The sequence below is a fragment of the Hyalella azteca genome, unplaced genomic scaffold (assembly GCF_000764305.2).
Source record: "Hyalella azteca isolate HAZT.00-mixed unplaced genomic scaffold, Hazt_2.0.2 contig429, whole genome shotgun sequence".
NCBI classification, from domain to species: Eukaryota; Metazoa; Arthropoda; class Malacostraca; order Amphipoda; family Hyalellidae; genus Hyalella; species Hyalella azteca.
In genome coordinates this window covers 1,037-53,364 of record NW_025930780.1, presented here as the reverse complement: position 1 = coordinate 53,364, position 52,328 = coordinate 1,037, and the positions used below count along the sequence as shown (strand labels likewise).

General features: G+C 37.1%; 3 protein-coding genes across 3 annotated transcripts; 2 read left to right on the top strand and 1 right to left on the bottom strand.

The window, feature by feature from the left end:
- Window positions 1-1,164: 1,164 nt before the first annotated feature.
- On the top strand, window positions 1,165-3,954 carry LOC108672618 (5'-nucleotidase domain-containing protein 1-like). The gene has a single exon (XM_018160322.2). It carries the CDS (start codon window positions 1,528-1,530, stop codon window positions 3,001-3,003), a length of 1,476 nt encoding a protein of 491 aa, XP_018015811.1. The 5' UTR covers window positions 1,165-1,527; the 3' UTR covers window positions 3,004-3,954.
- Window positions 3,955-14,469: 10,515 nt separating this feature from the next.
- LOC108672578 lies at window positions 14,470-24,061 on the top strand. The gene is made up of 6 exons (XM_047879887.1): window positions 14,470-14,516; window positions 15,040-15,183; window positions 16,440-16,554; window positions 19,618-19,789; window positions 20,251-20,329; window positions 20,878-24,061. The coding sequence occupies exons 1-6, from the start codon at window positions 14,495-14,497 to the stop codon at window positions 23,442-23,444; spliced, it is 3,099 nt and encodes a 1,032-aa protein (XP_047735843.1). The 5' UTR covers window positions 14,470-14,494; the 3' UTR covers window positions 23,445-24,061.
- A 9,443-nt stretch (window positions 24,062-33,504) lies between these two features.
- On the bottom strand, window positions 33,505-35,564 carry LOC108672599 (transmembrane protein 138). The gene is made up of 4 exons (XM_018160300.2): window positions 35,243-35,564; window positions 34,978-35,050; window positions 34,394-34,568; window positions 33,505-33,711 (listed from the first exon to the last, which is right to left on the bottom strand). Exons 1-4 carry the CDS (start codon window positions 35,383-35,385, stop codon window positions 33,641-33,643), a joined length of 462 nt encoding a protein of 153 aa, XP_018015789.1. The 5' UTR covers window positions 35,386-35,564; the 3' UTR covers window positions 33,505-33,640.
- Between the last annotated feature and the right edge of the window lie 16,764 nt (window positions 35,565-52,328).

Genomic DNA, 52,328 nt, shown 5'->3' with positions numbered 1-52,328 from the left:
GTTATATGAGCAGGGAACACTAATTTCTCCGTCCAGACAATAAAAAAATATAACTCAGAACTCACTGCAGTGAGTGACAGAGAGCGTATTTTCTCGTCGACGAAAACGTGAAGTCACGGACGGACGGACAGACGGACGGACATGGCGAGCACAATAGTGCATTTTTCAATAAATGAGAAAATGCGCTAAAAATATTTTCATCATTGTAATAAAAATGCTTCATTTCTTCAGGCAAATCGGTGATCGACCTCGTGACTGCGAGGTCATTGGGTGGCCTCGAGTCAGAGTGCAGTGATTCATGAATTTATTTTTGTCGAGCTTTTTTTTTGCGTCATCGCACGTACTCACACTCAAATTCTAGAATGTCTTCTGTTTTAATTTTGTCATCCCTTCATCTCCTCTCAAATCTATAAATTACCCACCGATCAAACCGGAAAATTTCTTCGGTAATTAAAAATCTGTAGGCTCTGCCCTGGCTCCATCGCTTTATCACTAGCGGTGTCCGAGGTCGATCGGTTTAATCTGTTTAAGTTCTTATTTTGCATCAATACTTGCACGCGATGAAAAGTCTAGAAATACATGTATGAAAGAAGTGAGAATATTCGAGAACTGTATCCTACCGCAACCAAAATTAACAACATTTATAATTTGGTCTCAATTTCTTATAACGAAGGATATTGTATAGCTAATTTCAGTTCATTCGACGATAATAATAGTTATAGTTTTTATTAGTATTATAATTAAGTTATTACTCAGACAAGTACGGCACGAATAATTTTTTAAACTTTGCGAAGGTTGAAGATATCATCGAGACCGCTGTTTTGTCACATGTGAGTCTCTATATGAGGTAGCTAAGTGAATTTTCTCATTTTAAACAATAATACGCACCATTTACACAACAACGACACAGATAAGACGCATGCATATGATAAAGCATCTAATTTTTTATGACAAGATTGATACCAACGTACCTCTGTAGAGCGTATCGGTTTTCAATCCTTATTAATTTGTTGTCGCAACTTGTTGATGATACCAGCAGGGAACGCACAATATCGAATAAAAAAGCGGGCTTGGCAGCTCCTCAGCGGCCGGTTGGCAAGGCGTCAAACGACCGAGTGATGAAGGAAAGATGTTGGTGGTTCTTCAGTTGTTCGCTGACCACTGAGCAGCTTCGTTGCGTTCGAAATCGCCTGTTTCTACTTCCTACTAATCTCGCACCGTGAGAGACAGTGTGATTACAATAATCAGTAAGCCATGACTGCATCGCGCATGGCAAAAATTCTTTGTTGTCGCTCTGTTTCAAAAGCCTTGAGTTCTCTCGACAGAAAGTTCGTATGGTGACCGTCTACCTCGAACTATTGGCTAGTGAAAATTATATTCTATACTGTTTCTCTTCAAATTCCTCATTTTGTATTACGAAGTATCTAAAACCCACCGTAATCATCAAAGGTTCATTGACACGGTATTATTTTTAGCCGAAATAATTTTGAAAATATCTATCTGGTCCCACGCTGATAATTTGGACTGATGGTTCTCATCAAACCAGTGTTGCCTTGTGACGACGATGGTGGTGAGATGTGTACTGAAGACATAATGGTAGTCAACGCTGAGAGTCTAGAACGAGAAGAAATTCGCAATAAAGTTTTCAAGAAGAAATATTACTGCAAGAATAACAAAAGAAAGAAACAGCCTCCATTTCCTGGCTCTGATGTATTTCGCTTCAGCGACTATGATTGCATTGGCTTCGACTTGGACAACACGATTTGTCGCTACAAAGTTGGTGAGATTATGAGGTTGGAGTACAGACTTATAGCTGAGTACCTAGTCGAGAGGTATGGCTATGATCAATCATTGTTACTGGGAGTCGATGATGACATGGATTTCTTACAGAAAGGCCTCATCATGGATACCAAACGCGGCAATTTTCTGAAGTGCACAGACCAAGGAGTTATTCTAAGAGCTACACACGGTACGCAACCCATGACAAGGGCTGCCATCTATGAGACTTATGGCAAAGACAAGATCTGGGAGCCGGTTCTTGAATTCAAAGACAGCTTGTATGACAACTCTCCCGGCTGTGCACGAATTCTGCGGTCCTTCAAAGATTACTTTGACATGCCAGCTGCCATTGCGTGTGCCAGAGCTATTGATATAGAAGACAGGTCACCCAACGGACCCCCCGCGGAATACGATGTGTGGCCGGATGTCCACGTAGCTCTATGCAACATGTACAGAAGGGAATACTTTCAAACTGATCAAGGTGGATTTTTCCCTGAAATAAAACAAAACCCGGGAAAATACATTTATGAAGCGTCCGACAGGCTGAAAAAGTGGCTAATGAGCCTCAAGGAACATGCATACACTTTCTTGATATCAGGATCCAGCATAGACTATGCGTCTCACACGGCAGAATTTGTGCTAGGGGAGGATTGGAGAGATTACTTCGACACGGTCGTGTGCACTGCCAAGAAGCCTCACTTTTTCAACACCAAAAAGCCATTCTTTAGTTTGAATGGACACTTGGACGGGGAAGAAGTTCCATTTGAGAACTTGCGTTTGGATGGCACGTATTCGGGTGGCAATTGGTCAGATCTGCTTGAGTTGGTTCGACGTGACTCTGGCTTGGAGAACCCACATTGTCTCTACGTTGGCGATCATCTCTGCCAGGACGTGATGACTCCACCTTCGGTCAAAATCGATACTGTGGCAATCGTAGAAGAGCTCGCAGCTGAAGGAATGTGTGGAGATCCTCTGGAACACGACGCCGGAGGTGATCTCATGAGCATGTTTTGGGGTTCCTTTTTCACGACGGATGGCAACAACAAGGTTATGGGCATCGATAGAATCAACACGATGTACGGCAGCGTGCCTGTGAGAGCTGCAAGACTGGCCATCCCTTGTTTGGAAGTGGTGGCCAGGAACAACATCAAGCATCAGTACGAAGCTTTCTCCCCAACCTCTACAGGATTCTATCCTGGAGATCCTGTGATACTACATTTTTAGCGCAGTAGTTCTAATCGTTCAAGTCCTTTATTTCTTAAGGCTCTTTTATAGTTCTCAGGATTTCCCCTACGTTTACGGATTAGGTTGTATCGCTAGTATTGTGTTGCTTACGATGATAATTGTTTTGACTGTTGTGTTGAAGTCACACGATGACTTTTATTAAACTTACTTTGCTATTGGTGCACAGCCTTGGGTCCTTGCCAATATTTTGCTCAAAACTTTGGCGTGCGTTACTTCTCGAACGCTCGGGTACGCACTTCTGTGACCACCACAGCTTCAGAATACCGACTACCTTTCTTTTCGGCCGTTAGTATAGAAACCATTCACTAAAATGAGCATTAAAATTCACTTATCGTCGTTCGGCTTAAAAATATTAATTTTAATGCTCAAGGACTCGCTGTACCGATACATTTTTGTTTCCTTGGTGCATTCGATAGTTGAATATCGGTAGGATTATCTGGCAAGTTTGGGGTATGAATAATAAATGATGGTGTATCATGCAGGTTTGGTCTAGATATTTTGGAAATGAATTTCTGAACTGTTCTCTCTTCTGTGGCCTTGCATGAATTTCGCATCGTTACATTTCAAAATATACCGTTTATTCAAACAATATTTCTTAGTCGTGTACTTGGTGCGTAATTAACATCGTTCATTTCGTTATCTCAATTACGATGAATCATCGGATTGCTCTATGTTCAGAAACGTCTTTCTTATGCAACTTTTCTTTTTACCAATCAGCTAAATGGTGACTTGTGCTTCCGTATTAAAAAAATAGTTTACAACATACTTAAATGGCGTCTCTGCCGTTCACCTGCAGCTATAATTGCAATTCAAAACCGAGGACCAAACTTTAAATCATTTCATTTCATATACACATATGCCTTTGCGTTGTTAAACAATGATATTATATCAACGAATAATTTATTGTTTCTTGAAAAATAAATTTATTGTTTCTCGAAAAATAAATTAATAAATAAACCCTTTCCGAAATATTCATATTCTTTTTCGCAAGTAATCGTTTACTAATAATAAAATTTCAATCATATTTGTGATCGACTAGATTTAAATGAACACTGCATGTCGCTAAAATTGCCCACTGAAATTACTTACATTGTCCAATAATTAATTGAAAGTAAACCAATTACAAATGAAGATCACTTACTATTGAGGCACCGAGAAGGAAATCACATGATAAACATTTAATGGATAGTATGTTTCTCTAGAAGATTAATGCATAGCTACGTATGAAATTAATCATGCAGTTAAATGATATTCTCGTCCTTGATTCGAAGAGTGGACCGCAAATAAAGTTCATGATGTGAGATAGGAAATTGAAATGAAAATCTTAGTATTTTTACGCAATTCATTGAATTTTCACGCAATTTTTTCAACTTTTTGTGTTATTTTTGCAAATTTTTGAGGCGCTAGGTCAGGTTTGAAAACCTTATTTGTTTACAATGTGGTCTCTGTAAATAAGTTCGAAGATCACCCGTCTGGTGATACAAATGTGAATATAATTTGGTAGGCTACAGACAAAATAAATACAAGCTTTGATCTCTTAGTGACGACTCATCAACACTGTTACGTGAAAGAACTGTGATGGTTGCCTAATCGCCAATCGGCCTTATTGTTATTGTTATCGGCCTAATATTGATCTGCCAAAGCCTAATCGCCAATTGGCCTCTCTTGATAAATTACTGATTAGCAAGAAATATTGACTTGATCTGGGATTAATGTTTCATGTTTGGTTAAAAATAATGCCAGTTTTATTGAGAACATCTTTTGAGTTTAATCTCTCAAGCTTTCTGATAAGAGGTACAGTAACAGGGTCAATAAGTCTTAAAATTTGTCCAAATGGAAGGTTAGGATACACGGTTGTGAACATGATTTTTGTATGGGGGATCTGAACATATTAATTTGTTATTATGTTTTTATAAATATCATTCATTGCCAGCGGTTATGAACATCATTGGCTGTTCACGTTTATATTAACATCTTTTATTGTTGCTGTTTTTTATTTGCTCATTGATAATGTTCTGAATGAAATATGTTCTTATTAATTATATAGACCGTTTGCTGTTCAATCTGGAGGACACGAGACTGTTTGATAGCTACATACAAATTTACAAATTGCCGGGTAGCATAATTTTATAATATAATTGTAAAGTAGCATTTATATTAATAAAAAAACATTTTTCTTTGAAATATTTTGCCTGCAGTACACTAAAGTTTTTTTTCGTGATGGCAATACTGTATTGTTGTTTAGATCATCCTATAGTATTAAGTCATTCGAGTGTAACATAACACACAGATGGCACGATTTGTCTCGATTTTTGGCGTTATATAATGGGTAACACTAAAAATAATTCTTAATTTTACGCCTTCATCTTCCAATGATTACGTGCTGATAATGATGTTATTAAACCGTTATTTTCTCATAAATTCTATCGCCGGTGAAACTTGAGTCGCCACTATATTTACTCTACACCCTGTCGGCATCAGTGATGCTACGTTACTCACAACTGCATTCTGTTTCATGCATTTGAGTTATAAAACAAATACACCTCAAACTGAAATAATTCTCAAACTGTCTTATTCAATATTTTTTATCAAATATATCGTTTCTGTTTTGAGGCGGCGACTTAGCTGCACTGATGATGGCACTGTCGTACATGCAAAAAAATCTATGCGCGCTCAGAAGCTGATTTACTTAGTCTTGATGTTTGTTCGTAGTTTGGTTGCAAGTTTTTAGCGGTGACATGTTGATGATTAAAGAAATAAGGCAGAATCTTTCCATTGTTATTTTTAATAAACTCTAGTCCTTGATGCTTCGTTTCTCTAACCTGCAAGCATCGTGCATGTGACTTTCATTACAAACTAATTTGTAAGAAAAATTATTCAAATTATATTGATGAGCTTTAGAAATGTTGTCAGACTCTAAAAAATTGAATGAAAATGCATTACTGTCTCGTCTTATTTCTACAGCATTTAATTAAAATTGTTATAACCGCTTCAATTGTTCTTGTAAATATTCTTCCAGAGAAAATAAGCTCGCTTCAGCTCCATGAAATACATCCTACTTTTAACCTATTCAAAAAATTAAAGTCATCAAATTCAAACATATTCGCATATATAAATCAATGAACATTCGAGTGAACGGAAATCACAAGTGGTCTTGAAACTATTAGCGTGAGTGTAACTCATTTCGTCACGAAGACACTTATGGTCAGAGAATATAGGTGGCACTGAGACACATATGGTCACGGAATACATATGGCCTCTGAATACATATGACACTGAGGCACTTATGGTCTCTGAATTCATATGGCACTGAGACACATATGGTCACGGAATACATATGGCACTGAGACACATATGGTCAATGAATATATATGGCACTGAGACACATATGGTCACTGAATGTATATGGCACTGAGACACATATGGTCACAGAATATATATGGCACTGAGACACATATGGTCACAGAATATATATGGCACTGAGACACATACGGCCTCTGAACACATATGGTACTGAGACACAAATGGCTTCTGAATACATATGGCACTGAGACACATATGTTCTCTGAATTCATATGGCACTGAGACACTTATGTTCGCTAAATACATATGGCACTGAAACACATATGTTCTCTGAATTCATATGGCACTGAGACACATATGTTCGCTAAGTACATATGGCACTGAGACACATATGGTCACTGAATATTTTCGATTTGACCCTGAGACCGATAGAGCCCATGTGGTCAGTGACTTATATGAACATTAAATATAATTTTTAAAGCTGGGGTTCTGACAGAGCGGCTAGCTTCGCCAGTAGCCAGCACATGGTTGTAAGCTTGAACGCGCAGACGGTAGCGGCGGGCAATACTACTTGCAAATACTGCGACAAATTATCAAGCTACTGACTGGTGTAAACCATTGATGGGTCCGTCTTTGGCCAGTTTCCTCAGGCCAATAGTACGCTAAATAGTGGCGGGTTGTGTTTGAAAGTTTTACTGGCCGTCACTACTGTCCCTATTAACATTTAATTTACGTCGCAATCGTTGTCTTATAGTAGGGCGGCAAAACATGGCTTAAGTAATTATGAATTTCCACTGACTGGTTTTGCGCATTCAGCGCGTAACTCAGCTCTCTAAGCTGAGTTTTGCACAGCATCGCTCTAATGAGTTTTGCACAGCATCGAAAAATTATTCAAGCGGAAAGTACAAATAAATAGCGATTTGGCGCTATTCTCAGTGAGACCAGCATGACATTTTCTTAGTTATTAATTGAAAAATGATGATACGTATTCATTGTTTTTAATGATCTTTTGAGTACAGTTCAATTTAACATGATTTTTCCAATTTGTAATAATTATAATATCCCACCAAACAATTTACGAGCCCGTAATATTTAATTACGCATAAATTAATTGAATAACAATAATTTTAGCCGATGGCTTCAAAGTTTTGGATAGAGTTTTCTTGTGACCGGCGACTCATAGTCTGTTTCAACAATTTCGAACCATTATGTCGTAAAATTTCTAATTTGTTTTATCTCAAACTTTATTCTTCTTAAGTGAATACCTATTATTAAATAAATGAATTTTATTAAATAAATGCATTTAAGAGTGAAATATGGTCCCTTCTGGAAGAAAATTCGAGTATCTCGTCCTAGCGTTCTGACCTCCCATGATGCCATCATTCATTGTTGAATTAATTAATGTATTAATTCAACCATGCCATCATTGGTCGCTGAAGAGGAACGAGTCTCTTGTCGATGCGGCCCTTTCGCTGAAGAAGCAGCTAAATACGTAGCAACTGAATTTCTATCTCGCTCTCCATAATGTTTTAGATCAAAACAAGCGCTAATATCACTTGATTGCTTAAATTTCAAATCAACAAGGAATTTAAAAGCAAAGAAGATGGTACAGAAATTAAATATATCGCTATGAAGAAAAGACCTTCCGAGTCCAGAGCTCCATCATCAATTCGACAGTCATAGAAAGTGGTAAATACGATCAGTTGATATAAAAAAATTCACAGTCAGACACTAAAACCTAAAATTGTCGAAATAAACGACGGATCAACCTGAAATAACACCGCAAGACTGGCTTGTCTAAAAACATCAATTATACTCGTACATACTGCGCTTAGCGATTTTAGATTCCGCGTGATTGGCGAGTTTAATGAGTTGAAATACACTTTTGTTTAAATTTCATAACAGCTGAACGTACCGAACAAAACAAGAAATCCTAATTGCGATTACTTGATGAAAAATCAAGCAATCATAAAATATGACACTGAACTTCTTACAAGCTCTGGGGTCCACCTTTTCTGAAAGATATTCGTCCGAGGCCTTACCAAAGCCTTGGGATCTGGCAAGTCCTTCATACCCATCACAAACAATACGTTTACATTAATAAAATTACTAGAAAAAAAAATTTTACATGATACATTTTTTCGTTCATCTATGTATAATTTTTGTTATTTTAAAATTCTCATAATTGTAAAAAATCATCCTGATATTTGAATCTGACATGTTATAGAAGGTTGCTCAAATAAAATACTTAAAACCACTTAACAAGTATATTCTCTTTATCGAGACCACACATTACTTCTTGTAGTATGCGTAGACTTTCAGCACTAAAGCGTGTTTTTTCAGTCGTTTTTTTTTTTTCTCATGACCATGAGGTCGTGTCGTAATGTTTTTGTCTAGATGGCTGGTATAATTTCTGCTCATCAAGTTGTTCTAGATCCGCGTTTTCGTTTTTAGATTCATTATAGAAATTGAGTGTTTTAAATTTTTGTTACTGGTTGAATGTTTGCAGGGCGCTGATGATGATGAACGTTAGTTAACTTGGCTAGTTTCACAACTCGCTAAGTTAGGTGGTAGGTGTGTGGTGAGGCGATGAGGGCAGTCAGCAATACTCAGCAGTCAGCAACTCAGCATGCATACTTGATACTAGCTATATTGCATAGAATTATCTAATATATCTACTTCTGCCAACTTGCCAAGTTCTGGTGCATGGCTCTATAAAATTAACAGAAGGGTATTATTATTATTATTACACTCAATTTATCAAATATCATTTGTAACTTGATTTTTTTAATCATCAGTCAGACAGTCACAAGTGGAAATGGTCAAATTGACTGCAAGAAGAAGAAATCATTAGGGATGCTACTGTTGCTACAGTAGATTTAACAATAGAGTGAATAGCTATCTCATCACCATCTGAACTAGAGGCTAGAAGCCTAGAAATTAGGTAGCCTTATGTTTAACTGGAAAACTTTGCAGAACACAGAAGCAGTCAAGCAGAAACCACCTGTAAATGAGACTCAAACCTGAAACACAGTCAAATAGGCCTAGGTAGGGTAAATGCGGTATATTCCGACATTGTAGGTAATTCCGTCACCTCTCCAGCTTTTCCTTTATATTTAGCTTTGTTTTAGTTCCATGCGTTTGTTGATGGTTGAAATGGTGACGTCATGCATTTGCGAGTCAAAATACTGCCAAAACACTAGGTCTTGGCCATCTAGTGGGAAAATATTGAGATCCAAAGAGAGACAATGCATGCCACGTGGTGAGATCATTGAAGAATGTGTCAAATTTGACAGTTGACATGGCTCTACCAAATAGGGTGAATAACCGTTTTTATAGGAAGAATATTATGGTTTGAGACTTTTAAATACGTCTGTGAATATATTAGGAATCCTTTAAGTATACTTGTATTTGCTGATTTCAAGTTGTAAATAAATTAATAGATGATTAAGTTGAGATGTTGGATTTAGACACATGAAAACTAATTCTGACACAACTTGAATTGGACACACAGATCGTTCAAAGCTTTGTAGAAAAATTAAAATTTGCTTAATTAAAAGCCTAATAGCTGTTAATTAAAACGTAATTAAGTAGTGTTCAATATTCGTTAGTGTTCTAATTCAAAGCCGTGTTGTATCCCAATACAGCTCACACAGCAAACGGAATTCGAACACGTGGATGTCATTGGTAGGTTTCCATTCTAAAGGCTTTTTATTAAATATGGCAACATTTTGTGATGTTTCATTGTTGCTGACGCCGTGACGCGTAGTGAAGTGTTTTGAGAGTCATGTGAAGGCAACAGAACTTACGTAACGCATACGTTTTTTTTATAGTTTTTCATTTCTCGATGCGTCCTTAATGTGTTGGAATATACCGCGTTTACCCTACATATTACCTAATAAAAATAGGATATTTATATTTAAGAATTTTTTCCTGTTTTCTATGATTTTTGCAAATCACCAGTAAAAATAATATTTTTACATGGGATTTTGGAAGTTTTGCCTAATATTCCAGAATCCAGATTAGGAAATTAGAGAATATAAATAATTTATTTTATTTCGGATAAGTGTAATTGTGTAAAAAAAACTTAGTATTTCAAAGTCCTGTGATTTGCTAATTTCATTATTGCTATTTCTTCTAAACTACTAAAAAATTTTTTTAAAATCTAATTAGGCTATCATCAGTAATTACTTCGGAAGTTGGTGTTGGAAAAAAAATTTGTTTGCACTCCAAACTGCAAAATCAACTGGAAGCCATAAATGGTGATAGATGAATGGGACAAAAACTTGAGTGAATTGCGTAGGAACATTGCTAGCTCATACATATGATGGCTTTTTTCTAGTTTCTTTATTGTAAAATGAAAATAGCTACCCCATTTTTGCTTGCAATATTAAAAAATCACCAGTGAAATGATAGTTTTACCAACAATTTTTGGAAAATGTTATTTAATATCTAAATATGGTACATTGATATTCATGAAAGAGGTGTTTCTGCTTGGCTGCCAGTCATGGCTAAAAAAGAATATGTAGGCAAAGGCTTCTGCAAAGGACATGTTCACCAATCATGAACGAAAGTCAGAGGATCGAAGGCGATCAGATACCACCCTAGTTCTATTCATTGACAGATGTGTGCCAAGTTTTATAATTTCTTAAATTCTTGCTAATATTAATTTGATTTACAAAATTAAATGCATTATGTAAACATGATTTGCATGGAAAAATGTTTAAAATATATTAATTAGATTTTGATATGCATTAGGAATACTTATTGAAAACCTGAATTTTTTCTATTCTTTTCTGGTGCCATCAAAGCCTTTGTATTCTGAACCTAATGTGGGATTATAAAGTGGCCTGTTGAGCAGCTCAAATTTTAAAATTTGGCCACTCTGTAAATTAGTGCCTTTGTGGTCAAAATATTGGCATCTTTCCAAGCTTTTTACCAATCTATCTTAACTGGAAATTGCTACGGTATAGTCAGATGGGGTAAGACAGGACCAAAATCACTAACAAGCATGTAGCATCTATACCATGAATAACTAAAAACCCTAAACCTATCACAAGGTGTAGTTATGCAATGGGCTTCTAAGCTACAACTCAGACTTTCTGCATACAACACAGTTTTCTGTACAGATTAAAAAAAGTGAGCCGGTCCCATCTTACCCCACTGGGGTAAGATGGGACCGGGGCTGGGGTAAGACAGGACTGATTTTTTAATCAAACAAAAATTTATGACATTCGAGCCGCGAGATTTCATACCTACTGAAATTATATGACATTAGAGCCGCGATATTTCAGACAAAAATAGGACTTTTCCAGACTAGCATGTTAGTTGTTAATTCTTTGTAGCTACCTATTTCAATTGCCCTTATACCTACTATAGGCTACTAATTTCTTGAATACTAGACCAGTGGACCTACAGGCTACATATTAATAAAAATAGCATATTTATACCTTTTTGTAAATTTTTCTAGGTACATGATTTTTGCAAATCACCTGGAAACATAATATTTTTACTTGGAATTTCTGGAAGTTTAGCCTGATAGGCTATTCGCTATTCCACATTAGGAAATTAGAGAATACCTATACCTAATTTCTAAATAGGTAGATATTAGATAATTTATTTTATTTTGAATAAGTTTAAAAAAATTATTTAAAAAATCTGTGATTTGCTAATTTCATTGTTGATATTTCTTTATACTAAAGTACTAAAAAATTTTTAAAACAAATTATTAAATTATCATCAGTAAGTAGGTACTTGGGAAGGAGTGTTAGGAAAAAAAAATTGGTTAACACTCCAAGCTGCAAAATCAAATGGAAGCCATAAATGGTGATAGATGAATGGGACAAAAACACTAGTGAAGCTATACTGAAGCAATTGTGAATTTGTGAAGGAACATTGCTAGGCTGCTAGCTCATGCATATCTATGGCTTTTTTCTAGTTTCTTTATTATAAAGTAAAAATTGCCTATTTTGCTTGCAATATTAAAAAATTACCTGTGAAATTAAAGTTTTACCCACAATTTTTGGAAAATGCCATCTAATATTTAAATTTGGTACTACATTGATATTCATGAAAGAGATGTTTCCGTTTGGCTGCCTTTCATAGCCAAAATAGAATAACTATGTATTCAATGACAGATGTGTGCCAAGTTTTATAATTTCTAGCTAATAATAATTTGATTCAAAAAATTAAATTGAATTCTGTAAACATGATCTGCATGGGAAAATGTTCAAAATATATCAATTAGATTTGGATATGCATTAGGAGTACCATACTTATTGAAAATCCCCTTCTGACGGTTCTGAGAGCAATTCTGTTCTGAACCTAATGTGGGATTAGGGTAAAGGCACCATATTCCAACACTGTGGGCCGTGGGTACTTCCAACACCCCTCAACTTTTTCCTTTATATTAAGCTTGGTCTTCGATCCACGCATGCGTAGATGGTTGAAATAGTGATGTCATACTATTGCGTGCCAGATTTCGGCAAAACACTAGGTCTAGCAGGAAAATGTTGAGATCTGCAGAGCTAAAGTCCAAGTCAACTAGTGAGAACATCGAAACATATGAAAGTTGATAGTTGACCTTGCTTTACTAAATAGTGATAAACTGTTTGTGTAGAAAGAATATTATGGTTTGAGACTTTTAAATAAGTCTGTGTTTTGAGAGTGACGAACCGTAAACCAATCAGAACTCAAGTTGCGCATACGGTGATCTATTTATAGTCATTTATTTCTTGCTATGTCCTTAAGGTGCCAGAATATGGTGTGTTAACCCTATAAACTGGCCTTTTGCGAAGCTCAAATCTTGAAATTTGGCCACTCTGTAAATCATTTCCTTTGTGGGTAAAAAAATTACCAATCTATCTTTTTACCAATCTATCTGAACTGGAAATTAGTATCCAATCCATTTGCATTTGCTGATCCTATCACAAAGAAAAAATCCAATTCTCAGCACTGCATGGATTTGCATCTGCCATCCATTTTATTTGGTGTCTATCTCTAACACAAATTATAATTTGCACTTAGTCTGAATTGTTTTTATCATTGGTGATATTAATGTAAATTGCAATATGCAGAGAAGAATGATGGTAATCATTGCCTGACTTGAATGATGAATCTACCTTGGCATCTCTGCCTTCTCTGGACTCTGGGGCAATAAATTTATCACCCTTAAGGCCTCAACCTTTGTTGTACCTTATTTTACAGTCTAAAAATTAGACATATTTTAACTTGCAGACTTTAAAATGTACACTGCCATTCAACAACTAATGTCTAAAATTACTATTTTGAAATAATTTATAAATAGATTAGGTATTTCACTATTTATGATCTATGTTTAATTTATGATTAAATGTGTCTGTAGTCCTAAGGTCTGTCAAAGAGAATTTTAAGGTCTGTATGTGAGTCCTAAAGTCTGTAACTGAGAATTTAACTCGTGCTACATTCATTTTGCATTCAACATCAGCTAAGCATCTCAAAAATTTTTCTCTTGATTTACTGGCAGAAATATCTATTGAAATACTCTCTCCTTCTCCCATGCATTTTAGCCCTGTACATTTCTGCTATTCTCATGTTGAGTCAAATAAAGTTTTCAGTTTTTCAAGTTCTATCTCACAATTGTGCTTAATACTCTCTTGTGTTAAAATCTATCTGTGTATGTTTTCTCCATTTATATTGTAATGCACAATTATATTTCTTTCTTTTCCACAGCTACAGATGTTAGCTAATTAAAAATAACCAAATCTTATCTTAAATATTTTTCACTTTAAAATATTCAAATGATTTTAAACAGCTAAGCAGCTGAAATTTATATAAGTGAACAAAGTTTTATTTGTAAATTGGCTACCAATAACTGCCTGCGCTTATGCACTGATGTTGCAAGTGTCCAGTCTTTCTTAGAGATGATGGCCAGAGGAAGGACATTTGGGCGCAGTAACGAGAGCTTCAGGTGCTCTGTTGCTGCTCTTACCCAGCCTCCTACTGCTGGGATAGCCTAGGATGCCCAATGACTTACAGCTGTGTAAGTAAATTAGGAACGATATTTATTTCTCTGACAGAAAAGTTTTATAAGTGTACCGCAAGGTACACTTATAAAACTTTTTACCTACTTGGTTACTTGTCATCATTACTTATCATCATTTACCTCCTACTGCTGGAATAGCCTAGGATGCCCAATGACTTACAGCTGTGTAAGTAAATTAGCACACAAAATGTGTGTCAATGACATTCTTCTTGTGAATGTGACTGTTTTGTGAGTCTTATTTGGCATATCATAAGACAAAATATTTGAGTCTTATTCTCATAGAACTGAAATTCTACCAATCATTGGATTACACAATATGATAAATTCAAGTAAATCCTTAGCGTGTGGTTATTTGTATGCAAATTAACTGTCGAATTTGAGTGCATAATATAAATAAATATATACACATATTCAATTATTTTTACTAGCCATTTTAGACCAAATAGGATTTGGATGTTATTTCCTAGGAATTCAATAGTTTTATTGGATTGAAACTTATTAACTTTTTAATTTTTAATGTAGCAATTTTTTATATAATCCTTTAAAGTTTTCTCCAGTAAGTCCAGAATTTCATGATAATAATAAATAAAAGCATGAATATTTAATAATGCTACAATTGTGCTATACAAACTATTATGCAAGCACTGTAATTGATTTATTTGAATTTATTTACAAGGTTTTTGTTACAGGGTGCGAGGATTGTCAGGTAGGCTACGAAGGAGACTGTGTTCATCACGGTCCATTGACGAGAGTGAAAGACGCCGATGTAGATTCACGGGCACGCAGAAGTATTCCTGGCATTTTGCAACTGAGGGACCAACAAGACTTCACTGGTGATATGCTTCTCCAATTATCTTTTTGTAATTTTTCCTTCATGAATAAATATGTTGAGTCTTGGAGATATTTTTTGCTTTTGATTTCACCCATTTTTTCACTGTTTCTTCCTTAAGAATATCATTAGTTGTGAAATTTAAATGCTGCTAATGGCATATAAATTTCTATTCATATTTGTTATCTTTTTCTTCTGTCTTATTTCAACGAAGATCATAATTTTTCTCATCTTTTCATCAGAAACATTTTCTAATGGAATAGAATCAAGTATTGCTTTATATTTGATACCCAAAATTTTGAGTATATAATACTTGTAAAGCTATGAAAACTCTACATATTCTTCTCAATCTTCTCTTAGTTATATATTTATATTTCTAATTAAGTAGGTACCTATATACATTTCCTGAGACATTCTGAGTGTGCAGAACACTACTAGCATTCATGACATTGTCAGTTAGTGACACATCTATACTAATGAAATGGACATAAAGCTAGAACAGGAATTGAAGTTAAATACTTGTTATGGTTACTAGTGTTCAAAAATTTTCTTAATTTTTTCCTTTAACAGTCATCTAGACAAAATCCTTACCATCTTCTGTCACTCAGCTTTCATGTGCTCTCCAAAATACTTTTTTGCTCTCTCAAGAACAGATTCATTTGCTTTTCTTTATAAACACATAATTACTGCAAACCACTCCACATCTGTTCTCTCATACCCTACACAATTACTCTCTCTGCCCTTCATTTTGTATCGCTTCTATGGTTATTTATCATTTTCTCTCTTAGACCTCAAATTCCAACTTTGGGTGCTCTACAGGACTTAAAAATTCCGTCATCCATGACACATAAAGCACTAATTCTCTATACTCTCATTCCCCTTGCATGCATTTATATTCCTACTCAGTATTCCATGCCTTCACACCTAACAGGTCACACATACATTCATGCTGGAGCTTGCCTTCACTTCAATGAGTAAATAGGATGAAGTGTTTATCTGTAGGGGTGGACTAATTATAATATTTTTAGATAGTTAATAATTATTGTGTCCATCTTCCCACGCTGAATTGTGTGTCAATATTCAATGCATCTTGAAATTTGTATATCAATCCTCTATCATAAATTTTGTGTTTCAATCTCCCATACTGTGTTAATCTTCTATGCTGAATTCTATTACTCAATCTTCTATCCAAAAATGTTTTTTCTAATCTACCATACTGAATGTTCAATCTCCCATGCTAAATTGTGTGTTATCCCACAGGAGTGTACGCTCGCAAAAAATTAGACAAGAGGCTGCAGTTTGGGCCGCTGCTGGCAGTGAAGGTGCTTGAAGGAACTGACAAGGCCAAGGAAGCAGCCCAACAAATATCTAATAAGTACGTTCACTTGGCTTGGTTTCTTGGCAGTGCATTGCTAGGTTCATGTACGGCCGTTGCAAAACCACATCATTTGTGAACAGTGTTTATAATTAACTAGGAATATCTATTAAAATCTTGGAGGAACAAATGGTATGCATGTATTTTTGCAAGATTCTGGAGCAGCCTGTCTAGATCTGCTTGTTAGCTGATTTTCTTCTGTTCATCTACAAGTAAAAATAAAATGTTGTTGCTACTTAAGTTATTTATGGGTATAGCAAAGTGTAGCTTTTTGGAAAAGGTTTATAGCCTTCCTTGAAGAGTTGTTTGACGTATGGTTATGGAAAGGCCGCAAATTGAATACCTACTCCTGGTTAATTTACATTATGGCTACCAGAGGAGGGCTGGTGTTGTGGATCAGTGAGGAAAGCGGAGAAAAGTTCTTTGACGAGAGTGAAAGACGCCGATGTAGATTCACGGGCACGCAGAAGTATTCCTGGCATTTTGCAACTGAGGGACCAACAAGACTTCACTGGTGATATGCTTCTCTACTTTTCTCTTTGTAGTTTTTCTTTCATCATTTTTCTCATCTTTTCCTCAGAAATAGTTTGTAAGGGACTAGAATCAAGTATTGGTTTATATTTGATAACCAAGATTTTTATTATATAAGTTTAAGTTATATATATATCTCTAATTAAGTATACATTTCCTTAAACATCTTGAGAGTACAGACCACTTGCACTCGTGACATTTTCAATTACTGACACATCCAAACTAATTAAATGGACATAAAGCTAGAACAGGAATTGAAGTTTAAACATTTGTTATGGTTATTGTTCATTAGGTACTTTTTTTTAATTATTTCCTTCAACGGTCATCTAGATAAAATTATTGCCATCTTCTTCTGTCACTCAACCTTCTTGTGCTCTCCTAACTACTTTTTACACTCTCAATAACTGCTTCATTTGCTTTCCCTTATGAACACACTATTTCTGCAAACCACTTCACACCTGTTCTTTCATACCCAATGCAATTACTCTCCCCCTCCCCTCATTTTGAATCACTTCTATGATTGTCAAGGGGAGTGTCTTGGTCCAAAATTGACAAGTTTGGCTTTTCCGGTTTTTAGTCTCATCTTAAAGCTGACATTCTGACCCATCCAACGGTACCAAAACCATTTCTGTATGTTGATTTATGCGTTCATGGCAGATTGCGAAAGGGAAAGGGTTGGTTGAATTCTTTAACATTTAACATAGGAAATGCCTCAGTGCACCTTAAATAGCTAGTCTTCATAATTTCCGCTCCAGTAACCTTTCTGCAGTCGTGTGGGATGGTTTGTGCGCCGTCGTTCTCACCATCCTTGACAGAAACTAAGCTCCAGTATCGTCTTATCTTGCATCCTTGCAACCTTGAATGCCGATTTCATGGCACCCGGGACTTTGTCGGGCTCTACTGAAAAATAGCATTTTGTAACTTGCAAGCCAATTATCTCATACAGTTTCAAAGCTACAGCAATGAGACATCTACCATTCAATTCGCAAAGAAAATATCTACAAATGGTTGCAGGCGTTTTTCTAATTTTGTTATAGCTTGGATTTTATTTTGCAAGAAGGGGGGTGGAAAGGGGTAAAATAAAAAAATTTCCAGAAAATGTACAAAAAATGCTCCCACACTCACAAAAATGGGAATTTCAAAAACGCCTGCATCAATTTGTAGATATGGTCTTTACGCATCGAATGATATGTGTCTCAATGTTGTAGCTTGAAAATCCTAGGCCCGCGGAGATTTTCTGTGGAGTGCAATTGATTCTTATCATTAATGCATGAATCGGGTCCAGCGCAAGACATATCAAAGGCGTTAAACACAATTTTTTTTTGCAAACATAAACAGTCGTATCTGTTTATATCATTTATGAAGATATAATTTTACATCGACTCGCTCGAACAACCGAAAAAAAAAACTTCCCGAAATTGAAAGATTTTGTGGTGAATTCTTTCACCATATCTCTACGGGTACACAAACTATCGCTAATGCTATTCGTACCTACACGCACGCCGTACTATCAACACTTGCCTATGACACGCAGCGCCTTATGTACACGTAGCGTCCTAAGCGCACGTGGCGGCCGATTTCTTGGCTGTGGTTGGTTGATTTAGTTTCTAAAGCCGTCAGTGATTGGCTGACGGAGTTACGAACTCACAACTATTTTTGATAGTACGTCCAAAGGTCACGACAGTTGGCATTGGGTCATATGTTATCAGATCCACTTGGTGCTTATGAATACTGTGTTCGTTTATACTTTCTTGTCATGGCACGCCACTCGCCTCGTTATATTTTATACAATCAGGGAATTTATGGTTATTATTGTCCAAAAAGTGTGACACAAAAAAAACAATTTTGCGACACCAAAAAACGACTATTGTCCAAAAAGCGTTGCACGACAAATGAGCCAATTAAATACTGATGCGCTCGCTCTTTTGCCTGACTGAGCTTGGCTAGGATGGACCCACACAAGTATTAAAAGGTGCATCACTATTTGAATCAAGTGTCACTCGTTTCTTTGAGTGTAGGTTTATGCTCGCATAAAGCCATACATGTACAGTGCATGTACGCAAGTCACATACAAGTCGCTCGCGACTGCATTTAATACCTCCATTTATTCACTCGTGAACTGCGACTGAGTCCCTAAGATATACTTTAAGTGATCCCAGTGTGTCAAAGCGGTTACCATCTTCTATATTGTATAAATGCCATCATGGTCAAGCATCACCAAAGTTTCTCTTGGTTTTATTTTATAGAAGAATGCAGTATCGTATACGTAGCTATGGCCAATTTACCGAAGTATTCCTAATTTGTACGAGCTATTTGCCATTGTTTGTTATTTTGTGCTTATTATTAACNTTCTTCTGTTCATCTACAAGTAAAAATAAAATGTTGTTGCTACTTAAGTTATTTATGGGTATAGCAAAGTGTAGCTTTTTGGAAAAGGTTTATAGCCTTCCTTGAAGAGTTGTTTGACGTATGGTTATGGAAAGGCCGCAAATTGAATACCTACTCCTGGTTAATTTACATTATGGCTACCAGAGGAGGGCTGGTGTTGTGGATCAGTGAGGAAAGCGGAGAAAAGTTCCTGCTGGACACCCGGCACGAGGAACGCACCAACTGGATGTGTTTCGTTAGAGCAGCTCAACATAAAGCGCAGCAGAATGTGGTAGCCATCCAGTACAGAGGACAGGTTTATTTTGTCACCATCAAGGTGAGGGAGTTCTATCTCTCCCTCTTGGGAGTTTTGTTCTTGTAATTACTGGAATGTTTGTGTATTTATACATGCTATTCTGTGTGGTACCTATTTATATTCTGTGTGGTATGGGCTAATTGTGAATGATGAGATACATACCTACTCGTTGGTTTTCTAATGGTAATTTTAACATATGAAATTGTCATGGTACACTACTTCTGACCCCTGGTCAAAAATTTTCTTTCTTCATCTTGCGGTACCGTAGTCCTAGTTTACAGTCTATTTTATTTCATTGCCATTGAGGTTGTTTTCTGCTAAAGTCAAATATTTGTTCCACGTTTTGTTGAACATTTCATGTCTGAAACCTCTGAAGGTAAGTTAGTAGTACACTAGGGTGTTTTTTTCTTGTTCACCAAGAATGACTACATTATGTTCTCGAAAGCAGTTTATCAACTCATTAAAATGCTATATTTTTTCAGGAGATCCCAGCTGAGTGTGAGCTGAGGGTTTGGTACTCAAAAGATTACGCGGAAAGAATGGGAACAAGCCTCTTGTCAGGTACCGTGTATGAGTTACTTTACAATCTAAATAATAACAGCTGCTGTAAAAGTTAATTTAGAGTCAGATAACCGTCTCACTAACGATCCCAACCCACAAACAAATGTTCATTCTAAAATATGACGTTCCATTTAGCTGCTCCTGATTTTGTGGCTTTTAGTCATTTGGGAATTCGGAATGAGTTTGATCGCAATTCAGACTGCTATGTGTAAAACTCACTTGTTTTACATTTTTAGCTAAACAATGTCAACGGCTAGTCAACAATTTGTTGACATTTAGTCTTCTGAGCAGAAAAAGACACTAAAGTTTAAATTATACGAGTGATGGAAACGTCCATGCCCTACTTAATGGTGCGCGATGGACCGAAGTAATTATATCATTGAAATATTGGCTGGTATCATACCGGTAGATTCTTATCTAGAAATTTCAACACTAACTCCAAATTCACCATGTTTACCAACCTAATGCTTATCAAAGATGTCCAATATTTATTTCCCACACTTGCGTCTGTTTGTTCTGGATTTGTAAATGTTAACATTTTTATGCAGAAGAGAGACAATCGTGGCAGTTTCGTACTCGAGAAAGGTTTCGTTGCCTGGGCTGTGGCGCGGTATTCAGCAGCTCCAGCAGCCTCTCCAACCATCGCTGTTCTGCAGAAGGAGGAAATGGTTCGGCAAAGTTGCTGGCAACTTCCACTACCTCGGCTGAAAGCACTCATACTTCCTTTACATCTGCTGTGTCCTCTACTTCAGGACTTGCAGCTGCTGTTGTAACCACAGCTGCTATACTGAGTAAATTTGCTTGTATTCCTAGTAGCAGGGGAGGCATTGCTCTTCGGTCAGGTAGACGAATACGAGGCCTTAGCCAGCGCTCCTTATTGTCTGGAGCAGGTGTCGGTAGAGGGAGATCATCTAAGAGGGCTTCAGCGCAAGGTGCGAGCTTGTTTGCGAGTACTGCAAGTGCGAGGCCAATTTCGCCATTAAGTTCTTTCTCAGTCGCTAGTGTTGTGCCAAGTTCGGTTTCATTGGTGAGTACGGCTCCGAGTTTAGCGTTTTCGGTGAGCTCTGGATCAGCTGAGAGTGTTAGTACTGATATTTCCGAGTCAGTCACAACCCAAGTTCCAAGTGTCTTGCAGTTGTCCAACGTTGAAAGTATATTTTTAACTGAGAACCCCCAGCCATCAACTTCTGGTGCTTCTACTGAATCAAGAAAGAAAAAACTCAAGTTTGAGGAGACTAAAGTTGAACCCACCAGTGAAAGTTTTAGGCCCAGTTCGGAAGAACATTTCACAAAAAGACTTACATCGAAAGGTGGCCCTGCCAAGAAGTTGAAGGGTTCCTCAAGTGGGAGCCGTTCAAGCTCTAAACTTGCCCCTGTGACTCCTGATGAATTTAGCTTTACTGAACCAGAGGCTGCTGATGTCAGGCATTCAGAGAGAACTTTTGAGACTTCTCATGAGGAGCTGACAAGCGAGTCTATTGCTAGTGAAATTCGTGCTCAGGTATTGCAAAGTGTTCATAGTATAAGTAGTAGCAAAGATAGTGAAAGCTTAGTTTTACCAGTGAGAGAATCGCGTTTGTCTGAAGTTCTTGAACCTGTTCCTAGTGTTGTTGCTATCGAAGAGTTTGCCAGTGTTGAAGGTGCTCTAGCTATTGAAGTTACATGTGTCTTGTCTTCTGAAGCTGATGTTGGAGATCCGTTGCTTGGACAACCTGCGGTTGCGGAATTCAGTGAACCAATCGAGTTAGCAGAGGAGCAAATTGGTGCACCAGCAACTGACGTAGCAGTTGCTGGACCATCCAGTGAAGAGGTTGGGGTAGAAGCCAGGCCAGAGGAAGTGTGTGGAGTGTGTGGGGAAATCGGACCTCATGCGTGTACGACTCGAGTGTTTGCGTGCCCCAGTTGCAATAAGACCTTTTCGTCAAGGTTCAAGCTGAGCCGTCATCAGCTCATCCACGGCAGTGAGCGCCACTACCGCTGCACCATCTGCGACAGATCATTTCACCGTAAAGACCATCTCAAGAATCACTTGCAAATCCACAAACCAACGAAGCAGTTCAAGTGTGAGAGGGAAGATTGCGGTAAGGAATATAACTCTTATATGTCCTACAGGAAGCACTGTGCCTTCCATTCTGCTGAGGAAGGAGACCTCCAGTGCAAATTCTGTTCCAAAATGTTTGATAATAAAGACGATCTCATCTATCACCTGAAGGTGCATGTGGGCACTCGAACTGTTAAAAATCCTAGCGAAAAGAAGTTTCAGTGCGATCAGTGCGACCGGAGATTTTTCACCCGCAAAGATGTGAAGCGACATCTCGTGGTGCACACGGGCACACGCGACTTTTGCTGTTCGCTCTGTCCTCAGAAGTTTGGTCGCAAGGATCACTTGGTACGGCACATCAAGAAAAGCCATGGCGTAGTGGACCTGACCCGGCTAGAGACTTTGGCTGATCCATTGGCCATCCCAGGCACCTCTGGAGGAGCTTCCGTGCCGTTGTCCCCGGGTCTTTCCTCCATGTCTACCTCTTCTGGGGAGACAACTGGGCTGCCCCCTTATATGCTACCACCTTCTCCTACTCCTCAGACGTCTTTACCATCTCCTGAACCCAGCACATCGCAGGAGTCTTCTTTACCACCATACCAGGATGTCGGTACTCCATCTTTCTCTGGGTTCATAAGCGATCCCTCGGCAGACATGAGGATTTTGGTTGGGGACCCAATCAAGGAAGAGCAAGACCTCACCGCCAGCATGACGGGACTGGGCCCCGACATATCTAACATCCTTGGTCTTTATCTGCCTTCATCAGAGGGGATCAACATGACAAGCCTCATGGAAACTTCTTCAACGTCGTCCATCGTCACCACCCATCCGTCGCACCTGGAGGATGTATCGTCTTTGGCTCTTCCGCCTGCGTATTCCGCCTCGCATTTCCAGCCCATGTCTCCCTTGACTGCTCAATTTACTTCCCCTCACACTTCGCCCACTCCTCCCGAAGAAATGGAGAGACTCTTGCCCATTGTCCCAGGAACCTCTACCACAACAACCGCGTCCACTACCCCAACCACCACCAGTCCTACAACCTTCCTACCTGGATTTGACCAAGCGTTTCCTTGACCTTTTCTGTATATTTTTTTCCTACACTTATTTTCCACTGCCAGTGCCTCTACTGTAGTTTCCTCCTGCGTTTGCCAGCAGCCAGCATGGCCGAGCGTCAGTCTTATGCTGCAGATTTGAAGGATTATTAGAACGTTGTAGGTTCCTTACCAAAAAATCGACTAAGTGTAAAGTTAGGTCTGTAAAATGATCCAAATCATTCAATTTCAATTGTTATTAGCTTTTAAATTCTAGGTTTCTGCAATTGTCTTATTGCTGCAATGCTTGAAAGGAAACCAAGTACCTGATTGGCAAATTTCTGTAGGCAAATTAGATTCCCGTGAAAGTTGCTAGAGAAGCTTCGTGTCGTAGGTGTACGACGTTATTCGCATGGTGGCTTACATTTCATGCGGCAAGATTGATGTTATAATATTTTCAACCTAGATTAAGTTTAAGTAGCGTTTATTTTCAGCTAACCTAATATTGTCGTAAGGTACTGCTACCTCTTTTAGTTGTGTAAGTGTGGAATGCCAATGATAGTACAAACAAAACAATGTGCCGAAAGTTCGAGTCTGCTGCATGCCTGCACCTCCTACAGTTTAACTACTCACTTTACTCTTTTCAAAAATACATTCTTCTGTTCATAAGAAGAACTATTTCTATTTATGTCTTCAGTCGCAAGGAATGTTCATGCTATATGAGTTCCATAAGCTCTTGTGCCTTGAAATATTTTGCAAATTATTCGTTTCTTGAATTTTATTTATCATTACAAAAAATCGATCGATAATCTTGAACTATTTCAAGATGGCTGACATATTAAGAGAGGATATTTCAACCTTGTTAACAGTTGTATGAGATTTTATGTAACCTGAAATTCAAAGACCTTCCTTCAATTTTGGTAGTGAACTTTGTCTTGAGTTGGTCTCATTGGGTTCTCACTTGGTTTATTTAAGGAAATATTCCATAAGGATCTTTGCTTTGACTCGTCTTAAGGCTCTAGTTTGTATTGCTCGATGTTCACATCGAGTTCTAAACGGGTATGCTGTAATTTTAAGAGATTAGTTGTATGATTAAATCTTGCGTCTTCTAAGAAGCGCGCAACTTTATTCTATTGCTTATAAGAGTCTTTATCTTCGAGGTTCCTAATTTTTAAGATTGTTTTCATTTGGCCTGTAATGCACATACACATCATCTTATGCTTTTGCTCCATCACTCAACATCGCTGGATGTTTCTACGTTTTTTTATTCACAAAAAAATAACCAAAAGCAACGGCAGCTTTTTTTACAATATAAATATTCGACGGTTAGCCGTTGTCCATCGTGGCATCATGCTGGAGTTTCTTTATAATAAATATATCGACCAAGTCCCGACTGTGCCGCGGATAAGAAGCACAATTATTTTAAGCATCACAAGTTATTCAAATGTTACTCGGCGTTGTTGTAATTGAAATTTGGATGCTTTTTGTAGGGGACTTCAATAATTATATTTTGTTTCTGCCCCTCCTATTGGAGCTTGCAGTGCAGCATAGACGTTAGCGATGACTAGTTTCAAGCATGAGGTTCATTTTCATCAAACTAAATCATTCCAATCAGACTGATAACCTTTTATCAGACTGTTAACCTTACATCAGACTGTTAACCTTATATCGAAGCCTTGATGCGCTGTTTATTTTTGTTTAGAGTGCATGGATTTGTCTTGCAGTAGTGCACTCTAATGCTGTCCTTACGTATCAAGTCCGTTACATGAATATTTCTGCTATTAGATTTAATTTATTACTGACATTATTGTCATTGACTGTTACCTTCAATTCTTCTGTTCAAATTCTATCCTAAAAGTGGTGTGTGTGCGTGTAAACTTATGACTTATTACTCCACTGCCGCTCTTAACGAGAATATATATATCATACTCTTTCAGATTGCTGTGAAGTGGCATCCAGCCTCTTTAGAAATAAAACCTTCTACGTTCCAGCTGAAAAAGAATAATAACTGTACTCATGTTACGCACTAACATGTGATAATAATTTTATGGCATAAAGAAATATTTAATTGAGGCTTTGCAAAGCTTCGCTTCTGTTCATCGCAAGTGTCACTGTTCCCTTTTGGCTAGTATTTATTGTTGTTGACCCTAAACAGCCAACCATTTAGTTATAACCAAGGAAATACCTCAGTTTTTCTGTTAAGTTTTACAGCGATAATATAATAAGTTAAGTTCACTCTTCAGTATCCAAAACTACAAGCTCTGTAGAGTTGTATTCATTTTAACGTGTACTGTGGTGTCAGACCCCAGGTAAACGTGTACTGTGGTATCAGACCCCCAGTTGAACGTCCACTGTGGTGTCAGACCCCAGTTGAACGTGTACTGTGGTATCAGACCCCCAGTTAAACTTGTACTGTGGTATCAGACCCCAGTTGAACTTGTACTGTGGTGTCAGACCCCAGTTGAACGTGTACTGTGGTGTCAGACCCCCAGTTAAACTTGTACTGTGGTATCAGACCCCAGTTGAACTTGTACTGTGGTGTTAGACCTCAGTTGAACGTCCACTGTGGTCTGAGACCTCACTAAACAGCCCATGTCGCACTATGGTGCGCGAGTAGCACATCTTTGTTTGCTGCTATATTCTTCTTATAGGATAATATAATTTTGTATGTTTTCCGTACATATCTTAAGGATTGCCAAACGCTTCTATCAAACGGGTGTTAGTTCGTCGTGTCTTTAAGGATATTGTTGACTTTTAAAAACTACTTGATTAAGTTCTATATTTTCGCGTGACTATTGAGATGTTAAATTTTCTGATATTTTTATGTTGTTAGATGTTACTTGAATTTTCTTGAAAATTTCCGAGCAAAGACCAAGTCTTCGCTTGCTGTACAGCATATATTTGTGGAGCATCTCTTGTGTCGTATGGTTTTGTTGCATTGAATTTTTGTCTAATAAATTTTTTTTGGTTGGCTCGTATGTATAAATTCATCTATGCTCTAGAAATTGAGGCTTGCTCCTCACGCAACATTTTTCCCAAATCAGGGACATTATTTGCATGTATTTAAGTTGAATTTTCAACCTATTCCTGGATTATCTTATTTACTATGAATGCAAACGTTCTCCGTATTTTATCTTCCCTCGTACCCTAACAAAATTTAAAATCGCCTCAGCTTCTGGTTCCAAATCAGAAGCTGCCGCGTCTGTAAATTTTCGCTGGTTAGGTATATGAATTTCCTTGTTAGGCGACACAAAGCCTAACTGTTTATTTGATGTCAAATGTTCACAAAGTAAATTCTGAATTATATCCACGTTATGTTGCTAAAATTAAGCCCGGATTATGCCGCTCTAACGATCGCACACTCTTATAAATTATTGGGTTGTCTTGTCTAAAAAGTGACGGACTTTCTGACTTACAACGCAACGGATACTCCCTTATGCCAGGCCAAACTGAGTCAGGATGACACACACTGGCTAAGACAAGGGCCAATACTTTCAAAAAAAGTTAAGAGATCGTAAGTTCATCAGCCAATCACTGACGGCCTTTCGAGCAAAATCCACCAATCATAGACAAGAAAATAGAGCGTAAGTACTTACGTTCACTTAGCGAGTTTTGAAAGTATGGCCCAAGGGCTAGAAGTGCATCGGTATTTGGACAAAGTCTCACTCATTTTTCTTAGAGTGATTAATGACGTTGCCATGCATAAACACTCAACTCGGTTACTCGTGTCAGGGCTAACATTTCGTGAGTGCGATGAAGTCTTTCGTTAAGAATTTATTTTACTGTTCAGTAACCATTGGTTGATTTTTAGACTCAGATGTCATGACGGTATTCTTGGATCTATAAAAAGGGCAATTGTTTTTTTCTATGCAGCGCAATTGTTTTTTTCTATGCAGCGCAATTGTTCTATCACGTGCAATTGATTCTTATCATTAATGCATGAATCGGTATTCACTCGTGAACTGCGACTGAGTCCCTAAGATATACTTTAAGTGATCCCAGTGTGTCAAAGCGGTTACCATCTTCTATATTGTATAAATGCCATCATGGTCAAGCATCACCAAAGTTTCTCTTGGTTTTATTTTATAGAAGAATGCAGTATCGTATACGTAGCTATGGCCAATTTACCGAAGTATTCCTAATTTGTACGAGCTATTTGCCATTGTTTGTTATTTTGTGCTTATTATTAACGTCTACTATTTCCTTCGATGGTGTAAATACTTCACGCTTTATTATTCCACTAACATTTAATTTAGTTCCTTCTTACGCGAGTTTGCCTTGAGCCTCTCGTCGTCATTGTCGTAGTGATCTTTGTCAGCCATGCCCATGCTTCTCCATAACTTGGCTAAATTACATGGTGGGATGGGTTGTAGTTTATTAATTTTTACTATATGGGAGAGGTGAGGGTTTCTCACCCTTAAAGTACATGAGTGATGAGAAAGATTATTACTGGGGTAAATTGATTATTTTTGCAACCTGTTGCGTCCAAATTTTGGGGTCATTGGAGGTTAATTGAGAAGTTGGGTTCTAATAGGGACATTATTTAAATGGCTATATTTCTTAAGGAGGGAACCTTCTTATTGTGAAATTTATAAAGGAGTGCCGATTGTAAAATTCATTCTCAAGTAACGAAGGCAAAATTGTTAAGAGAAGTAAGGAGCAACTTGCTTACTGTGAAATATTGAATTGATTGACAATCGAAATAATTAGGCTTGAGTAACAGGCTGAGATGAAAGTTTTCATTGAGGAAAACCGTAATCGTTGAACTGCGGGTCCTGGTATGGATATATTCGTGTTGATTAGCAAGCAATTACGTCATTCTTATTGTTATTATTACTCTACGAAGAGATTATCGTAACTTGTGGTATAATCAGGACTTTGGTAGCGCGCTACATATTGAAAGGACGGAGATTCTTGAAGCCATTCTGTGGATTCGTAAATTGTCAGTCTTCAGGTGGTGCGTATATGCTTTGGTTTGATTATCGTGTTTATCATTTTCATCGATATTATAATAATTGGAAAATAATGTACATTCTTTGTATGCGTTTCCTCCAGAATTCACCTATGAATGTTTATGTATGACCTTGTCCCATGTCTGCCTTACAATTCGTACGCTGAGAATGTTTTCGCAATGATCGTCCCGAGTTCACGTTAATTTATCTGGAACAATCATTCATTTTTACTTACTAATAAGGTAAGATTTATNTGTATCTGGAATAATCATTCGTTTTACTTACTAATAAGGTAAGATTTATTTACCATGTCGCAGAAAATGTTAACTTCGACGCAGAAAACTTTCTGTTGAAGCTAATGATGTTGTTCAGAGAGATGTACTTTTTTCAAAAACTTTCTTATATATTGCGGTTATTCTTCAATAAACAGTCGTAAATTTAGACGTTGAATGATACATGTATATTATTGTGTTTTGCTCGTGGCTAAAGTATTCATATAATTTTTAATTGAAGTGCTCATAATTGTTTTGCGTCCATTCGATAGTTCTATAAATTTTTGTGAAACTATCAGAGTTATATAGAGTTGCTAGTAGCTGAAAGTCAGGAAAATCGAATATTGTAATATTCACGTTCGTCTTCAGGTGCTAGGACCAACCTCGTCATTCAACAATGTTGATTGATTTTCTTGGACAAAATGTTTTCCCTTCCAGATTTTGATGTGCTTATGTCTCGTGTCAAATGAAGGCTATAGGGTTCTTCGTCTTGAGTTACAGATAAATTGTAGACGTTATTTTACAAAGATGTTTCATTGTTTTCATTGTAAGCGTGAACGGTAATGTCCGTGAGGTGAACTTCTTGATGCGTGGCAAATCAATGTTTGATATATTTTTTGATGCAACTATAATGCATTCATGCAATGAAGTCTCATAATGCTTGAGTCTTGTTCGCTGTTATGGGTGATAGATGAGTAAGGTAGTCTTGATCATTAGCTTACAGTTGCCTTCCAACATCCATCGTAGGAAACAAGGCTGTCATTTGTTTGATTTAACCCAAAATATCAACGTACCCTTTCATGCCATATCACCGTTTGTCGTCATGCAGTATAACCTGAATCTTTCGGTAATAAAATAAACATCATTTCCTATTATGGGTACGGAGTCTCTGCCAGTTTGGCGAACCAAGATTTATTGTTGTTTGCTTGCATCAGATGACTTTTAAGATTTCTTATCTGAAAAATACCGCTTTATATCTGAAATCTAGCCGGATGATTGCTGGTCTCTGTTTAGAGCCTGAGGTGAAATTTGCGTCCAATGCCAATGCGAATATCGTAGCTAAATTAACGTGTTCATTTCGTTTTGTGATTACTTACTGTCGTGCAATGTTATTTGGCTCGCTAGACTAAATTACCGTTACTGTGCTGTTCTTTGTATTTGGCTTGTTAATCTAAATTATCGTTACGGTGCTTTTATTTGGCTCGTTGATCTAAATTATCGTTACTGTGCTGCTATTTGACTCGTTGGTCTAAATTATCGTTACCGTACTGTTTGGCTCGTTAATCTACATTATCGTTACGGTGCTGCTATTTGACTTTTTGGTCTAAATTATCGTTACTGTGCTGCTATTTGACTCGTTGGTCTAAATTATCGTTACTTTGATGATTTTGGTTTGTTATTCTAAATGATCGTTACGGTGCTGATTTTTGGCTCGTGAGTCTAAATCATCATTGCGGTGCTGCTATTTGGCTCATTAATCTAAATTATCGTTCATATGCTGCTATTTAGCTCCTTATTATTAATCATCGTTGCGGTGCTGCTATTTGGCTCATTGATCTAAATTATCGTTACTGTGTGCTATTTGGCTCATTTATCTAAATCGTCCTTGTTGTGCTGTTATTTGGCTACTCTCTTATGTCTGCGGCGAAAAAACCAACTGCCAAAGCTTTCTCAAATCAAAACAAAATTTGCAATTTTTAATGAACTCTGTCACAAATTTCAGGTGCAATGCAATCACCAGAAACGAGATGACCTATGGGCATGCAGTAGCTTAGTTTCTACGAGTTTTTTTTTTATTTTTCTTCTGATTTCCTAGTTTTCATGTTTCAAATCTTCACTAATCTAATCCGAGTGAGCAACGAGAAAAGCGTTACTTTTCTGTGATAGGACTAAAAGAATAGAAGAAATATAATTGTGTGGAAAGTGTGAGTGAATTACACGTAAGTGCTTAAATGTGTATTCCGTGATTTGATTGTGGATGAGTGTTTCAATTTCATGTGATTTTCTCAACGTTCAGCCAGTCACTGCCAAGCAAGGCTGTTACATTAACATTTAAACGCGCTGTGAGTGTTAGCCGTTATAAATTAGTAGTCTTCCTATGGCTTGAGACTCTGTGAAGTTGTAAAAGTGTTTGAGGGTAACTGCTATGTAGGAAATTAAATCCTATAGTATTTCATACGGTGCTGGAATTTGCTTAAGAAATCGAATGTATCGTATCTTAACGCTGTAGATTATGTCTCGGCTTGAAAAAAAAATGTTGAAAGAGTTGCGGAACCGGTGACGTAAAAACTTTTAGGCTCTGGTACAAGTTTTTGTTAAGTTTCTTTGTGATCTTCTAATTGCCTTTACTATTTTTAAAATTGATGCCAAATGTTGTAATCCCTGTTTGTCAATGACGAGAGATTCCTCATCTTTGCTGAATTTCAGATCAATTATATCGCGGGATTGAGCTAAATTGATACGAGAATATCGCGTGACATTTGATGTGTTCTTATCTAACGTTGCATTACAGAGACAGAGAGTTAAAATTGAAACCGAAGCAGCATTTCGTTGCAGTCTTACCGTTTTCTTTGATTTTTTTGGTAATTCAGTAGATTTGGTGTCATTCGAAGACTACTGAAACCATTTACTGGGCAAATGATCAAGCTTAGTAAATGGCAAATTGAATTGACGCCTAAACAGTAACTTGAGTTAACGTCTAACTCAAGTCAAAAAATGTCTCCCAATCATCCATGTGTTGATCATCATGCCTCCCTCTATCATCACGATCATCATGCCTCCCTCTATCATCGCGCTCATCATGCCTCCCTCTATCATCACGCTCATCATGCCTCCCTCTATCATCACGCCCTCTATCATCACTATCAACATCATAGTAAAATGTTCAAATTTATCTATGAAAATAAATTTGGCATAATATGAATTACTATGCCCTCGGTCGCCATGCATAATAATTTATCAATTGTGTTTTTCAAATCCAATATTCTAATTTTTTTAGTGATTGCATGGGTTAATTTATCTTGAAATTAACTACACTTTAATACGTCTAATAAATTAATTTATCAGTAGTAGTATTTCCACATGTGCCTAGTGAGCGCTTAAATCTTGCCACCATATCTTATTTATATCTTGTCGAATCAACCGAGACTTCAACGAATGCCTTGTATTGGTTCGCAAAATTCTTGCAACTCGTGATTATTAGTGTTCATGGGATGAGTTTTCTGTCTCCAGCCATGACGCTCTCACTGAACCTTACTGTAACAGCTGAGTTACATTCTTCCCTAGGAGACCTCCGTGCAATTCAAAATTATTTAATCATGAATTAGTAAATCTTCTCTGTTACATATTATTATGATTTTCTTGGTGTCCCATAATCTTATTGGCCGTCCTAATTGGGCATGACCCTATTTCACTAGAAAGTTTCGTGTGATACTCTGGCTTTCTTTTTCCAGATAATAAATTGTGACTTGCAACAAAGCTGTTACAGTAACTTTGTTCTAACCGCTACGATAAAAATAATCTAATGCTGTGAAACTCAGCGTATGTTAGTGCAATGTTCGCGACATTCCTAATAATCGCCAAATTGTTGCCTGCATGTATTTTCGAGATATTGTTTCTAATTTCAGTCAATATTTCTACATTTTTTGTAAGTGTTAGAAGTTGCCATTGAGTATGGATTGATAAAACTACATCCTTCTTTATGATAGTCATCGAAATGCGACTCGTTTGTAATCTCTTGCCCAAATATATCTCGGGTGATCGCTCGTCAATCCTCAAAGATACTTAATAATGTATTACATCGTTTAGCCACCAACATAAACCTTGGTCTCAAAACCAAGAGAACGGTGTATTTTTTTAGGTGTAAACGGTCAAAGGTTTAAGCAAAATTTCCATGGTTAACTAGACTTTGTTTGCTAGTACGTGCATGTATATCGTAAGTTTGGTGCTCTCTTCTATGTACCCACCCTATCATGAAAATGACTGTTGCTAAATCGATCTTGATCGATGGGAAACGATGTGTTCATGCCTGAGGCCTCTGGTAAAAACGATGATCGTGATTTACCTTAAAGTATAGTCTAAATAATGCAGCTCCTTTACTTCTTTAGTCGTAAGCCTGATAAATTTGTTCACAAGTTGCCGGCAAAATGAATAATTTTAGTTTATAAATGTGACTGTTATACGAAATTCTAGTATTGAATATTGATATAAATTATAGCTTCTTTATTAGAAATTTATGACTGTTCTGCGGCTTTTTGAGATGGTCAATTTTGGGTATTATATTGAAATGTTGTATAGTGCGCATACATCAGTATGATTATTCAATACGTGTAAGTGCCTTTCGTTGACAATATGAGAAATTCTATCGTTGCTCTATTAAAATAGCGACCGCGTATTGCAATTTAATTAATTAATTATGGCTAAATAAACTATGATTAGAAGAAAATGAATGTCACTCGAGTCTCAAACTGTAATACGTATGTTTGACACTTATGTTCCGGAAGATCGTCTTAGGCGACTTCAGCCTATAAAATTTTAATTTGAAGTAGTAGGAAGCTCACTTTGAGCTGGCAATATTATTTAAACTAGTGACAATACTTGAATGGCTTAAGATATGTCGAGGGACTGAAAACGGAACTGATTTTTTAATTTAGTGCCGTATGCCATGTTCGAGAGCCTCCAAACAGCTCTGGCTCTGAGCCTTATTATGTCGAATAAAATTTTTATTACAATAATCTGCGTATTTTTTCCTGTAGATTGATAACTATGAGTCTCGTTCCTATAAGGTTAAAGACACCAGATTTAATTGACGATCTCAGTTGCACCGATGTGATTTCAGTGAGAATTCGTTTATATGAACTTGGTAAATGAGAACACGTGGTGAAATAAATCAAATTTAATTATGCTGATTTGGTGGCCTTCGTGGGGAGGGCTTCAGGAGTCCACTAATTGCAGAACTTATCATCGGCTCTAAAAGTCCTACGAACACCGGGCGAAGGGGAGACTGCAACAGTCCATCATTGGTAGAATTTATCATCTGAGAGTCTAAAGAGCGCCCTCTTGAACAGGTAGTAGTGGATGCCTCCAGCTGCAAGGGGAATTGTTCTTTAGACTGTGCATTGTTGTGCCTTATCGAAATATTTTACTGTGTGATCGAATTAAAAAATCAATTGCATTTTCAAGAATGGCAAACGGTAGTGTTTCGTGCTAATTATGTTGGGAGTTACTTAGAAAAAGAGAACTTGCATGTAATGTTCAGCTACTGTGCAAAAGATCACGCTTCAAATTTGTAGTTCAGCCTACAAATTTGAAGTAGTTCAGTTATTTGAAACGCCGTGGTAGTCTACTACCCTTAATTTTTGAGTTGGAACCATTATACTTGCCAAATTACAAATGATCGGTCCCGATAAATTGGACTTCTCATGTCACCGCTGGCGCCAAAGACGTCAAGTGAAAGTTAGTTAACTTATTTTCTATTCTGCTCACATTACTTAGAACATTCAGAATTGCGTTGCCAGCGTACATTAGGCCATCAGGGTTGTCGCGGACTCTGAACATGGAATAAATTTCGCCGCTTGCTGCGGGTCTCGAACACGCAACTCACTGCTCCTATATCCAATGTTATCAACCGCTCGGCCACCTCGACGATTGCTACCAGAACAAATCAAAGTTGCTGCTAGGACCAAACTCACAACTTCAATTTCGATGCTGCGAACTCTAACCTCTCGGTCGAGTGTGTGCATGCCACATCCTCATCCAGTTCCACTCACCGATTCTCTGGATGGAGAAGAAAGCAAGCATTGGATCGCTCCAAACATACGTATCCCCTTCATGCCACTGCTGCTGCAGCGACACTGTGTGGAAGCCGATGGACAGTGCGAGGTACGACAACATCCCCAGCGCGCTCCAGCGTACTCTCCTCACAGCTTCTTTCAGGAGTCCCATCTGCAGTCCGATTTAGGTTATAATTAGTAATTTTGAAGATTTTAATTTCACAGAAAGTTTATTATTATTGAATAACATGCAATGATGGACTACTTTTTTATTGCAACGCATTAAAGTAAAGGCATTATAAGTTCGAAATTATTGCACCCATGTATAAATATATTCTCAATATTATTCTAATATGACTTCATTATGTGAGCCCAAGCCAAGAAGTCATTTATTTTGATTACTATATTTCTTAGTTTTTTCATTGAGCCATAACTGTTACTTATGGTTTTATGATTGTATAATAATTTAGCTTCTATTTATATTAACAGTAAAGTCGAAGGTGGTATTTTGTTCCTTCTTTATGCCTGTCAAATTTCTCTATTTCAACACAGATTGCTAGACACGCCTACCTAGCCCTCACCTTCAATAGTGACGTGGAGAATGTCGCCACTGATATTAAGATGATGGAAAATATCAGGCACACGTCCTGTATTCTAGAAAAATTGAGATTTTTATTTTAGAATATTACTTTGATTACTGCCATTTTTGCTCGTATACACATCTGTATTTTCTTCGCTATTTTATATTTTTTTTTCTTTTATTGCCTAAACCCTTAAACAAAGCTTTCATGGAAATTTTCATCAGTTCTGTACATGTACTTCATTATTTTCAAGATTGCGTCTTACATGTATATTACGAGGCTGATTAGAGTAGAATGGCTGAACAGCAACACTGTAGAATTGAAGCACAAATCGAGACACAACATTACAACGGCTGTCCAGACCAGCCATTGATACTGCCTCACTCCGCTCATTGTGTCGGACATCATGTCCTATCTCCCCGACATTTAGGGCTGCTTGTCTTTATCTTTCTCCTAAAGTTATTGATAAAATTTATGAACAATAGATTTCAAACTACGTGAATTCCATAAAACCGTATGTCAAAGACATGGCATCGGAGTCAACGCTTTATAAAGAAAGCCGGGCTTGCGTTTCTTCTCATCTACGCTGGAGCTCAATTGTGATGAGTGTTTCTGAAGATTCTGGTTGTCATGGTAACAACAAACAGACTTTTCGAATCGTATCTATTTTTCCGGTAGGTGGTAGATCGCTTATTGACATTTAATCAGCACTCGTGGGGAAATATAATGTATGAGTTGCTTTTTTAACTTGTTATTTACTTATTATTGATGGCTCTTTGTGGTATTTGATTGGGGAATGTGAAGCGAGAAAAAAAATTTTCTTGCCAATAAATCCTGACAGTATAAATTAGGATACGTTACGGCATCTGTAAGCAAAATAATGCTAAATTTTAATATAAATGTATCATTGTAGTTGCTGAGAAGCGGATGGTAAATGATAACCCTAATTTGGTGCATAGAGTATTAGAGAAGAGTATAAGTGAATTATGAACAAATAAATTAGGATCTTTATATTGATCTGAAACGTAACGATGAAAGGACCACTTAAAATATTAAATATATGTGTTATCAAAATATTTTACTTCCAATATTCCCTATATGTGTCAAATTTATTAACGCGGACGGAGCAACGAACGTCACTGACGTCATAAAGTAGTGTGTAGGCAAGTCACCAGGGGTTTATTTACATGCGCCATATTGATTTTTATTAAGTTAGTATCAAAATCGGTTGTGGTGGCTGCATTTAAGGCTATAAATTATTGTGAAACTTGCTTTTTTGCAAAAAATATGAATAAATTTACTATTGAATGCACTTTGCTTAAAATTTTATCCGCCGTAGTGATGATTTTAGACCTACCTACTCTGGCCCGACTGCCGAGGCGGCGTGGGCCGAGGCCTACCTAGTGTCAACTTCTGTCAAGTGACCGAGGTCGCTACATGCCATTCGGTTTGACGAACCCTGTGAGGCTGTGACCTGTGCTGTGCAGGCCACACCGCCACAGCACAGTGCAGTATGCACTGTGGTCTGTGAGGAGAGTAGGAATTATGGGACGTCATACCGTCGACGTCGTCCGTTGGTTGAAAACTTCATTAAATCAGCATCTATCTTACAGTTACAGTAAGATAGATGTCTCGTATCTAGTTTTCTCGACTCAGGACTGAGTCAGGAGATTGATTTGATAATGCAATATCACTAGTAAAGGAATTATCAATTAATTATCAAGTAATTTAGTTGTAATGGAATTGATAACTAAATGTAAAGTCACTAAAGTGTCTGATGTTGTGATCTTCATTAAGTTCATAGCCTAGGTATCCAAATATCCAGGTAAATTTCTGGACCTAGTGGACCATGTGATATGGTCATATGGAATCCAGGTGAATGATAGTTTTAAAATACCTTGCAGGTTGCAGCTCAGCAGCAGCTGCAGCCTGCAGGCAGAGTGGAAATCTAAGATTAGAGGTTCACTTAAAAAAAAGCGTTCCGCCTTGAAAAAAAAAAACGTTCCAGGCAAGTGGCAACTAGAAACAGGTTTGCAGGTCGTCAGAAATCGGCCTCGGCATGAGCCGCGAGATTTCATACCTACTGAAATTATATGATATTAGAGCCGCGATATTTCAGACAAAAATAGGACTTTTCCAGACTAGCTTCCACCCAAGGTAGAATGCTTTCCTTAGATACAGTGCTGTGCCAGGTGACTGAGCAGACTGACTATAAATGAAAAGGAGGATCAAAAGTGGACAAACTGTTTCAATTGTATAGTCCCTCAGATTTGTTATAAAATTGTCTGAATGTCTCTTGTTTGATAGATATTCTCTATTTTTCTTCTATTTAATGGAATTTTTGAAAATTTTTCAGGCTTTTTGTGTGTAATAATCAAGTTTAAGTTAAGTATTTAGTTAACCAATACTCAACTGTAGTACTAGTACATATACCATATTTGGGGGCGGGGCTTATGGGCACAACCAATCACAGCTGGAAAGCATCCCCATCAACCAATCACAGCTTGAAAGCATCCCCAGCAACCAATCACAGCTAGAAAGCAGATAACATTACAACTCCATTAACCAATCACAGCTGGAAAGCTGGAAGTGGAAAGGGCTAAAATCAAAATCCCATAAAGGCATAAACCAATCACAGTTGAAAAGTGATAGGATATGTATAATGTATATTATACAATGGACTGGAAGTGGAAAGTTCCTGGACTTTCCAACCTTTCATGTCCTGCTTTCCAATATGCTATGTGTACTGGTTAATTTAATATCCCTCTAGAATTCCACACTGATCACTAGTAAAGGAATTATCAACTAACTAACAAGGAAATTAGTTGTAATGGAATAGTCAACTAATTTTGAACTAAATGTAAAGTGTCTGATGTAGTGATCATAGTGACTGATCTTCATAGGTAGGCTATCCAAAATCCAAATATCCATGTGAATTTCGGTATTAGTTTAGATTAAGTGCATCCAAAAAAGGGTGTTTTTTTTAATTATATGTTTTTTGGGGTGTAGATTAGGAATCTGAAATCCATTTTTGGTGGTCACTGGACACTGGTCAGCATCGGAAAACCGATTTTTATAGATATTTAAGAACATAGTGGCAAACCAGGGTTTTTTAGAATCGGTTCATTTTTAGTTTCCTCATTTAGGGTAAACGCGGTATATTCCGACATCGTAGGTAATTCTGTCACTTCTCTAGTTTGTCTTTTATATTAAGCTTTGTTTTAGTTCCATGCGTTCATTGATGGTTGAAATGGTGACGTCATACATTTGCGTGTTTAAAGGCTTTTTAATAAATATGGCAACATTTTGTGACGTTTCATTGTTGCTGACGCGTAGTGAAGTGTTTTGAGAGTCATGTGAAGGCAACAGAACTTACGTAACGCATACGTTTTTTTTATGGTTTTTCATTTCTCAATGCGTCCTTAATGTGTTGGAATATACCGCGTTTACCCTACTCAAGATTTAAACCAATTTCTTAAGTACAATAACGCTGGTATCCATGTCCATGATACTTTACTGATCTACTTATAGGACTCAAAAATGAACTTGAGGGAGAGTTTAAAAAACTCTCTACTTTGCCACTATGTTTAAGAAACAACCATAAGAGTATATGCGGCGTCACCCAGGCTAAGTTAAAAACGCTATAACTCCACAAGATTTGCATCCACAATTTAACTTGCATTTAATCTTCATCAAAAATCAGAAAACTTTTTTTGATTGGAAATGATAGATATCGATCTGGGAATGACTGTAAACCTATGTAAAACCCAAAAATTGTGCTAGGTTAGGTTAGTTTTCTATAGAAAATATATAAAAAAAATGGTTTTCCGATGCCAACCGCCAAAAACAGATTTCAGATTCTTAATCTACACCCCCAAAAACATATAATTAAAAAAAAACGCCCTTTTTTGGATGCACCTAATCTAAAATATTACCTGAATTTCTGGACCATATGAGTCTGAGATGGAATCCAGGTGAATGATAGTTTTAAAATACCTTGCAGCTCACTGAGCTCAGCAGCAGCTGCAGGTACAGGCATGAGGCAAACTGATGCAATTTTGAAAATTTTGTACTTGACACAGAAATTTTGCTGCTCCAAACTTTGAAGGTTGAATGGTAATGGGGTAAATGCGGTATATTCCGACATCGTGGGTAATTCCAACACTTCTCAACTTTTTCCTTTATATTAAGCTTTGTCTTAGTTCCATACATTTGTTGATGGTTGAAATAGTGATGTCATACTATTGCGCGCCATACTATTGCCAAAACACTAGGTCTGTGCTGTCTGGCGGGAAAATGTTATCCAAAGAGAGACTGTGAACATCAACCAGTGAGAATATCAAAAAACGTGTCAAAGTTGATAGTTGAATTTGCCCTATCAAATAGTGATAAACTGTTTGTGTAGAAAGAATATTATGGTTTGAGACTTTCAAATAAGTCTGTGAATATATTAGGAATCCTTTAAGTATACTTGTATTTGCTGATTTCAAGTGGTAAATAAATTAATAGATGATTAAGTTGTGCATTGGTTTTAGATACATAAAACCAATTCCAACACAGCTTGGAATTAGACACACACAGCTTGTTCCAAGCTGTGTCCAAATATTAAAATTTTCTTAATTAAAAGCTTAATAGCTAGCTCTTTATTAAAAGCTTATTTAAAAAATTTAAATTTTTTAATTAAGCTCATTCAGAGCTATGTCGTATTCTGATACAGCACACACAGGGCGTCGGTATTCCAACACAGGGCGTCAGAATTACAAACTAATAGTTTGAAGCGCTGTCAGAATTAGTCTCACAATATGCCATAATAAGTCACACACAGCGTCGGAATTCAGGGATTTTGTAGGTTTGAATTCTAAAGGCTTTTAATAAATATGGCAGCAGTTTGTGATGTTTCATTGTTGTTGGCGCATAGTGTGATGTTTTGAGAGTGATGTAAAGCCATCAGAACTTGAGTTGCGCATTTGGTGATATTTTTATAGCCATTCATTTCTTGCTACGTCCTTAATGTGTTGGAATATGGTGTGTTTAATGTGTTGGAATATGGTGTGTTTACCCTATCCAGATTCCAGGATACTTTACTGGTCTACTTATAGGACTCAGAAAGGAACTTGAGGGAGAGTCTAAAAAATATAACTCAGTACTCACTGCAGTGAGTGACAAAGAGCTCATTTTCTTGTCGACGAAAACTTGAGGTCATGGACGGACGGACAGACGGACATGGCAAGTACAATAGTGCATTTTTTCCATAAATGAGAAAATGCGCTAAAAACTCTCTGCTTTGCCACTATGTACAGTAGCGTAGCACAATGGTTCATTTTTGTTGAATATTAGATTGGCAATATATAATTCATTTAGCTGGAATCTTGCAGCTCCCAAAATGGCAGAAAAGCGCAATTTATTGATTGAAAAGTAGATATATTCTCAGCCTGCAGTGTGGAATTCTATATAGGTAAATATTTTGAAAAAATATATTGTTTGAAAAGATACCAGGTTACACCTTGCACCCCAGGGCTGAAAAAGTCCTATTTTTTCTGAAATATTGTGGATTTGTTGCTCTAATATATAACTTCAGTAGGTATGAAATCTCATGGCTCTAATGTCATGTATTTTTGTTTGATTGAAAAAATTGTGGTTTGCACTCCCACAAATGTCATTTCATAATATTTCTAACTTCCGCAATCTGCACTTTTCCAACAATCCTGCCAAAATATCCTGCACAATGAAACAACAAGCCAACCAAAAGTGTTTCTTTATAGATCGCATAGTTGTGGTCAGACAGTGTCAGAGTCAGACTGCATCACGTGATCAGTTGCTACTCAATTGAAGATAAATGTTAGTGTTGACTGTTTTTAGGGTTAAATTAGAGATTATGGGTAACGCATGCACAGGACTTAGCAAAAAGTTTGCAGCTGCCAGCTCATAAATGGCTTTAAATGGCCAAGATATTATGGAATTCACGGCTGAGATATTATGGAATTCATGGCTCGAAGAAATGGAATCACAGCTGGCAAATCCCTAAAACCATGGCTCCAAAAAATTCAGCTGCGGCTGGCCAAGTTGATAAATTCCATGCCTGTTCCACCGCAGTGACAATTGATACACTGAGCTCTTCAGAAACTGCTGCGCTTCCAATATCTTGTGTGGTTTGAAATTTGATAGTGTCAACTGTCTGGTGTCATTGCATCCCTAGATTATAAATTTACATTCACTAGTTGTTTATCTGTAACTGACAAATTTTTGCAATGAATATGTTCTAAAGTAAAAAAACTAATTGTTAAAAAAATGAATTATCAACTTTTGCAAAAATTTCTGACAATTTCACCAATACCAAACAAAGTTTTGATACCAAACAAAATGATCGGATAAATGCAGTTCTTTCATGGCGTATGGGCACATCATGCTTCCATGTAAACATTTGACAAGACTGTGTCACTCATCTTGTTTTGGTAATGTCAAGTTTGATTTCACAATAAATAGATTTGATCTTCATTCCACACTGAGATTTAATGATGAAAAGTTGTTTCAAAATTTAAACATCTATTGATACGCTTCCGGATATGAATTTTTTTATCTTTTTGCCCTATTATGTCATATTGTCTCAATATCTTCACTTCAAATTTTGAATGATTTTGTCTCCCATTGTGAGTTTCTGATTGTCTCGTGTCTTTTAGTAAATGTTTGTTGTTTAAAACAGGGCAATTATTGCATTATGTAAATCATTGAGCTTAGGCATGTACCATGTGGTGTATGAAAAAATTCAATTTAATTTAATAAAAATGAATTTTTAATTTGAAAATTTAATTAAAATTTATATATAAGCATTTTTTCAATATAATTTATTTCCATGGCATGCACCATGTGGTGTATTAAATAATTAAAATAAATTCATAAGATTTCATTTCAGTTTATTTATTTAATTCAATTTAATTCTACAGCTGTAGCTGGTAAAAATGAGCCTTATAGGATGAAGGTAAAATTTTCATTCAAACATATCCCAAATTGAATGACAACGAATGGATTTGATAGGTATTTTATTAATCCCATTTATATATAAGAATGCAAATGTTGCTTCTATTGTAGAATCTGATATTGAATACGTACATTTGTGAAACTACTGTAATACTTATGGTAAATACCATAACCGTAATACTGCAGTACTTACATACCGTAATGTTACGGTTGAAATGTCATACTCCTGGAAGCAGCATCGGCACTGCCAATTGTCAAAGGCAGTTGCTCATTAGCTTTCTCTGAGTGAACCCATATGAGATTTTGCTCCCGCAAAATAGCTTTGCGGTGCATCATGTTCAACTCTTATTGGTGGTGTGATTTATTATTAATTCATATATATTAATTTGTTGTGTTTGACTTAGAAACAAATTGCTAATCAATTAATATTTAGTCTAATTAAAATCTTGATGTATTGCAACCTTCATTCTCAATTCTTTCAAGTGTAACTTTAATCCCTCATAATCTCCTATTTTTGTCCTTTCTATCATAGCTAAAACTTTTGTATCAAAAAAGTGGTGGAGGTGGATTAAAAATAATAACCTTAATTTTTAGAATTTCATCCTGTATTCTGTGATAGCTCTAAAGTGTAATATTCGGTTACTTTTTAAATGTTTTGGCTTTATTGTGCTTTTTTGTTAACAATAGACGAGGGAAAATTGCTCCTCCAAATATTGGGGGGAAGCTTTCGTAATGGCTTGGAAAGTAGGATCCAAACTGGAAAATTTGTCGCAAATAGTGTGGAATTCTGGACAGTTATATATAATAGTGTGGAATTCTGGATAGTTATATAATATATACTAACAAGTCACAACTCAGATTTATATAACAAAATGGTTGGAAGTCCTACCACCATAAACCCTTCTCCACTATTCCAAATAGGAGCTTATGAGAAGCTGCCACTTTTCTGACATCATGCAATCTGCTGAGATCTCTATGACACCGTTCTCAATGCTCTTCACTTGTTGCTTATTTTCAAGTTCAACTTAACCATTTTAATAATGAATTTCTTCTAAAATATAAAAAACTATGTCAACCATTGCAGAAAAGTCCCACAATTTCAAAAATACCAACAAAGTTTTTGATACCACACAAAATGAAACCAAGTCATTTTTGTCATTATTTCAGAAGATTTTGGCATTTTTAGGAGCATATCAATTTTTAATACTGTCGAAAGGGGTAATAAGAAAGGGGCGTGGGATATTGGGACAGTCCTGTGGCATGGCATAAAAGTGGTTTAGCAGCAAAACTAATTTAAATACTCCAAAACTGAAAATAGTGATGTAAACTTCAACATTTTTCCTATCTTTGTAGCATAAAAGAAGTCAAGAAATGATACATTTAATAGCTCAAAAAAATCCCTGAAAAAATGTTTGAAACTGATATTTTGAAAATGTACTTCTGTTAAGGTCTGTCCCGTCAACTGGGGTGACTTCGGCCAAATTACACTAGTTTCTGCCAATCAATTTCCTACAAAATAGGAATGAGGCATTGCTGGTGATTGTAAATTTGTAAATATATTACTGAAAGGTTCTTCTTTAAATGTCATGTCTAAATTATGTCACTCTTCTTGAAAAATAATTTTATATTTTTAATTAGCTGGTTGGCCGATGTCACCCCGTGATGGGGTGACTTCGGCCACATGTGTTAAAACACAGTAAAAACATAGTAAAATGATTTCATGGCCGAATTCAACCATTAGCTGGGTGACATCGGCCATGTAGGGTGTTTTAAAAAATGATAATCAATGCCACTGTGTATTGTAACAATTGTAACTCAAAGATAAAACTCACATTTGCAAATCATATGCTTCATTAAAGCTGCTTTCTGTCAATTTCAATGGCAGCTGGATGTGTAAGTTTGAAAAAATCTAGTCCCCATGGGATCTCAAGCATTCTTCAAAAAACCAATGATGCTTGATAGAGGTGCGACCCTTGAACTTACGTAAAGTGCGACCCTATTTGTCAGGGTAATTTTTAACCATAAAAGGCAGATCCGTACCATCTAATGGGAAGCCACAGTCTGAAAGCAGAATAATGTAGGATACTAAATCTGACTCCACAGTAGGTGAAAGAGTAGACTGTCCTAAATTTTTTCGCATTACGGCCAGCACATCGGTGGCTCAAAGGTGAACGAGGGACTTTGCAAATATTAGCAGCTTCTCTTAAGCTAACAGCCCAACACCATCTTCTATCAATTGCAATGCTTTCTTGAATGACTCCACATAATGTATCATATATGGCACAGAATCTAATTTACATTTATAGCTGTGCATATTGTCTGAAAAAAAGAAGAAAAATCTATTATTCTAAACATTTATTGGCTGGCCAAAGTCACCCTATTTAGCCCATATACTAAGGGGTGACTTTGGCCAGCTAATTTTTCTAGCATATATATTACAGTTGGTAAAAAATGTATAGCCATTGATATAATCATTATACAAGATACCAAAATAAGTGAAACAAATCTGATTCCAAAATTCTTTTCGTATCTCAAAATATTGAAGTATGCACTCACCTTTTTTTTCTGTACAGTACTGTGGCATTCAGATTGTGGTCAAGCAGGATATAAAATTATTGAAACAAAACCGTTCCCAATCAATAGATAAGAAAAAAACTACATTGGATACCATTTTGTTCAATCACATAACACAACTACAACAGAAACAGATGGCCGCAAAACAAAATCATAAACGTTGGCCGAAGTCACCCCGGTGGCCAAATTCACCCCAGTTGACGGTACTTTTCTTCAGTCACTGTTGTTGAGTGGCATGTCCACTGTGGCCTGTGCTAATTCTTAACTATCCTTGGCTAATAATTAAGAAAAAAAGCATATAATTTACAATATTTATATTTTACTATGAAATAAATTTTTTAACAATTAAAAAAATATCCCTGACATTCCATGTCAGAAAAAATGCCTGCATCCATGTTAATCATGCCACATTGTTCGTGAAGCAAGAGTGTCAGAATCGATCATTGGGCATTGGCCACATGGATCGTAAAATGCGTGCATCTGTGTTCAATAGGTTCTCGATCGCAATATCTATTCTCGATCGCAATATCGATCGCAAAGCGCGAGCTTCAGTATCGATCATTGGGCATTGACCACATTGATCGTAAAATGCATGCTTCCATTTAAATCATGCCGCATCATTCGCAAAGCATGAGCGTTGGCCACATCGATTGTGAAATGCATGCATCCATGTTGGTCATTGATTGTAAAGCGCGGGCATCTATGTCGATCATTGATTGTGAAGCGCAGGCAATGCCCAATGTCGATCATTGTGTAACAGCCTCATTGATCATGCAAATGCGTGCTATCATCAGGCATCAATCAGCGATGCACCTATAGGTACCCAGGATGGTGCTGTTTTCTGCGGATTAATCCGGCGTACACAAGGCTCTGAGAACTTGCCCCGGCGTACGCCTTGGCGTACATCAGGAATAATTTGTGTCCTTGGGGTACAGGCCTGTACATCAGGAAAAATGTCGGCGCTGCAAGCCTGCGGCAGTGCGGCATAATTTGTAACACATTACAAGAAGTAGCTTCAAGAGGAAGGGCATCAATCAACTACGTAGAAACACTGATCTGGTTACGGTCACTTGTTGACCGGTTACATTTTTTATCATGCAGGCTGAACTCATCCATCCAGATTCCATTAAACAATCTTAAATTAACAAAAATGACGTAGCGCGTAGAGTCACCACCTCTGAGTATACCGTGATTGCAAAGTGTGTATTGAGTGACAATTACTTTCTGTACCAGTAAGACAATTCTCCGGCCAGTCTTCAGATTCTTAGCAAGCCTAAAATATTTTCTAGACCACTGAACAGATTCTGATCAATCTAATTAACTGTTGACATAAATTTGAAACAACTTTCAATGATAGTTACATCATACAATTTTTTTTATTTAGCTTTGATGATCCAGGCTACATAGGAAATTTAGGTCATTTTAAGCAAGATCACAGTGACAGGTTACTAACCTCAGCTTTAATACCGTCTGGACCCTTTTGGGACAAAACTTATACCTGGGGTTGCTCTATCAGTAAATTTTACTGGTAAGGAAGAAACTGGTCAATTGTCATAATAGTATTCGGAAGAATTTTTCTTAGCGTAATGGACATGTTACTTCTATGCAAATAATCTGCAAGTGAGGACCAGTTTGTTCTATAATGCATCAAAATCTACAATTGATTCAATTTTTTTTTTTGAAATTACAGAGAAGTTCTCTCTGATGCTTTAGGCAACATTTGCTACCGGTATGGTTATTTATCACAAAACTTCAACCTCGAGCATCGACAACAGAGTTCACGGCTTCAAACTTCCTGGTGTTTTCCTTAATCCAGAAACAAACAGGCCCAAATGTAAGCAATTCAATCAATATAAACTCAAATTTCAAGATTTGGATGATAATATAATGGACGTAATGGCAAACGTCGTACTGCATAATTATATTGCTAAAGCATCTAAGCCGAAGTCAATGTTAAACTTCAATTGTCTCATTCACAGTAGTTACTTGGTTGTGACTTCAACAGAAACGATCTATTTTATGAACAGAAACAAGCTAGACTATTAAGATCCAGACAGCAGCTGAATTTGTTATTTTAGACGCTCCTTCCATCATGCGCCGGCTCGCTAAAGAAAATTGTGGAGAGTTCGTGGAAGAGTACACTCACGCACTGGCAGCCATTTAGCTCGTTAACCTGGCAGCAAGATATGAGAATCTTGAATCATCTCGGAACGTAAAGCTCGCTCAAAAGTACATTGCGCCCTACATTGCTGCTATTCACGAGTCTTTCTTATCTGGTGTTGGCAGGGATAATTGGCTGACACCTGCTGTCAGCGGTCCTATTACTGGCATTAAAGTGACGCAGGCAACAAGGTCTCGGTGCAATTTTAGACTGCATTTCATTGTAACAATGCAATGTGGAGACCATGTTGCCACTGTCCTAAATGAGCAAGTTGTTTATCAGTCATTTTACAGCAATCCAAAAATTTTCCGTGTGGCTGGTCCATCTGCCTGCCTACTCTTGGACTTCGGTCTGCATCGTAGTGGCTCGGGTAAGGTAGCGAGCATCATCTGCGACTAAATATAATTCATCGCATTCCATTCTAATAATTTCTCACAATTTAAGATAACTGCTAGAGAATATTTAGGTCAGTAGAAATCATTGTTGAGTATTATATCTGTAGAGTATATAATTAGCTACATTAATTAGATTGACCATCTCATCTGTTTATTGCATGCAAACTTGTCATATTACTAGATGCTAGAGATGTTACTTTATCTAAATAATAGTTTGCAAGGAATGCACTGCCCTATTTAAACTTACAGAGGCGATCTCAGAAACATTATACTCATCGATGCAATCTCAGAAGTAACAGGGAGGGCAGCACGAATCTGCAGCGGCAGCAAAATTTCAATGGATGCAACCGCCTGTCGGTAGTATGATGCTGGAACGACTGCTACAATAGCGCAGCATGCACGGTTTTTCTACGCAGGTGATCACAAGCATGGCCTTTGCCCCTACTGCAGCCCTTTTTTACTGACTTCCAACCTACTCGATACAACATGAGCAAAGTCGTCAAAGTAGGCATCTAACTTCACAGTATTCATTTGTTGGCCTAGCTGAACCGCCTGGATTGCAAGTGGACAAGTAAGAGGAAGCTCTCGATTGATAAAATTGTATGATGAAACTTTTTTGAACATGCTAGGAAAAGCTGTGGTTAATACAGAAAATAAGAACAAAAGCTTTTATTCAAAATTTCATTTAATACATAAAAGTTTGAAGTTAATCAAAAATAATGCATGAATTATATAAAATGTAATAAATAGAAGGTAATAATAATTAATGAGAAGGGTAATGATAGTCGAAAGCTGCAAATGATTTTCTTTGTCCAGTTGTATTTGTGTTTCTTTTCAGTGCATATTTTCCTGTGAAAGGATACCACTACTTCGTTTTTGCACAAGCTACAGTCTATGAATTATCAGTTTTTTTGCTCAAGCTTCATTCTTCTTTGCTTCGTTTATTTCCTTACTTTTAGTTGCTGATGAATACCCCTTCTTCTACTGCTGTGCTGTCTAATTCCAAAACAACGCTTGAATCTGTGGTACAGAAAAAATATGAAAATCCATGCATATAATTATCATTGAGCAGCAAAGTCATGATGCAATATAAATAAAGCAATTCACGAATTGTAAATAATTCATGAAAATGTGCATGACTATAAGTCATAAGAGATATGTTCATGAGTGTATAAAACAAAGAACAATGTAAATAAATATAATCAGAAATAATTTAAAAAAATAATCGTTAGAATCGTTCCACCATACATCAAGTTGTGGTAGACATTGCCTGTCATACCACAAAACCACAATTTAGTGGATTCGGTGTTTCGTAACATTTTCGTTGGGGCTACATGGACGTGCCTTCTAAGCTCCCATAATCCCATTGGCATAAAACAACAACTAGAAAAAGATAACATTTCTGTTGTGGCTTTCATACTTATCTTCAATACCTTGACTTTTTATTTTGTTCGGCATACATGCTGCATTGAAGGCTCCGGACCTCTGGCGTACATGCCGCACCATCCTGTGTATGGCAATGCACTTTCATTTTTCTAGCAAACATACTGGCAAATTTCTTCCTCGACGTACTGGTGGTGTACATGGTGAACTTCCGGCACCCACGCAACACCTTCCAGACCATGGGCAATCAATTTTGGCGTCATCACCTTCCGTTCGCTGCAAACATTGGCGTCCACTGTTCGTTTAGATGGTGCTTTGGTGTTTTTATGTCATAAAAATGGCGTCCTTGACCTATGTTGGGCCATACTCTACATGCCTCATATGTGGGTGCGACAAAATTTTTCTAAGTTAATATCAACATTTTATACGTAAAATTAAGTTTTCTCGGTGTTTCAGATGATTTGCAGCCTTTTATTTTTTTAAACCTGGACTCCGCCGGACTGGTCCGGGTCCGGGTTTTAGTCAGTACCCCTGCACATAGTGGCAAAGCAGAGAGTTTTTTAGACTCTCCCTCAAGTTCATTTCTGAGTCCTATAAGTAGACCAGTAAAGTATCATGGATACCAGCATAGTGACAAAGCAAAGAGTTTTTTAGACTCTCCCTCAAGTTCATTTTTGAGTCCCCGTGGTGCAGAGGGTGGATGCAGCGTTGCCAATATATGGGTTTTTAAGCCCTAAGCGTTGCCGGGTAATTTTAAGATGCGTCGCTGGGTAATTTTTAATGAAAAGCTATTTACGCTGAGTAATGAAAAACTATTTACAAGCCATGTACTTATTTACAAGGTTGCATGCACGTGTTACTCCAAATGACTAATTCTACCCTAAAAACAGCCCAATTGTACAGCAAGTGTCAACTGAACATGTGATAATGCAGTCTGACCACTCTAATGTGACTGCAACTACGTAATCATAAACTTGATGTTTACACTTTTTTGATGGGAACTCATCGCAACTGATTTCCGGACAAGCTTCACTACATACTGATCAATCCAGCATACCGGAAACCTTACTTCTTTTAAATAGTTGGCCAAAGACTGACAAATATATTAAATAAAAGAATTTCAATCTAAATGTGTCGGCAAGATCTTCTGAAGGCATAAATTTTGCTACTGAAGCGTTGCCAAAGATCTTGCAATATTCATCCACTCTCTGCACAGTGGTTGAGTCCTATAAGTAGACCAGTAAAGTATCATGGATATCAGTATTACCGTATCTTGCATAAGAAATTGGTTTGAATCTTGAGTAAATGAGGAAATTAAAAATGAACTGATTCTAAAAAATCTCTGGTTTGTCACTATGGATACCAGCATTGTCATACTTGAGAAATTGGTTGAAATCTTGAGTAAATGAGGAAATTATAAATGAGCCGATTCCAAAAAATCTCTGGTTTGTCGCTATGTCCTTGCAGTGTCGAGATTGCAAGAGTATATGGGTCACCGAGGCTAAGTTAAAAACGCTCTAAATCCACTGATATTGGGGCCAAGATTTAACTTTCATTTTATCATAGAAAATCTATAAAAAAAATCAGAAAAAAATTGTTTTCCAATGCCAACTGCCAAAAACGGATTTCAGATTCTTAATCTACAACCCAAAAACCATATAGCTAATTAAAAAAAAACACCCTCTTTTTGGATGCACTTATTCTAAGGTAATACCAAAGTCTCTGGCTCTCTGCTTTGCCACTATATCTGCACACTGCACAATATTCCAAATTAGAGATGGCTTGGACGCCTTGGACTTTGGCCTGTCCTGCAATCTGCATGATTTACCGGAATGCAGAATCCCATTTTGCATTTAGATTTTAGGATATAGGGTAAACACGGTATATTCCATCATCGTGGGTAATTCCGTCACCTCTCTAGCTTTTCCTTTATATTAAGCTTTGTTTTAGTTCCATGCGTTCGTTGATGGTTGAAATGTGACGTCATACATTTGCGCGTCGAAACTACTGCCAAAACACTAGGTCTTGGCCATCTAGTGGGAAAATATTGAGATCCAAAGAGAGACAATGCACGCTACCCAGTGACATCATCGAAAAATGTGTCAAATTTGACAGTTGACCTTGCTGTACCAAATAGTGAATAACTGTTTGTATGGGAAGAATATTATGGTTTGAGACTTATAAATACATCTGTGAATATATTAGGAATTCTTTAAGTATACTTGTATTCGCTGATTTCAAGTGGTAAATAAATTAATAGATGATCAAGTTGAGAAATGGATTTAGACACATGAAAACTAATTACGTCACAACTTGAATTGGACACACACAGATCGTTCCAAGCTTTGTACAAAAATTAAAATTTGCTTAATGAAAAGCTTAATAGTTGTTAATTAAAAGCATAATTAAGTAGTGTTCAATATTCATTAGTGTTCTAATTCAAAGCCGTGTTGTATTCCAATACAGCTCACACAGCAAACGGAATTCAAACACGTGGATGATGGCATTACGCATCAGCAGGGGTGGAATACATCTACTTTTAACGGAAATTTTGCGGCCCGAGATCTCCCATTTATATGTAAGTTTGAAATCTCGCGGCTCGGAAGTCAGGTCAGGTAAAATATATTGATTTAGAAATGTCGCGGCTCCGAAATGGGTCACGTGACGTGTGATGGAAGGGCAAGCCAGCGGTTGGCAGTTGTCGGCAGCAAAACGATAAAGAATAGTGCACTGGCCGATGTATCGCTGTATCATTTGAGCTCATGTTGTTGCCATGTGCGGTTGTGCAGTGATAACTCCTAATCCCGTTTCCACAACAACTAGGCTTGGCGCCGGTCTGCGATGCATGGTGGCTTGATACCTGTAAGTATTCTTATCATCATATACATATGGCCTTATCAATAGTTCATTTCGAACAGAACGTATACTAGTAGTAGAATTATATTGTGAATGGTCTTCAACATGATTCAATTATAAAGTTCGGAAAACTATCCTGATTACGCCTTACCTTACCAGCCGTATTCTCTGTCCATGAAACTTGGAAGAAATCATAGGTATATGACAAGTGTCTGGTGCTTCTTAGCTCTAATATAGTATTGTTTCAATTTTAAGCCTCTAATCTATGTACTTCTAAATTATTTCTAGAAAATTTCATTACTCGTTTTTGATTCGATGAAAAACTATTGAATAGTTTATGCTGCGTATAAATTTATTGACCAAAAACGTTTACCATCCTGAAATGAGGTCGGACTGCAAGTTTGGTAGTTCAAACTTTGATGAAACCAAAGCCACTAACTTGAAAGTGCTGACAGGTGACGGAGACTACGCTACTATAGGATACCATATTTTAATAACATGAAAAAAAATTTAACAAGGAGTGTTCAACTGTGAGCAAAAACAGCATTTATTGAGCGAGAAATGTTTCCCTTTGCAATGCCCAGTGCATGTTTGTTACTTCGATGGAGCGCCCACCAACTACGTAATAAGCAAATATGTTGGTTACTAAGCTAAGCTTCTCGAGTCTAGGGAATATCAGTAACACCGCCAAGTTACCTACTCAGTTGATTTCGTCACTATAGTAAAGGCATTAGGCACTACACCACTCTACAGTTATTCTATTATAGGGAAAAGACTAATTTACTACCAACTATCGGTACGTTTGGTGTGTTGTTTAATATAGCAAGAAATTTATATACGTCTAGAATATCAATTGGAAAGTTGCCACTTTCGTTCCCACGTCTCGGACGAATTTACAGTCGGACTCGCGGCCGGTCTCCAGATTCAGTGTACATCGAATATCTCCCAAAGTACTGAACGTAGCTCGATGAAACTTGGTACACGTATTCATTATGGCCTGATGGCGA

What these genes read in the sequence shown, in the direction of transcription:
- LOC108672618 (XM_018160322.2), top strand. Translation starts at nt 1,528, where the DNA reads ATGGTTCTCATCAAACCAGTGTTGCCTTGTGACGACGATGGTGGTGAG.
- LOC108672578 (XM_047879887.1), top strand. Translation starts at nt 14,495, where the DNA reads ATGCCCAATGACTTACAGCTGT. An exon ending in TTTATTTTGTCACCATCAAG is followed by an intron (nt 19,790 to 20,250) that starts GTGAGGGAGTTC and finishes ATATTTTTTCAG; the next exon opens with GAGATCCCAGCTGAGTGTGA. An exon ending in GGGAACAAGCCTCTTGTCAG is followed by an intron (nt 20,330 to 20,877) that starts GTACCGTGTATG and finishes ATTTTTATGCAG; the next exon opens with AAGAGAGACAATCGTGGCAG.
- LOC108672599 (XM_018160300.2), bottom strand. Translation starts at nt 35,385, where the DNA reads ATGATGTCCGACACAATGAGCGGAGTGAGGCAGTATCAATGGCTGGTC. An exon ending in TCTCCACGTCACTATTGAAG is followed by an intron (nt 34,569 to 34,977) that starts GTGAGGGCTAGG and finishes ATCGGACTGCAG; the next exon opens with ATGGGACTCCTGAAAGAAGC. An exon ending in CTTCTCCATCCAGAGAATCG is followed by an intron (nt 33,712 to 34,393) that starts GTGAGTGGAACT and finishes TTCCCCTTGCAG; the next exon opens with CTGGAGGCATCCACTACTAC.